Source organism: Microtus pennsylvanicus, chromosome 10, assembly GCF_037038515.1.
Source record: "Microtus pennsylvanicus isolate mMicPen1 chromosome 10, mMicPen1.hap1, whole genome shotgun sequence".
NCBI lineage: Eukaryota > Metazoa > Chordata > Mammalia > Rodentia > Cricetidae > Microtus > Microtus pennsylvanicus.
The window spans coordinates 93,058,092-93,119,039 of NC_134588.1; the positions used below are offsets into that span (position 1 = coordinate 93,058,092).

The 60,948-nt window shown below is 41.1% G+C and overlaps 2 protein-coding genes across 3 annotated transcripts; one reads left to right on the forward strand and one right to left on the reverse strand.

Moving 5' to 3' along the window:
- Positions 1–8,141: 8,141 nt before the first annotated feature.
- Positions 8,142–51,378, forward strand: Aim2 (absent in melanoma 2). 2 transcript variants are annotated; one of them, XM_075987565.1, is made up of 6 exons: positions 8,142–8,228; positions 38,375–38,704; positions 43,881–44,032; positions 46,004–46,414; positions 48,338–48,529; positions 49,732–51,378. In XM_075987565.1, the coding sequence occupies exons 2-6, from the start codon at positions 38,440–38,442 to the stop codon at positions 49,834–49,836; spliced, it is 1,125 nt and encodes a 374-aa protein (XP_075843680.1). In that variant the 5' UTR covers positions 8,142–8,228; positions 38,375–38,439; the 3' UTR covers positions 49,837–51,378. The 2 variants fall into 2 exon arrangements, with proteins under 2 accessions (XP_075843680.1, XP_075843681.1); XM_075987566.1 differs by lacking the exon at positions 8,142–8,228 and adding an exon at positions 30,052–30,156.
- Positions 51,379–54,036: 2,658 nt separating this feature from the next.
- LOC142859195 (interferon-activable protein 204-like) lies at positions 54,037–60,369 on the reverse strand. The gene is made up of 3 exons (XM_075989552.1): positions 59,947–60,369; positions 55,632–55,820; positions 54,037–54,159 (listed from the first exon to the last, which is right to left on the reverse strand). Exons 1-3 carry the CDS (start codon positions 60,367–60,369, stop codon positions 54,037–54,039), a joined length of 735 nt encoding a protein of 244 aa, XP_075845667.1.
- Positions 60,370–60,948: the final 579 nt, after the last annotated feature.

Consider the following 60,948-nt stretch of genomic DNA (forward strand, 5'->3'; position numbering starts at 1 on the left):
ATTTCTTTAGAATTTATTCATCATGGGATCATACAGAGTTTGCACCTAGATCAGGCGCCACTGCGTGTTCTCTGAACACAGTATTGGAAAAGACTATAGTTTCTAAATAAGAATGTACTCCACAGTTGTTTAGGGGTTATGTGGCTCCTCCGCGATTGGAAGAACCAGGGACTCTCTCTGTACTGTCTGTCAGTCACTGCTTAGAATCTCACACGCCTAGAAGAATCCCGTAGCTCTCTATGGACAAATCACCCGCCTTCGGAAGGACGCCACTTCTATGATGAGCCCAATTCAGGCTGAAAACTCTTTGGGCTTGAATCTCCATGACTTGCTGTCTCTAAGACTTTGAGTACAGGACCCCTCTGCCTCATCGTTGGTGATCATGGGACCCATCGTTATGGTTGCCACATAAGCGAACGGAGAGAAGCAAATGCATAGTCCAACATTCAGGAGCAGGGCAGCTGTTTCTAACAGCACTTTAACTTTTAGTTTTGTGAGCTTCCGCTGCACTAATCTGCATAACAGCACACCAGCTTACTGGTCCACAAGCAATGAGAAAAGTTCCCCTTTCTCTGCCTCTTAGCTGGCATTTGTTGTTTTCTTGATGTTAGTCATCCTCACTGGGGTGAGATGGATTCTCAGAATAGTTTATTTAGGTTTGCATTTTCTTAGTGGTTAAGTTTCACATCCTTATTATTGCTGTGCTCTTTACAACAGCTAAGAAAGGAATCAGCCTAAATGTCCATTACTGGATGAAATGCTAAAAAAAAAATGTAGTACAGACACTCATGAGCCTATATGTCACTCTAAAGAAAAACTGCAGTCAGGGCATTTTTGGAAAGGTGGATTGAACTGGAAAGCATTGTGTTAAGGTAAATAAGCAGACTCACAAATACTACACAGCTTTTCTCTCCTGTTTGCATACAAGTATGTGGGAGTGATGGGGAGATCATGGAAGTAGAAGGGAGACTATGGGAGGGAAAGAAGTGACGTCATTAAGGGATGGAAGTGCAAAGGGGTGATATAAAGCGTGTAATATGAAAGCCGAAGAGGAGTTATTGGGAGAAAGAAGAGGGTGGCAGGGAAAAGGGGCGAAGAGAGACACTCAATAAGAAGAAAGTGTGTATAAAACGGTCACGACAATAGCCAGGACTTTGTAGAGTAACTTAAAAATCTAACCAAAATAAAGAAGCAAATCATTAGCCAATGACAGCCTGGTTAGAATCCATTGTCACTAGTGTTTTCTGATGTCGGGACAGATAAGAAACACAGATGATCATGCCATCGGGCACTGATGTGGGTCCCTACCTTCTCTGAGCATCCTCACAACATTTTGATGCCCATGGCCAACATTTCCCTAACTATAATCAGAGCCAGACTCCAGTCAGGAAGTATTGCTCTTTCCCTTTATCTTCTTTCACTGGATTTTTCTACAGTTCTTGAAGCCATCCCCTCCCCCACTACAGCAACGCTTCACATATTGATCTAGTCTTTCAATTTGGTTCAGGAATTAGAATGGAGAGAATATTGTCTGGTTGACATGGAGACACTAACATAACTGGTCTTTTTCCTGTCACCTCTATTCTGTGCTAGGTGAAAACAGGTGAGTTGGGAGTAAAGAAAATAGTGGGGGGGGGGCAGGGTGGGCACAATGGTGATGATGGACATGCCCACACTGAAAACAATAACATCTGTCTTGTTTGTTGCTGGATGGGCTATGTTATAGTAACAGCCTCAAAGCTGTAGAGGCTGAAAACATGCATGTTTATTTCTTGCTTGCACTCTGTGTCTCTGGCAGGTTGGTACATCTTCATTTAGGGATGCAAAGTGACAGAGATGAATTTAGAACGCGGCTGCTCCCTCTGGCAGTGGCAAGGGAAGAACTAGGGAACATTCATATAATGGTTTGTGCTTCATGAGCTCACACGAGTTATATGGCCATGCCCAAATTTAAGACAATTTTCTCCTCTACCCTTCTTCAAGGGCACAGTCTGCTTCCTCCCTCTACTGGATCTGTGATTTCCTTTGTCTGATGCAGTTTAGCTGGACATAAAGACTGCTGGCCCCAAGTTATGCATCTCACGCGTTCAGTTTTCCTTTTGCTTGCCTATTCCCAGTGAAAGGAAAGGGAGAGAAACCCTAAAATTTGCTTCTTCTGCAATCAATGCTCTGACTGGGGAAATATAAGACGCCTGACCTAGAGCCCAGCAAATCCAGCAAAATCATAGACCTGTACACAAGGAGCCTTTGCTGTTCAAAGAAAATAAGCTTGGTTGGGGTTGTTACAAAAGCAAGCAAACGCTGACTAATACGTGATGTGGGATTCCCCTCTGTAGTCTATGAATACCATTGGTGAATAAAGAACTGTTTTGAGCCTCTAGCAGAGCAGTGAAGAACAGAGCTAGGTAGGGGAAAACTGAACTGAATGCTGGGAGAAAGGAGGAGGAAGAGAGAAGCCATGTAGCCCTGATGAACACAGACGCCAGAATTTTACCCAGTAAACCACAGCCACGTGGCGATACACAAATCACTAGATATGGGTTAAATTAAGATGTAAGAGTTAGCCAATCAGAAGCTAGAGCTAATGGGCCAAACAGTGATTTAAATAATATGGTTTCTGTGTGGTTATTTTGGGGCTGAGCAGCCAGGAACCAACATACAGCATCCACCAACAAATACAGCCATCAGGCACTCAGAAGAAAACAAAGCAAAGCAAAACAAAACAGAATAATGACCAAAAGCTCAAATGACTAATTCATTGCTTGTTTTTATTCCTTTAAGATTTTAAACATTTTTATAGAGTACAATCCAATACTTCGATGCATGCCTTGAGAGTACTTTATTTTAAATGTTTCATCTGTGTTTAATCCAGACCATTTCATGAATATGTAAGTATGAGGTACAGGAAAACAAATGGGGAGTGTGCCAATTTTATAAGGCTGCTGTTCAAGACTTTACAATGCCCCTGTTGTGGACTTGAAAAAGTGGTGTCTGGTTTGTACTGTTCTAGTTTAAAATTAACAGAGGATGCAAAACTGCACTGCATGTCGGGGTTGGGGAGACAGCTCAGTACTAGCTGTGCAAGAATAGGCGCTGCACTCAGATCTCTAACCCACAGACGAAATGCTTTCCATGGCAGCACATGTCTCTAGCCCCAGCACTTGGAGCATGGTTATATGATAAGTAGACCCCAGAAGCTCTCTGTCTAACTAGTCTGGCTGAACCAGCGAACTCCAGGTTCAATGAGAGATGAATTCGTGCATCAAAGAATAAGATGGAGAATAACAAAGATGCCCATCACTGATCTTTGACTTCTACACCCCCCCCCCACACAAACACAAACACAAATGTGCATATATGTATATGTATACAAACACATGTACACATATACACACCTAAATAAATAAAACTAGTTGCAATCTATGAGCCATCACTGGATTGCAATTGTAAAAAGCGAACTGGAAAAGTACTTGTTGCTCAGCCTGGACAATTTGAGTATGTCCTCAGTTTTAGGTGATCTCAGATGGTTTTATATTGTTTTAATATTTCTGGGTGTGATAAGGTACTAAATGATAAGTATCAGAAATTTTTTTAGTTGAAGAAATATACTGACAGATTATTGCTAAATATTATGGGATCTAACCCAGTTTCTATCATGTAGCAATAAATTTATACAGAGACCTAAGCATCTACATAATACTTACAAATAAAGAAAGCATTGACATATCTTTTCTCTGTGTTTTAGGCATATGAATGTCCACTATTTTGTGACTTCACGTGCAAGTTTAAAGTTTTTCATAGAAAACTAAAATATTGAAAAGAAAATGAAGTAAGACACTGTGTGGAGTGTGGACAGTGTGTCGTTAAAGCAAAAACCTGTGTTCAATTCCCATACTAATCCAGAAGTCTAGCGAGGCGAACATGGTTTCCGTTTGCTGACTTTCCCCTCTTCTGAGTCTAAATGGTGCTTCTGACCTTCTGCCACCTTCATTGCAAAAAGAAGCACCCATTGATTTAGAGAAAGATCAATACTCACTCTCTACTTGACTTGTTGCCCACCTAGAGAAAACATTCCTTATCGGATAAAGTCACTTCTCAATTGTAGAGACAAGCACCTATAATAAATATATTGGTTGAACTTGGCATGTTGTTATTTTTCCTATACTCCTGTATCTTCTGTCTTAAGAGGTGAATGAATTTCTCTTTTTCCCCTATGGTGATTTTCATCCTTGCCCTATCCTTTCTTTTATCTCTTCTTAATGCCTCTGGGACCTCGCTCTGATCTCTGGGCTTTAGTTTTGTTTTAGTTTTTTGTTGACTTTCAGCCTTCAAATTAGCACACATACTGTCTGTTGAAGATGTACCTACACACACAGACACCCCCCCCCCACACACACACCTGCCACCACCAAATAAAAACTGATTTCTTGTTCTACCACCCACCCACTCAGTGGCCAATATGCACTAAACTACCTCTCTCCTGAGAGCTAGAGTTCTGCTAACTACAGGCTCCATTAGCCATTTCCCTGGCATTCATTCATTATTCCCATTCCTTTTGTGAACCCACTCTTACTAAGGTCAGTAAAAGCAACTTGATAGTCAAATCCAGTGTTCCATTTGTTTTGTTCACCTATCTCTTTCTCTTCTGCTTCTTTTAAAAGACACCTCCAGGACACCTAGTGGTGGAGAGAATAAGAATGTCCACCACAGGCTCGTATATTCCAATGCTTAGCCGTTAGGGAGTGGAGCTGTTTGAGAAGGATTAGGAGGCCTTGTTGGAGGAAGTAGGTCACTGGGGGTGGGGTTTGAGGTTTCAAAAGTCTAACCCAGACCCAGGGCTCTCTCTTCCTGTTGCTTACAGATCTGGATATAGAACTCTCAGTTACTTCTCCAGAACCACGTCTGCCTGCTTGCCACAATGCTCCCAGCCATGGTGATAATGGACTGGATTTCTGAAACTGTAAGCCAGCTCCAATTAAGTGCTTTGTTTTATATGAGTTGTCATGGTTGTGGTGTCTCTTTGCACTGATGAAGGCATTTCCCAGACCCCTCCCATATTTTAACATTTTCACCTGGTAACTTCCAGAGACAATCTCAGTCTTACTACTGTTTGTGGGTGCTAAAAATGTAGAAATACAGGTCTTTTAAAACAGAATTGGTCACTTTATTGGCTTTCCTGGATCTTTTACTGCCAATCATAAAGCTGTAGTAGTTCTATTAATATAATTCTATTAATATAGTTTTTTTTTCTGACAGTCTCAGTTTCCTTCCTTCATTTTCAACTCTTTGTGTGATATGGTTTTCTGTTTTTTCTATATTATTGTCTGATGACATTATCAACCTAGTTCCTACCCTGGCCACCTACTTGGGATGTTTCCTTAGCTTTTACTTAAATTCCTTCCATTTTCTTATTTAATTGAATTTTTCATGCATTCCAAGATCCTCAGTAGATGTTTGCAATCACACACAACACAGAATTGTGTTTTTTTCCCTATTCCTACAACCAATGATGTAAAGTTTAATTAATGAACCTGGTGTAATAAGAGATTACCAACAACCACTAATCATAAAGTAGAATAATGAGAACAATATAATTAACAATAACATAAGACAACTGTCTGGTCCAGAGAATGAGCTGCGATAAACATATTTTCAGTTTTGAATGAGTGAGTTTATTAAGTATATAGCAAGTCAAAATAAAATGAAATAAAAAAAACAATACTCATTTGAAGTTTTCAGTAGAGAGAGTCCTGGGCAGAGCAGAACTTGGGTGAGGTTTCCAAATAAAACAACAAATAGCAACTGTTAGAGAAAACATTATCAAACTGGAAGTTTACAACACCCAGCAGAAATCAAGCCAGGAAGTTAAGGCAGTTAGCTTTCTCTCCAGGGCTAAACTTCAGGCTTCTCTTTCATACTGTAGGCCCTTATATGCCATGGATAAAAATCTGCTGGAAATACTTGACCTAGTTGTTTTTAAAAACACAATCTTTTATTCTTGGACTGTTTTGTCCTCCCTGTCACTGAGTTGCGGGTGGGGAGACTAGACACCCCCAGAGAAGAACACGCTGGGGTCTGAAGTGGCAGAAGAGCAAGCCCACTTCCAGAGCCAGCTTCTCAGTGAGCTCAAACAGTGCACGCTGCCTTGCAGATGGAGTGTACATGACAGTCACTAAGACAGTGTTGGCATAAAATCTATCAAGACTTCTGATTATGCAGAACCCACCCTTTTTCTTGTGCTGCTGTTGAATTCACAGAAAACCAAGTACCAGTGAGACGGCAGGCAGTGTGCGCTGGCTTGGTTTTGTCTCTTAAACTATAGCATGGATTTTAATTAGTCTTATCAATAAAAACCCAGAGTCAGATAGTAGGCGGTGAAAGCTGAAAGATCAGAGAAGTAAAGAAGCCAGTCACTAGAGACCTTTCACCTCTACTAAATCCTCAGACCAAAGTGGGCAAGATCCTGTCTCCACAAATCCTCAGACTGAATGCCCTGAACTTCTGTTTCCTCCCACCTTACATTCCCCTCTCAGTTCAGCCACAGCTCTTCCTGCCTTTACCTGGCTAGTGGTGGGATTAAAGGTGTGAGCCCTGACTGCCTGGGTGTTTCTCTTTTAGACTGTACCAACCGTGCTTAGTTCAGGGTGGCCTTGAATTTACAGAGATTCTGTTCCTCCTGAGTGCTGGGGATTAAGGGTGTGTGCCACCACTGCTTGGCCTCTGGCTAACTAGTGGCTAGCTCCACACTCTGATCTTCAGGCAAGCTTTATTTGTTAAAACACCAACAAAATATCACATTACACTGTGAACTGCCTAGCAAGAAAGGAAATAAGAACAAGAGGTTTTGACTTTCATGAAGTTCCCTGTATCTAAAACATCTCTGGCAGAGATCTCAAGGCAGTAGGAGCAATGCTGCTGAGGCTTTTTGGAGAAAGGAAACTGAAAACAAGCGGTTTGGGTGGAACCTCAAAAGTGTCATAATTAGTATGCCGCCTGTCGGCGGGGCTCGGGACCCAGCTACACAGCCAAGGTTAGCCAAGTTTCTAGGAGAGAGGAGCGAGTCCCACTTCCCACTCTCTGTCTCTCAGCACCTGCTTTGCATGGCCTACCACTAAGAGTGAAAAGCATTGTGAGGTGGATCTTGTAAACTATCAGCACACACACTAATCCCTGAATTGAGAGTTTAGGCTGCTATGGAGAGGGAATCCAGTGAGGGAAGCCTGGTCTGAACTTTTCTCGAAAAAAAAATCTTAGGACTGAATTTTTGCTAATCAGCAAATGAAGAGGAAATGGGAGTGGTAAGACTCTGGGGTTGGGAAGAAGGATTAGTATTGACTATATTCCAGGAAAGAATAAAGCCGCAGGAAGCCTGGCTCTAAACCTTCACTTGACTGAAGAACAGAAGTTATCTTTTATTTCACCACAACTGAGATCTTAACAAAAGAAAACGCATTTGGCTGTAGCAGGAAGTAGAATACATTGTTCAGAGTGTTGGCCCAGACTGAGTCTAAATGGAGCTCTGATTTTCTGGGTGTTTTGGAGGTCTCTTACTGACATGAATGTATATGTAGAAGAGAGCTTTTGCTATCTAACTGAAGGAGAAAGAAACATAGGAATAGCTCTCCAGTTATTCCTAGATAAAAGATAAGAACAATGGTGTGACAGAGTACCTACGAGGTAACATTGGCTTGAAAGCGACAGAGCACCAAACTCTAAATAACAGATAATGTATTATTCCACAATCTCAGATGTTCAAGTGGCATGGCATTTATTATCTTTTAAATTATGTATGCTTTTAAGTCTCTATTTCTTTTAATTTATTAGGTATTAGAAAAATTATTTTAGTCCACTTAAAATTGGATCCCACATTTCCCTTTCCACAGTAAAATTCCTAGAATCTAGGAGAGAGATGACTCATAATAACTGAATATATATATATATATATATGTATATATATACATATATATATATATATGCCTGCTGGTGGCTCAGGAAGTTTCTGGGATTTTCAGGAGGTGGAACTTACTTACTGAAGAAATCTTATTGGAGGAAGTGTGTCACTGGGGGCCAGCTGTGAGAGGTCATAGGCTCCTCACATCTTCCTCTGTTTCCTGTTTGAGCAAGAATTGAAATAGGCCAGCTTCCCGCCTGCCTTGTGAAGTTAGTCATGCCTTCTCTGTGGGCTGCTATGTCTTCCCTGTGGTGATGAAATCCACCCTCCTGGAACTGTAAGTAAAAATTAACCCGCTCCTCCCCTAAGTTGCTTTTGGTCATTACATTTTATTGCAATAGAAAAGAAACACTTCACTGATAACCTTTGTAGACTTATTGAAATGTAATAACTATTTCTAAGTCTTTATCAGGACATAGTTAATTATGGTGTTCAACTTTTAACTTTTTTTGCTTTTCTTCAGCTATTTAAAACTTTAATTATTGGAGGAAGGTGTTTTGTAATTTCATAATATCATGGTAGGTTTGTCTTTTGTTCATGGAAAATTGTCAAGTTTTGCTTAGAGCTGTTGGCTTTATTTAATGAGGTGTATACATGCTTAGAATTTTTATATTACCTTGGTGACTTTAACATTTAATCATTGTACAGCAGCTCTGTCCTTAATGACACTATTTGTCTTATACTCTTCTCTGACAAATATTAATATAACTGTTCCAACTGGGGTTTTTGTGCCTAGTGTCTGATTGATACATTCTGTTCACATTCTTTTCAGTTATTCAGTATTGTAATATTCTCAGTGTGTCTTTTGTAAACACTATAGGACGAGAGTGGCCTTTAAGCCAGTTTAATGTTCTTTTTAAAGCTGGGAGTCTAATTTATGTATATTGTGTCGGTAGAAATATTTGAATTTTTTGTAATCATCTTATGTCTCTCCATGTGATATTCCCTGCTTATGTTTGTTTTCTTCTTTATAAAAATATGCTTAAGATTTGCTGGCTTGTGGTGGTGCACTCCTTTAATCCCAGCACTCTGGAGGCAGAGAAAGGCAGATCTTTGTGAATTTGAGGCCAGCCAGGTCAACAAGAGCTAGTTCCAGCACAGGCAATACAGAGAAACCCTGTTTAAGATTATTCTTTATGTAGGAGGGTGTTTATTATGTTAGTCATGTTTCTGTAAGTCCCATGTCATCAATTTTGTGGGGACAAGTCCTTTTTCATCAGCCAAGAGTAATGCTTTTGGATGTAGTTTTTGGAGAAATCGTGTAAGGTCAAGTTTATTGCTTCAGTGAAGTGGTCTTGCATTCAGTTAGCTGAAGTGAGGAACCCAGTGCTATTTAGTACACAGACAATATTGTGTAACTTCCCCTGACTCTAGAAATCCCCCGACTCATTCTATTTATCGCCATAATTCATACACTGCTTAAACATTACCCTCTCAAAGAGACATCATCTGACGACCTAATTTGAGTCACACCGCAATTCTCAGCCTAATCCTGACTGCATATTATATACTGTATATATTTATACTTGTGGGCATAATAATGAAGAAATCTTACCAGATTGGTGACTCATTTCCTCAAAGACTCTCAGGATGCCTGACTGGACAGAATGAGCTTACGTGTGAACATCTGCTGTTGATTTACTAGTTTATCCCTTCAGTGCCTATCTTTTGCACTTTTTAGTCAAAGGGAGTTTTAAAAGATTTTACACCACAGGGCTTGACTGCTTAATCACAGACAGCAGAGCAGAGTGAAGCATGGATGCTGCTGTGAAGCCACTGTGTGTTCTCTCTGTGTTCTCTGTATGTTCTCTGTATGTTCTCTCTGTGTTCTCTCTGTGTTCTCTGTATGTTCTCTCTATGTTTTCTGTGTGTTCTCTGTATGTTCTTTCTGGGGGAGGAATAAGGGACTGGGTGGGGAAGGCAGGCCCATCTTGCTGTAGTGATTCTCAGGGGAGGGCATATTGGCACTGGCCTGGTGTTGTATAGTTTGTAAAGCCCTCTCAACAATGTCAATTATTAAATCCTCACAATAGCACCTCCTATTATCTGTATTTAACTTATGGGGAATAAATCCCATCAAATAAATACAAACTGGGAAGTGAGAGAGCACATTACACTCCTGGCTTGGTATTACATTTTATTTTTATTATTATTATTATTACTAGAGTGCTTTTCTAAGTTAAATCTGGACACCCACCTGTTACCTGTGACTTTTGGAGATTTGTAAGATGGTGTTCAAGAAACAGCAAGCAGTGATGCAATAGGGAGCAGCTCACCATGACAACAAGGCCTTAGGCATCTGTGGTCCAGAGTCTAATGGAACTAACAGACACTTGCTGTAAGACTATCCTAGGGAGGAGGAAAATTCTCTCTGACATTTCAAAGCCTCTTGCAGCTTCTTGCTCTCCCCAGAGCATGACAAATATAAACTTGGAACTATAATAATAGCAAATGTGGAGCACACCAGGTGTCAGGGATGTCTCATGGATTGCGTGCTTATGTAACTCAGTCACATCTCCCATGAAGTCGATGCAGTAGGCACTATCAGGCAGTTCTTCTTCAAAGAACTAGAAAACACCTTTGATCTCATTTTGGAGCTAGAAAGGGAAAGACATAGAATTCCAACCTACGTAGTCTCTGTATCAGGAAAGTAGAGACCAATAGAAACATAAACAAGTACATACTTTTAAATTTTTCTAGTAGCTACATTAAAAACAAAAACAAATAACATCAACCCAATATGCTTGATTAAAGTATGTATGCTAAGTCTTCAAAAACTCTGACGTGTATTTTGTTCTCAGAGTTCATCAATTCTGATGATAAAATTTTCATCTATATTTAAATTTAACTTTATATAAACTTAAAATTCACAAAATTTACAGTTGAAAAAGTAGACTAATATATTCAAGTAATTTTAATCATACTGATTTTCTAGAAACTGAATTTAGTTTATGTTTTTAATTAAAATTAAATGCAGTATAAAATGTAGTTCCTTCAGTTGCACACTTAAAATGTTTGAGAACCATAAGTAGCTGCTATAGGCAGGGTGCTCTGAAATTGAAGCTTGTTTTCTATTTGTTTATTAATTGACTGATTTATTTATTTCTGGTGTGCATGTGTACAATATGTGTCTAAGTTTGTGGTGTTTGTGTATGTGTGTGTGTGTGTGTGCCAGAAATCAAGGTGAATATTTTTTTGATTGCTCCCCACCTTTTTCTTTGAGGCAGGACCTCATCTGAGCCTGGAACTCAATGATTTTGTTAGGATGCCTGGCCAGACAACTCCAGGGATATATCTGCTCATCTCTGCCTTCCCAGTTCTAGAATTGCAATGTTACCTATAACCAACTTTTGACTTGGGTGCTGGGGAGCCAAACTCCTGTTCTTGACTTAAATGCTAGACAGTTTACTGACTAAGCCACATCCCCAGGCCCCATAATTCAGACTCTGCTTCAGTCGCAGGAGAGAAGCACTCTCATCTCCATGGCCCTGCCTGCCCCAACTGCCCAGTTCAGGAATAGTCTCTTTCCACCCCATAATATCAGCACTCTCTCTTCATATTTTGTTTCACATGTAGCTGCATGACCCTGCACAGATTCTAATGTCTGCTTGGAGAAAAGTGAAAAGCATTGAAAAGGAAACAAAAACAAACTACAGATAAGAAAAGTCAAGATAAAGGATGTAACACGAATAATAAAATCCCAGAGACAGAAATTGGGGTTCAACCTGAAAACCAGAAAAACAAAGCAGCCAAGTCATTAGAGAAGTTTTACCTCTACCAAGGCTGGGCGATCACATACTAAACAGTCTTTCTCTCTTCTCATTTTATATTCCCTCTACTGCTTGGTTTAAAGGCGTGTTACTCCCTAGTATTGGGATTAAAGGTGTGAGGTACCATCACCTGGATTTGAACTTATAGATCCATCTGACTGTCTCCCAAGTTTTGGAATTAAAGGTGTGTGTCACCATTGTCTGACCTCTGGTGGCTTTAGCTTTGCCTCTGGTCTTCAGGTAAGATTTATTTATCAAAATACAAAAATATACCACCATAATGGAGATCAAGAGAGCCAAAACAGATTTTCTACCAGACCTTTGGAATTAATGAGGTTCCAAACTAGCTTCTGAAATTATTTTTGAAATCCTCTCACATCCTTTTTATTGGTATGAGTGATTTGGGGAAAGAAAAATAATTCACAAGAAATTGGAGAGAGGAAAAAATAGTTAAAATTTCTCTTGATGCTTGGATTTACCCTTTGGGAGGCTACTGAAGAAAAAAAATGAGAATAATGTAGATAAAGTTTTTGTCCCACCTGGTCCCACAGTCATTCAGTCCCAAATAAACATACAAAGGCTTATATTAATTATAAATTGCTTGGCCTATTGCTCAGGCTTATTACTGACTGCTTCTTACGTCTTTAACTAACCTGTAATTCTTATCTATGTTTAACCATGTGGGGCACAGTACTTTTTTTTTTGTAGTAAAGCATTCTCATCTTGTTTCCTCTGCATCTGGCCTGAGACTTTCCTCTTCCCAGAATTCTCTTAGTTTGGTCACCCTGCCTATACTTCTTGCCTGGCTACTGACCAATTGATGTTTTATTAAACCAATACTAGTGACAAATCTTTACGGTATACAAAAGCATCATCTCACAGCAGAATATAGGCAAAACCTTTTGGACAACGTAAAGAAAAGAAGTCAGTCTTTCCTGTCTTGCATTCTCGTCAGAGCTGAGAGCTAATTTAAAAATAGAGACAAAGATTATTTCGGTCCTTTTATTCCTGTATACATGCCGTGTCTGGAGCTAAAAGTAATGGGCAGCTTCTCTCTTCCTGTGCTCTATGTCCTACCTTAGTGAGTGGAGGGAGGAGTTGGTTCTCAGCAGACTGACCTGGATCTCAGGATCCGGCCTTTCCGTATGTGATATACTCTGTGCGATGAAGACTCGGTTGGTGATTACTATGAACACATCTTGATTGACATAGCAGACTGGGGGAAAAGCTGAGGAAACTGTGGAAATCATAGGTCTGTGTGAACTCATGCAACTTCTTTGCACAGGCTGGGCAAAGCAGAGAGGAGATATATCCAATGATAGTAATCTGATTCAGGTGCTGTGCCCTTTGATTAACAAAGGTTTTCACTTTAACTCACTTGAGCTCCTGAAGCAGATGTGACTAGTTTGATTTTCCATATGAGGAGATGGAGATTCAGAATGACCAGATAGTACACTCAGAGCACAGGGCCAGCCAGGCATAGAGCCTTGAACACATCTTGGTCTTCGATCTCACCATTGTCTACACAAGTCATGCTTCCTTTTCAAAACATTAGAATTTACTTTGTGTGTATTTATTGTGGAGTCAGTTCTTTCCTTCCGCCTTCACATGACAAGCACGTTACCTGCGGAGCCACCTCCCCAGCCTCAAATTTTCTTCTCTGGGTTCATTTGTGTGGGGAAAAAAAACCACATGCATCTTGATTCACAGGAGGAAATCTTCTAAGGCTCTAGGCTTTCTAGACCTAAAGACAAATAAAAACTTGGATTCAGATGGGTTTCATGGTCAATTTTTTTAATCCCAGCTTCTGCCTTTTATCATATTGACACTCTAGAGTCCATCTCATTCCACTCTGCTGGATGTTCTCACCACCCTCTCTGATTCTTGTATTTCTTTTCTCCTATCTCTATGTCCCCTACTTTTTATTTTTTCCCTTTGGATGCTCACTAAATATATTGTATATGTTAAGATTATGATCAATACTAGGAAAAGAAAGATTATTAAATTCTTTTGGGCCAGAGAGATATATCAGCAGTTATCGCTCTATCAGACTTATTATTTATCAGAGTTACTACTCTACCTGAGGACCTGGGTTCAATTCCTGCCACCCACATGACAGTTCACAACCATCTGATATTCCAGTTCCAGAGGATCCAACATTCTCACCCAGACATACATGTAGGCAAAACATCAATGTATATAAAATAAAAAAGCTAAAAATGTTATTCTTTGAGTCAAAAACCAAATCCACGTTAATTGTAAAAATGGGAAGTTTCAAGAGGGAACAACAGTGGTGTCTGAGAGGAAAGAGTGTTATGTGGGAAAGCAGCAAAAGGCGTTCAGAACAGTCTTGCTAAGCAGGAGCTTCATGTGGGTGAGGCCTGCACTGCTGTGTGTGTATCTCCGGCATTCATTGTAAAGAAGATGGGGGCAGCCTCTCCTTGGTAGTTTGCTTACTGCGACACACACTGACCAGGGTTGAATTGCCAGGAGACTTAAAGAATGATTCCAGGACCATGCACAGAATTATATGATAGTCTGGTAATGCTTAGGAGAAGAAAAGCAGTGCCGACTTATGGCAAACTGTGAGAGGAGTGCCGAGCTGTGCATTGTAGGCTGTGTCCTGAGCTGAGCACTTCATGGTGTGTCCTGAGCTGTGTATCTCACGGTGTGTCCTGAGCTGTGTATCTCACGGTGTGTCCTGAGCTGTGTATCTCACGGTGTGTCCTGAGCTGTGTATCTCACGGTGTGTCCTGAGCTGTGCACCTCACGGTGTGTCCTGAGCTGTGTATCTCACGGTGTGTCCTGAGCTGTGTATCTCACGGTGTGTCCTGAGCTGTGTATCTCACGGTGTGTCCTGGCCTTCTTCATAGATGTCACCACACCTTATGTTTCACAGCTACAACATTTAGCTACAACTTGTTTTCTCTGAACAATAAAATTTGAACATATTCTTTGACTGACATTCTTCCTGCCTTTGAATCTCCTTTCAATTCTGTTACCTAGTTGTCTTTACCTCTTTCTGTCTTTTTCAGCCTCGTCCGAGTCTGCAGTTGTTATTTTTTTTCTTTTTATTAAATTAAATTTTGGTTAGCTTGCAAAACCGTGGGCCTCATTCTTGGACCCTCACCCTCTTCATTGCTTTCTGGTCCTCTTTCCTCCCCCAAAGAGTCTTTCTTTCACTTCCGTAATGTATCAGTCGTTTCTTCTCTTTCACTTTCTCCCCTCCATTCCTTCTCACTACCCGGCAGTTTTAGAATCATATATACTCAGCATATTTTAGCCTAATCTGCATTCATTGTTTATTCTACTACTGTTGGGTTTACAGTTGCAGAGGTGACCAGCCCTTCCTCCATATCTGTTTCTCTTGTGTTTAACCAATTTTCTATTGCAAGACCCCAGTGATCTTCCTGTTTGAAGCCTTCTCCAGAGAGACTGAGTATGCACAGGAAAAGTCGCTGAGCTGTGCAGCTCATGTCATTGTACATCTGCAGCTCCCAGACTCCCCTGGGTCTTGACTTTGAGCGAACTAAGGCAGCCTATCCTTGTCACCCATCTCTTCCTTTCATACCACTCACTATAACTGGAGTTAGCTTAAAAACACACTTGCTTATCATGTGCCTCTACTGAGGCTTTATAAAGGGAAACCCATGTTTATGTCATAGTCGGTTTATCTAGCATGTAGCACATGGTGGTACTTGCTAAATACTCAAACGTTGATTTAGCAATTAAATCTCAGCCTAGATTACTGATAGTGGGCAAGTGCTCACTGCCTGAAGCACATAGCACTCGTTATGACACTGTTTTTTTAAACCTTATTGTAATTCTACTAATAAGGAGACAGGAGATTTGCTAACTCCCTACTCAGCTGACAATAAAGGAATATGTGTGGCCAGATGAAGGAGAAATAGAGAGATGGTTGTCTATAACCAAAATTCAATGTTGAATAGTCTCCACCAAGTATGTAGGTAAATGGAGAATTTTACCCTAATTCTATGTGATCTGTAGTTGTCAATACCACTCCTTTTATAAGTCTAGGCCCTTACTACTTAGCTTCTCTATGGTCACAGATTATAGGATCATTATCCTTTATTTATAGCTAATATCCACTTATGAGTGAGTACATATCATGTTCATCTTTCTAGGTCTGGGTTACCACACTCAGGATGTTTTTTTTTTTCTAGGTCCATCCATTTGCATGCAAATTTCAAGATGTCATAGTTTTTGTTCTGCTGAGTAGTACTCCATTGTGTAAATGCACTACATTTTCTTTATCCTTTCTTTGGTTGGGGGCATCTAGGTTGTTTCCAGGTTCTGACTATTACAAATAATGCCACTATGAACATAGTTGAATAAATGTCCTTGCAGTATGATTGAGCAACCTTTGGGTATATGCCCAAGAGTGGTATTGCTGGGGAACCCTAAGAGAAACATATATAGATACCCCTGGGAAAAGAAAATAGACAAGATCTCCTCACAAAATTGGGAGCATGGGGATGGGGAGAAAAGGAAGGTTGGAAGGGGAGGAGGAGGGGAAAAGAAGAGAGGGGAGGAGAACTTGAGGGAATAGGGTATTTGAGACAGGGGAAGGACATAGATGAGAGCAAGGAAAGAGATATTTTTATTGAGGAAGCCATTATGGGGCACTAGAGAAATTCCCAGGAATCCACAAGGATGACTCCAGCTAAGATTCTAAGCAATAGTGGAAGGAACCCGAACTGGCTGGTGGAGTGGCTTGTCTTAGGATTTTTTCCTAACAGTCAGATTGGTGACTATTTTAAATATCATAGAAGCATCATCCAGCAACTGAGGGAGACTGAAACAGAGACTGGCAGTGGAGCACTGGGCTGAGCTCCCAGAGTCCAGCTGAAGAGTGGGAGGAGTGAGAATATGAGCAAAGAGGTCAAGACCATGATGGGGACACCCACTGAAACAGCTTACCTGAGCTAATGAGAGCTCACCAACTCTGGCCAGACAGGGAAGATACCAGGAAAGGACAAGACCCTTTGAACATGAGTGACAGTTGTATGACAGACTGTGGGGCCACTGGCAGTGGCACCAGAATTTGTCCCTGCTGCTTGTACTGGCTTTTTAGAGCCCATTCTCTTTTGATAGATACCTTGTTCGGCCTGGATATAGTAAGGAGGGCTTTGGACCTTCCCCAAAGCAATGAACCTTGCCCTTTCTGAGGAGTGGATAGGGGGATGGGGTGGGGGAAGGAGGAGGGAATGGGAGGAGGAGAGAGAGTGGGAGCTGGGATTGGTATGTAAAATGAAAAAAAGATAGTTTGTTTCCTTTTTTAAAAAAAATAAAATTTAAAAAAAAAATGAAGGAAAAAATGTGTCTAGGCCCTAAAAGGCCCTGCTCTGTTTCTTTGCTCCCTCTTGTGGAGGAGTTGGTGTTAGCATGTTTCCAAGGTCATACAAAATCAGGTTCTAGAATTCTTCAAGTGTATCTTGAAAGCAGCTTGTTCGGTGTCTGATGGTAGGAAAGTGTCCGTTTTCTCACTCACTTCCATATGGCTAGGTCTGTTGAGAGTTCCGAGGTTTTCCCTGTAGCATTCTGTTTCTCCACCACAGCATGTCCACTCTGCTGTGCTGTGGCTAAGTGCTCTCCAAAGGCTCCCATGCCAGAGCCTTGGAGCTCTCTTGCAGGTGGTGGATCCTTCATGAGATGAGGCCAAGTGGGGGTAATATCAATGAGGTCATTTCCTGAAAGCGGACAGAGGACACATGATCTCTCCTGCCACCCTCTCTTCTACTTCCTCTCAGCATGAGGTAAATGACCGCTTTTTGCCATATGTCCCCACCATGATAGACTGCCACCACCATCTCAAAGCGATGAGGTCAGTTTGTCATGAACTGAAACATCCAAAACTATAAGGACAAATAAAATTTCTTCTTTGTAGCTTGGTGTAGTCGGAGGCCTCTTGTTAGTTCCCAGTTACCCAGACTCCCAAAATAACACAGAATACAAAGAAACTGTATTAATTAAATCACCGCTTGGCCCATTAGCTCTAGCTTCTTATTGGCTAACTCTTACATCTTAATTTAACCCATCTCCATTAATCTGTGCAATACCACAAGGTCATGGCCTACCAGCAAAGTTTCAGTGTGTCTGTCTCTGGTGGCAGCTCCATGGCTTCTCCCCCGATTCCTCCCTTCCTTCTCCCAGTATTCAGTTTAGTTTTCCACTCCTAGCTCTCTTCAACCCTATCAGGATGATCCAGTTTTATTTTTAATTAACCAATGGTATCCACAGCATACAGAGGGGAATCCTACATCAGCTCGGTACATCAGGAATTCTGTTATAACAGCAGGATACTACCTAACAAAACACCATCTTCTCTATGTCCAACTAATTAAGTTGATCTTTCTTGGTTAGGTAAACTATATAGACATGGTAGCTCCTAAGTACATATGACCAGCAAGCTCACTTGAAATGTGGCTGTTGTGACTAAGGACAATTTTATTTTTTCTAATAAATTTTATATTTAAGACATGTAAGGTGGCAAGAGCTGAATGGGGAAGCGGTAAAGGGTACACACACTTCCAGATTTTAAGCTTCCTGGTATTTTTTCACAGCCAGCACTGTGCCTGGCATGTGATTTAAAAGACCTGCATGTCTCTACAAGTTGTGTGTCTGTTAACATTTTTATTTGGTGAGATAAAGATTACATGAGGGGAAATTCTGTTCTGGAAGGATTTGAGTATCTGTGCTGATGAGTTTAAGAGATTAAAATTATTGTTATTGGGTATGAAAGGCCTTACATGTGAGCCAGCAATAGCTTATCCACTTAAGCCGAATTCATTATGAAAATTCTACTTCAACTCTGAATGATACCATACAGATTAAAAAGCAACAATGTGTGCTCATAAAGAGAATATATACAAAGTGAGAAAGATGAAGGAGGCTCCCTCCTAGGATAAACATACTTCATTATGAAGTGGGCATCTTTTGATTTTTCCTTGTACCTGAGTAGTTACAGTCTCGTCTCTACAATTCTTGATTTAGAAAACTGAGGAGCCAAGTTTGTGGTGTGAGCTCACAACTATAATTTCTACCAGGTAGCAAAACACACTTAAGTATTCTACACACGTTAGTGTGGGTGACTTCCCTAAAAATCTCTATGAGGTCAGCACTGATGTAAATCTCTACCCGACAGTTATGGACCTAAATGTAGGACAAGTGACCTGGGGTGGCTATCCTGCTACTGCTGCTACGTCTAGAAATGACACTGGAATCTTGAGCACTCTGGTCCCAAAGTCCATTCTCACTTGCACTTGCTCTTTGCCTCACATCAGCTCTCCATGCCCCTTCTAACTCTGCAATGGTGGGCTATGGTTCTGAGATAGTTTGTCTGTGTGAGAGGCTGTCCTGTAAAATGGCGGGTCTCTGTGTGTGGGAGGCTGTCCTGTAAAATGGTGGGTCTGTGTGTGGGAGGCTGTCCTCTGGAATGGTGGGTCTGTGTGTGGGAAGGCTGTCCTGTGGAATGGTGGGTCTGTGTGTGGGAAGGCTGTCCTGTGGAATGGTGTGTTTCTGTGTGGGAGGCTGTCCTGAAGATGATGCTTTGAGGCCCAGCCTAGAAGAGGAAGAGATGGGATGAATAAGGAGCAGGATGAAGCAGCTATGATATCAGAGCCTTCTACCTCCCTTATTTGTTTAAACACACACACATGCACACACACACACACACACACACACACACACACACACACACACACTGCCTATGGTTAAGAAACTTTCAAAACATAAAGGATTTCCTCCCAAGCAGGGCTGGGTGATTCCTGGAAGGACAGCATGGGCGAGTAGCCGTTGAGCAAGAGCCCGTCTCAGATACTATGCAACTACACAGTGTAGTGGTTTCCCTGAGGCTGGGAGAAAAAAAATCTAACCTCCTGTTTCCTGTAATTCAAGATTTGTTTTCTCGTAAACTGAAAGAGAAGCCTGGGAATTCATCTTTCTTAGATGTTCACATTTTCTGAGCATTGAGTTGTTTCACCCAGAGAGACCCAATGTCTAGGAACTCACCGGACACCAGCACGCAGGAGATTTAAGGATGAAGGTGGTATTGGTTTGGGTGTGGTTTGTATTTCCTGTGGGATTTTTGTGTGTGTGGTTCTTTAATTTTATTGCAAAAGGTTTTTAGAATCTTTGAGTAGCTTCCTTTCACCTAACCCATGAAAAAACTCTTTCCTCCATGGCTGGGAATACCCAGGCCCTACATTTGCAGTGCCAGGAACAGCTACAGAGCCCTGCCAAGCTTCAGTCCTGCCAGCTCTGGCTCTCCCTGGGAGCTGGGTGCCTGTGCCGTGCTGGCCTGAAACTGCTGTTGACAGCTCTGTGTGTGATCATGCGCTGTGAAAGTGACAGTGGCCCAGAGGAGTTAGGAAATGTTCAGAGAAGCGATCGAGTGAAAAAACAATTTTAAAACGTGGGTTATGGCTAGAAAACAAGACTGCAAAATGTCATGGCAAAAGCCACAAAATCCTGAGGTAGTAATTGGTCACATGACCTTTAAATCCTAGGTTATTATCCCCCGACATACACTGCCATCAGACGTATCCCAAGTTCAGTGCATGAGCTGGTCATTGTGGGAACTGACATTTTGACAATTTCCTGCTTGTCTTTAAAATATTCCTGCTAAATAGTCTTTATGTATTTATATTATGTTCAGGAGTCAGACACGCAAGCAGCATGCCCGAGGCCAGTGAATGTAAGGCCCACGACTTGAAGACACACACACGCACACACACACACACACACATTCAAATTCCTGCTGTTCCCGAGAGAGCATTGCTTCCTCTGAATCACAGACGGAGCATTGCTTCCTCTGAATCACAGACGGGAGGTTTGGATTGCTGAATGAGGAAGGATCTTTTTAGCATTTGACAGCACTCTGGTTGGAAAACAACAGTCAAGCATGCGGATCTAAACCAAAGTCATGCTGTTTCGGGGAACAATGCCCTTTTTCTTGGTAGCAGTCTTCCCAGAGTTAGCAGTCTTCCCAGAGTCCAGGCCCACGCTTGACTGGGACACTTGACAATATTCATAAAAATGAACATGTACAAAGAGATGTTTCAAAGTTTATTGTGACTTAATATAATTCAGACCTAATTCTATACTAAACAGTTTCTTCTCAGTTTGGTCCCTTCTCTCATTAGTGTGATAATCAGGACACAACAGCTAACATTTATAGCCACCTGCCTGAAGTATTAAACTGAGGTTTGTATGGCTTTCTTTTCCATGGCCCTACCTCTTTAGGGAATTCTGAAAAATATACAAAGTAGACTATTTATAATTAGATGACAAAAATTTCAAATGTTCCTTGCCATTAAAGATTGCCTAGTATTCATCATGCTATTTTAAGAGTCAGGTTTTCTACTGCAAAGCAAACATGGCATCTTAAATATATCGGGTCACTCAGACTCTGAGTTGGGCATGATGGTCTTGGTACAGGATGATCTAGGTACTTTTTGGCATAGGCTGCAAAGAAGAAAGACTAAAACAAAGTGCAGGTTAGAGTAGTGTCTCATAGGATGTACAGCCGTGGAACTAGAGAAATCACAGGAGCTCATTCATGAAAAGAGGCTCTGAGGAGCCAATTGCAGGTGTAAGACACCATTCCCTCCACACCAGAATTCTGTGTGGTTGGTTGGCTCATGGAACCAACCTGGTTGATTGAGATTGACCCTTGAAAAGCACTGTCCATCAGGGTCCACATATATTCTACCTTCGGAGCAGTATACAAGTTCTTGAGGATAAAGAGATAGATGGGGGATATCCCAAATTTTCTTTCTTGGGGTTAGATTAACTAAATCAATTATGGCAAACTATAGGACATTCTTACCAAAATAGCCAATCTTTCCATGATTATAGTAATTCATAGACAGCAATAAAAATCACTTGGCGAGAGTTTCATATTCTTAACAGTGGGACTACATGTGCTTTTTATCCTACTTTTATTTGTCTAAATTCTCTCATTTTTAAAGCAATGTTTTGAATTGCTTTTGTAAAAGAACAAAGGTAAGAACAAGTGAGCTTAATAAAATAAATGGTGAAACACAGAAAATTGCATGTTTTGTGAGAATTTATATATTTCCCTCTCTCTTTTCTAGCATAAGCAACACAGAATAATCTCCTGAAAATAAATTATAGGTACAAAGCAGACAGTTAAAAACAATTCTTAACTTTGGAAAATTCATTTGAAAATGTAAACTTTTTTTTAGCTTAAAAAAAGAGTCAGGGGCTATTTAGGTGGCAAGTCACCAATAATTTTAAAAGAATTCCCTCACTGAGCTCATTGTTTCTAAAAGTAGTTGATTCCTGCACAGAAACACACATAATAGTGATAAGCACTTGTTTAAGACCTAGTTTAGTAATAGAACCATATCAGGACTCCTAAGACCTCCGTGTTGACTCCCCTCCATTACACTCTGCCTCCCTGAAGTGGGTGCTAGGAGTTGGTGTCACTAAACAATATGCTGCTTTATATATTTTTAAAAGCAAGATATTATATATAATATGATATATAATTCTTACATATGATATGTATTCTTATATTATATGTATGCATATATTCTTCAGTTTACAGGAATTGGTAGTCTCATTCATGTTGTTTGTAGTTCATTCTCACTTGTATCATTCAGCCCTTCCTGAAGATATAATCTCCCCTTTCTGTCTTGTTCTACTTCTCCATGCCCTCACTGTCCTTCCTCTTCTCCCTCCCACCTCTCTTTTTCTCCTTTCCCTGGGTTCTAGCAATCGGTGTGGGTGGAAGCTTCCACCAGGAATGGGAAAGTTATATTGGAATGTGAATATTTTCAAAATTAGTAGATAACTTCACATATGTTTCAAACAAGTTACAGCTCCTTGTACGATCAGCAGTTTGATTTAGAAGATAAGTGAGGGCTAGAGAAATGCCTCGGGGGTAAACTGCTTACTGTGCAATATGAGGACCATCGATTAGAACTCCAGAACCCACAAAAAAAGCTCAGGATAATCCACACAGACACAATTAGATCCCTGGGGCAAGTTGGACACTCATTGTTGCTGGAACAGCAAGTTCCAGGATAAATGAACAGTTCTGTCTCAAAATACAAAATTTGGGAGAGATTAAGGAAGACACCAAACATCGTGGTTGTCTGACATGAAGGAATTCACCTGCACACATATGCAATATATATTGTATGTGTTACACACATACAAACACATACACACACAGAGTGAGCAAGTGAGAGAAAGATCACTCCACTGAACTTCAGGAAACTCACAGTTTTAATACTATATAACTGAGGCAAAAGTAGAGTGCTTGATTTTGTAGACTTATGTATGCCATCACCAATATTGCTCCATTAGTAAATGTCATGAAATTGTGAGTGTGTTAATGTCCTTTTGGAATTTTTACTGCTTCAAAAACAAATCAGAAGTATGGTCAATATTTCAGACTCTGACTTCAGTTTATCTGTTTTCTTTCTGTCTCAGGCAGGGGCCTTGATCCCTCTGCATCTGCACTGAGTGTAAGTCCAACAGCTGTCCCTCTTCCTGGGATTTGGTTTGGAGATCTACTCCTGTCTCAGCTTGCTTATATGGTGCCATCTGTATTTCTTCACCCCCCCCCTTATTTTTCAATCTGTGCCCTTTCCAATGATGAGAACCTCATCCTGACATGGGTTGGCCAGATATGAAAATCTCTCTTCTATGTAGTTGTGTGCTATGTTTTAAGAAGTTTAGCTTATGCCTATTTAGGACTTCATTTTTATCTGTCCCCACAAACTCTTGAAGCTCTAGTCATGAGGCAAGTTGTCTAGTACATAGTATCTAGTTATTTTCAGTCTCTACCATATAGTGAACTGTTTTGTGTGTCATTTTTATGATTAGCCTATTAGTTTTACATCTTTAGATTGTGCTGACATACTTCACACCACTGTGTCAAGATATATAGCCATTTATTTGATTCTGTGCCTATATTTCTATTTCCATGGTAAAATGCAAAATTGTGTGCTGACATATGAAGATGCACAGATACACAAGTATGGACACTTACATATACTCATATTCATAGGCACACACACATACGGACACTCTTGACATGTCTAGACCCACTTATACACTCACACACAAACATGCATATACATATAACTAGAAGTTTAGAACATATATACGCTTACACATAAATGCGCATGCATGCACATATATATGTGTATCCTAATCTACTTGTATGCACATATATATGCACACATAACACATGTCTACATGTATACACACACACCCCACTCTAATGCAACTATACACATACATGTGCACACAGACACAATCCCCTCCATCCACTCACATGCATACCCACACATCAAAACGGATACAAGCAGCATACATGCACAGACACATTCATGTGTACACACACATTCACACATATGCACATACTCACTATTATATATAGACACGATCTACATACATGCATGTACTAACACACAGAGGAACATACACAAAGAGTAAGAGTTCTCATGTTGCCAATGTGAAGGGAAGCTTAGAAAGCATCTAAATCTCTATATAGACACCCAAAACAAGGAAGTAGAAAAGGGTAGGATATCTAAGTGTCAGTATGCATGAAAATATTACAGTGGCAAAGCTATGAAATATGAAGCAAACGCTTGAAGTAGTGTACAAAAGGAGGAATGACTCATAGATTTTAATTTCTGCGCTATTTACCTCCTCATGTGCTTCTGGGCATTATATCCATGTGCCTTCTGGTATGTAGTCTTACCCGTCAGTTAAAGTGACAGTGTTTGTGCATATGACTGAAGTTAGGAGTGTAGAGTACTGTATTAGATTGAGTTTCCAACACAGAGACGCTGAGATTTGCCTGTGGGAGTCACAGGAGCATTTGTAAACGAGAGAGGAAAACTGCATTGGACAGAGGGAGCTGAACTCACATATATTCATAATGGCAGCTGTAGAAGCTCTCTCCAGTTATCTAGACTTGGATGGCTTCCAGTTGTCCATAGCTAGGGTGACTTTTCCATAAAGCTTACCTTCCAGCTGACTGTGGGCAGTGATGTGACCTTGGGCAAGGTGACTCCCTTTACAGAAGTAGATTCTGGTACATAACTCAGCCATCAGCAGCGTGTAGGTTTAGCTGGGAGGATGAGCACTGGGTTAAGGGATTGGAGGGTCTGGGTGCTGACAGTATCCAGCGCAGTTACTGTAAAGTAGACAGCTACTGAACCACAGAAGGTTAGAATAAGTAAGGTGGGGTAAAAGGAGACTAGTTTGTGGAATCCCTAGAAGAGTAATTTCACGGCAACAAATTGTTCTCTGCTCCTGTGATCATGTGCTTCATGGGTACAGGGGGCATATCCGGGAGTGGCCATTTTTGTGTGGCTTGGTATGTAACTTAAAGAGCTGAGCAGAGAGCCCCGGGTCTTTGTTGTCTGTTATATAGAGAAGAAAATAATGAAAAGAATGAAGATGTTAGGAAATGCCAAAGAGAGACCGAGCAGGGAAGCCTGGGAGGTTGTGGGAGTGAGCTAGCTGAGGAAAGACCTTAGTAAACATCTACTTTCCACCTCTGTGCTTCTGTTTTCATCCGTGGTTAGAGCTGAACCCGCTCACTTTGCAACCAGGAAGCAGCGTGGGGCACTGTGGTAAGGTATGAGAGTTTGTGCTGTGGTTTCTCCTTGTTCAAGTTCAGGATTTTTTTTTCTACAATTAATTACTCATATGACCTTAGGGCATGCCCATGACAAACTCCAGCCTCTATTTACTCATCTCCAAAATGGGTATGGCATTACTTCTCAGGGTTGTTAGGAGTATCAGTAATAACTTGAAACCAAGAGTGTAACCATCACCAAAGTTAGAGGCTCAGAGACTGTGGTCTCCCAAGACAGAAAAAAAAATGCTAAGACTATGGAAATCATGTCATGTATCTGACAGCTCCTAATCAGGCTTTAAGGGGAGAATTTTGTATTATCCTTGAATAAAAGACAAATCAGGGAAGATCATTTGGTGATAGACTGACAAAAACGTGAGAAATGGATATTATGTGTTTTAGACATCAACACGGAGAAAAGAGGCAGTCAGCATTCGGACATCACAGCGTCATTGACACTGGATGAGGCTGGATACCAATCTGCAGAAGGACATTATTTTAGAATTTGATTAGAGAGTCAGGCTGAAGCCCTTGACATCACAAATCAGCAGACAATAGGCCTGTTTGGCTCATGGGAATCCTAGTACGTCACACACCTTCATATTTGTGATGGCCAAGTATATCACTTGACTTATAAAACATCTTGGTCAGTTTTCAGGAAGATGCAGGAATCAGATGCCAGAGACAGAGATTTGGTGTTACATGCACACACAGACACACACACACACACCCATACCTAACTCACATTGCTGCGTTTGTCAGGGCCAATTCAGTCATCTGGACCTTCAGTTAGCCTGAGTATATCCAAACGACTCTGTGTCTGTCTTTGCCTCTTCCTTTCCTGCCCGTCTGCCCATCCGTCTGTCTCGGTGAAAGTCACTTCTCTGTGTTATCACCAGCTACATTTACTCTTCCTGTAGTTTTGTAATGTCCGTCTCACCGGACATGGTGAGAGACAAGGAAAAGGCAAGTGTAAGAAGAAAGTTTCTAATTATGAAGGAAAATAAAACAGAAAAACTTGTCTTTTATATACAGAAATAGCATGATAGAGTATTATCATTAAAATCTCATTAGCAAATGATTATTATGAATGTTTTGTTGTAAATTAGTAAAGAAAACCTGTTCTTATCCCCAGGTACCCGGTTCTTTCATACGTCACTTGCAGAATCAACTGACTACTGCCTGCCGTGTCCCTACGCTCACCTCTGACTCATTCTTGCCACTAGTGTCGTTAGTATGAGTCACACTGAGTGGATAGAGACGGTCAAAAAAGAAAGATGTAGCAAAGACTCAAATTTGGGTTGAGGACTTCAGCAGAGTCATTACGCATCTTGAATTTTAGTGTGTAGGTTCTTGGTAAGCTTGGTTTGGAATGGTTTTATGAATATTCATAAAAACTCTGCACTTAACAGTTGTGGCCTGAGGTCTCCATATATTTCATTCTCTTTGATCATTATTATTTTGAAACGCATACTGATGATGCAGCCTAGGTTGGTCTTGAACTTACTATGTAGCCAAAGAGGGCTTCAAAATGATCTTCCTACTTCCTCCTCTTAAATGAACTGCCACAACTGGCCTGATGCTTATTTTGATTTATAAGTAATATTTAGATATGGTGTCTGCTCCAATAGTTTGCATTTAGATGAAAAGAGCAGGAATAATACAAAAGAATGTCATAATACTAATAATAAAGCCCAGTGCTAACTGAATGCTTTGTATTTTCCAGTTAACATTTCTTAGTATTTTAAGTGTCTGAACTCTTCCAATTTTTATAATGCCCCTGTAGGTGCACCCAGGTTCTCTCATGGACTAGGTACTTCAGAAGGTCAAGGTACTTAACTCAAGGTCACACAGCTGATGTTAGTCTCATCTGTTTGGTATGGTAGCACAGTATCATGAACCTCTCTGTTATTTGTGACTGTAAAAGATCTTGAATCCTGGATTTGAACTTGGGGGATTTGAGAGTCATTCTGGAAGAAGTGAACTGCAAAGACAGACCTGGTTGGGATAAGAAATTGATCAAATGAAAGGGGAAGGAGAGAATGGCAGGATCTTTCCCAGGCAGCAGGAACTCAGAGTAGGGTAGTGAAGGATGTGGAGAAAGGAATGACCACACACTGCTAGGTGAGTGTGCCAGCATGAGAGCAGGGACAACACGCATGAGAAACAGAGGCCCCTGTGCAGGAGGTAGGTAAGGAGAACTCTCTAGAGGGTAGCAAAGGTGGCTGATCCTGCAGCTGCAGAAGCTTAGCACTTTCCCACAGGCCATTTTCTTTGTTATCTGTTTATCTTTGTTTCACGACAGTATGGCCCAGCATAAGCATAGAAAGCCTGACCAGAAGTCAGAAAAGAAGGGCTGAACACTGTAGGAAGTGACCATCTGCTTGTTTCCTAGATCTGAACAGAATTTAGGAGATATGAAAGTGTCCTCTCTCTGGCTTTACTGAACTATAGTTGACACAGAAAACTGGTTTGTGTTTACAGGACACAATGCCGTGTCTTCACGTGTATATACCTTGTGAAATGATTATCATAGAACCAAGATAATCTACATACATGTGTGTGTGTGTTTGTGTGTGTGTATGTGTGTGTGCATGTGTGTGTCCCCAGCCTCACATAGGTATAGGTATCCTTTTACTGTGAGTATGGTGAGAACATTTGAAATCTATCCTCTTAGCAAGTTTCAAATGTATACTACACTATTGATCTCCAAACCCCTGCGCCCTGCCTTCTGAAACCCACAGTGTCTGCTTCTTTCTCTGGTGCCCTGACCTTTCTTTGTCAATCTTCCTTTCTCACTCTCCTTCTGCCCAGTGTCGTGCTGCCTGAGCTCTACGAGCCTCTATGGGATGCTTCCATTCCACTCCTCTCCTCACAGCCACATCGTCTTCATAGTATCAGTTGTTATCAGTATTCTGTTGCCGTCTGCATTACCCAGAGTTCTGACCTTTCATCTAAGCTCCAGGCTCATATATTCAATTAAACCTCTCTATTTGCATATCTCATGAGTACCTTGAATTCAACACTTCCTGTACACAGTCCACATTCTTATCACCTGGTATGAGCTACAACCTCCTCCTCCTCTTCCTGTGTTTGTAATGATGCCATTGTTCTTATGCTTACCGGACCCAGCATCTTGGGTTTTAGCTTTCAAATCTCTACCTCTTTTGAACAGTTTTTTTTTAAAACTGGGTACATGTCACATTTGGGGCTTTCCAGAATCTTACAAACACTTCACATGTATTAGTCCTACCCCGCAACCTAGAAGTAAGTCCAATTTTCAGCTTGCTTTGCAGTGCAGATGGCTGCAACAGACCAGGGCTTGCCCTAATGGGTGCTTTCCAGGTGAAGTTTGAGGTTGATATCTTTGGCATAAGAACCAGGACCATGCAGGGCATCCACCTTGCCAATATGGCTGTGATGGAGGAGGGTCATCTGTCTATCTGTTGTTTCATTGGTTAATTAATAAAGAAACTGCCTTGGCCCTTTGATAGGACAGAAAATTAGGAGGCGGAGTAGATTGAACAGATGCTAGGAGAAAGAAGCTGAGTCAGGCAATTGCCATGACTCTCCTCTCTGACACAGATGCAGGTTAAGAAACTCCCTGGTAAGCCACCACCTCATGGTGCTACACACATTATTAGAAATGGGTTAATCAAGATGTGAGAGTTAGCCAATAAGAGGCTACAGATAATGGACTAGGCAGTGTTTAAAAGAATACAATTTGTGTGTTATTATTTCCGGAGCTAAGCTAGCCATGCAGGAACCGGGTGGCGGAACTCAGCCCACAGCTCTGATCTACATGGCTGCTTTAGGGGTGTCTAGATCTTAGGCACCAACTGAAATTGCAGTAGGATTGCTGGCACTGAGGCAGCATCAGCACTGAAATTGTAGTGGTTGCCGTGGGAGCCAGATCTTGACATTCTGCAGGTGTCAGCAGCAGTGTGTGTCCTCCTTTGAAACAGGTTTACTGTGTGGTTTGAGGTGTGGGTAGGAAAGAGGCGGGGACCCCTTTCCTGTGAGTTTACACCAGACTTTGTTCCTTCAGCCTTTAGTGATCTCTGAGGGGTTATTATCTTTAAGAAAACAGATTTTATTAGACTACCTGGAGTCAATTTTGTTGTTTGCAGTAAGAATTTTGAACACTTTGAGGTTATTGATTCTTGTGTGGAAGGAAATTTAGCTGTATTTTGAGCTGTGTAACAGGTTCAGGGAAGGATGTGATGAGCAAGAAATAGGCACAGATAGAGTTGGGGATTTTAGAACCTACCCTTCCATGGATTGACTCAGCTGTCTGCATTCCTAAAAGTTGTTTTGTATATTGAGTATGGAGTTATTCCCACATATTTTAAAAAAGCAAGGCATAACAAGGGGAGGGAAATGGAAAATTTAGCAGAAGACAATAGACTAAAGCACAAGCTAGCCGAGTATTCCTGGTCAAGTAACTCCATCTCTTCATTTCATTCCAGTTCCACTAGCTTATCTTAGCTCCCAGTGGGCGATTAAGAGTTCACCTCTGTGTCTGAAGCAATTATATATAACATGCACATATAAAATATTATGAGATAACTTCCATTCCACTTGAGTAAGCTTCCACTTTATAGAATTCCTACTTACTGAGAATCTGACCCTGAGCCAGGCACCATTGTACATATAGTGCATGCCTTTAATTCCAGGACCTGAAGGTGTGAGCCAGGTGAACCACCAATCCACCAGTTCAAGGGAAATGTGGGGCACAGAGTGGAAACTATGTCTCAAAATCTTTTTTAAAATTGACTCTGAACCAGGTGAGTCCAAGTGCCTTTTCCCCCTAATTAATCCTTTATAAAGTCATTTATCTGGATGTAATTAATTCTGTTTCTAAAGCATTATTTATTTTATTGTGGATCATAATTGGTATTAATGTTATTGTTTATGAATTTTGAGGTGATGGAATAGTAAAGTACGTTAATGAAAATTAGCAGAGCCCCTTATGTTTTAGATTTAATCATTGTTTTTATCAAATAGTACTGTAAACATGGCAAGAGTAGCTCCTTTGGGGATGGGGATATTGCTCAGTGGCAGAGTGCTATCCTAGCATGCATAATGTCCTCAGTTTAGTTCCCTCACACTGGGAAATAAAACTCTGCCTAATGTATTCCTACTTCAAATTCCGCTCACTAGCAGTAGCTATTTTAGCCTTTTGGTTTTTGGTTTTTCTGTTTCGAGATAGGATCTCTCTTTGAAGCCCTGACTGGAATAGAACTTGACATGCAGACCAAGTTGAGGCAATTGTCTCATCTCTGCTTCTCAAGTGCTGGAGTGTTAGGTGGGTAGGTGTGTGCCACCGTGCCTGGCCATGTCCATCCTTTCCTAATGACAATACAGGCTTTCTCCCCCAGTTTGACAATGCTGTTATCTACCTTCAATTTCCTGAAAATGAAGCTTTCTCATGCTTCTCTCTCTCTCTCTCTCTCTCTCTCTCTCTCTCTCTCTCTCTCTCTCTCTCTCTCTCTCTCTCCCCCTCCCTCCCTCCCCCCTCTCTCTCCTCTCTCTCCTCTCTCTCCTCTCTCTCCTCTCTCTCTCTCTCTCTCTCTCTCTCTCTCTCTCTCTCTCTCTCCTATTTTGAGAGTTTCCCACATCTTACAAGCACAGATGATTCCAATATACAAGTGCAGTCGCTTTACAATTTCTGGTTAAATCCATGGACACTTGGTATTTTATATTTACTAAGTGAACAAACAAGCAAAACTCCCAGTGAGCAGAAAAAAGATAGGTAACTAATGTGAACAACGACAGGAATGGCATCGCCATAGATCCCATGGGTATTAAAAGCCTAGTGAGTAAATTTGTGTCCAATAATTTGAAAGCCGTAATGAGATTTTTAGATAATTTATTTAATTTTATTTTACGCACATTAGCATGAGGGTGTCCGATCCCCTGAAACCGGAGTTACAGACAGTTGTGAGCTCTCATGTGGATGCTGGGAATCGAACCCAGGTCCTCTGGAAGAGCAACCAGTGCTCCTGACTTCTGAGCCATCTCTCTAGCCCAAGAGAGATTTTTTTTTAAAAAAGCCATAGCCAAGACCAAACCAAAAAACAAAAGACATTTCCTTTTTTATATACAAGTGATAAGCAAATCGAAGTTGAAAGTGAAAACTGAATTTTATCTCCTGTACAGTGATAGCTTGTTGATAAGATTCTGTTTGAGGGTACATCTGTGGCTGTGTGGGGTGATTCTTGTAGGGATAGATTAAAGGGGTCCTACATTGCCTGGCTGATTATGTAATCGCAGGGCATGGGTAGGTGTTCTTCTGCTCCCATGGCCTCTGGAGCATGTTTCTTTTAGAACTGTCCTCATAACTTGTTACTGTATACGTTAAATTGTATCTCCATTTCCATGACTTCAAGTAGCTATTCAATACCTAGAACTTTCTGATTTACTTTTATACTCTCACATCTGATCCATCACTGTGAGCATTAACATCATCATTGTTGATTCACTGAATTAGAAATAAGGTACATCACCAGCTTCAAACTTGGGACAGGAGTCTGAGTAATGATGGGGGATTTTATATCCATTTTTGCTTGCCCTCTGAGATCAGAAATTTTTTTTTTATTTTGATTTTTGGTTTCGTTTTAGTTGGGTTTTGATTTTGGGTTATGTGTTCTCATATAGCATAGATGTTGGTATCAAACTTTTTGTGTACACCAGAGTGACTTGGTGTTTTCATCCTTGCCTTTACCCTCTGTGCACTATGAGAACGTCTGTTTCTGATCAGAAATCAAGTGGTACCTTAAGTTTGTTTGCTGCACAAGATCAGCTAGTCCTCTGCTATCATTTTTTTAAATCTCTTGGTCATTTCTGTCTTTGAGCCACTGTAACTTTAGGGTGAAACAATAGGAAGTGTCTACAAGAATTATTTTCTGGGCTATGAAAGGAAGATTATCTCTGCTGATTTAGCGGACCTGGGGACGGGAAAGTCTTTGTGGTGCCTTGGGATAAAGGGTGGTGCTTACCAGAATATTGAAATATTGCTTCATGTGCCAGTGCATGCTTGTTGGGCACCCAGAGATCAGAAGTGAAGCAGAGTGTTGGATCAGGGTGATTTTCTGGTTTATCCACAGGAAAGGAAGACTGAGAGGACCAGCCACGCTGCTCTTCCTCTGAGGATTTGAACCTTAGCAGATGACATCAGCTTCAAAAGCAGACATTTCCTTTACTGTGACTTCAGCTCCATCCCCTGGAGTCTTTTGGTTGGACTCATTTCTCTTGAGTGCCAATCTGTCTTAAAGATTTCCTGCCAGCCTTTTTAAGGAGACTGATGTTTTCTGCAGTTTCTCTCCCAGGATCCCCGATGTAGCTTCGGGGGCAGTTGCCCAGTAGCTTAGTGACTTAAACCCTCACAGGGCACTGGGAGTCTTTAAGTAATAAATGCCTTTCTTCCCATAGTGCAAGCCTTGCCACGCCTGCCCGAGCCCTCTGAGTTAGCCCAGACAATCAGCCAGTGATGTCATCCAGCTGGCAAGCTCTCAAACTTTCTTCCTCCTCTGCCTTTTCAAAGGACGGTTTTAGAAAAACACCCGTCCATCTTTTCTTCCAGTTTCTAACACAAGCCGTTGCCTCTCATTCCAGGTTAAAATGCTATTCCTTACATCATCCCTCTGAATCTTCGTTTTCACTTTTTATATTCATAGCTGGCTTTGAGCTATTACTGATCTGTGGTAACTGTTACAAGTTCTTGATTCAGCTGCATGACATTGTAACAGCAGTCATGTAAAAGTTCTGATCGCCTTTCCCTATTTTACACTGGAGGATGTAGACCCGTTAGTAGGCTGTAATTTACCAGATGTCACATAGCTAGTAAAATGGCAGAGCCAGGATTTGAGTCTGTATCTGTCTAGCTATATGGCTGTCAGCTGTAGGCGGCAAATGAACACAGTTGGAAATCCCTGAACAGTTCCGAACTCTTGGCACGAGAAAGGTGGGTGTCTGTCCTGCACAGCTGATGTCAGGCTCAAGAAAAGGAGAGTGGGCTTCCTTTGTTTCAGAAGGTGTGCTGCACCTTAGGAATTATCCTAAGGCTCACTCACGTGAGCAGTTTCCCCTTTGTTCTTCTAATACCACTGTTCGCCAGCCCCTTCTAGATTCTTCTCATCAGCATGAAACCAGCCTAATTTCTCCCATAGCAGAAAAGCAAGCGAACAAATAAGCTTGAGAAAATTACTTTCTCCATTTCCGGCCCTGCCCTAGTCTTCAATCACATTTCCTTGGCTCTTTTACAGCAAGAGTTGGGCTTGCCTTCCATCCTCCCATCCCTGCCCTTCTACCTGTCACCACTAACCTCACGTGACTAATTCCACAGCAGATCTGCAGTCCTCACCTTGCCTAGCATTACACAAAACGAGCAATCAGAAGAGGCACAGTTGGTCCCATGTTTCCTTTAAGAAGGATCTTTTCTTAGCTTCCGGAACACAAGTGTGTTATCCGTTTCCTGCCTCCCTCAAAAGCTACTTCCTGAAAGGGCCGCTAAAGCTGTGACTGGCAGTGACCAAAGAGTTAGCTTTGACTTGTTTCTCTCTCTCTGCCCCTTTTCCTGGTGGATTCACCCATTCTGAGTGCACTCAGGTCTATACAGATCGGTAGAACCACAGGCCAAAACAGGACTCCATCCCAGTGGGACACAAGTCTCTGCTTGGTGATAGCCACGTCTTGATGATCTGTCTGCTAAGACTGACTTGAAGATAGTTGAAGCCCAAGCCTAGGGTCCACCTGGGGTGCCTCTAAACTGGGTCACACCTGAGTCTCACAGTCAGAGAAAATTCTGTAGTCTGAGTAGGGTTGTGTCCTTTACCCACTTCAAGGCTGGCAACAATCTAGTCGAACTTGAGTCTGCCCCACTGGCATGTTGTTTAATGCCAGTACCAGTTTGGAGGCTTTATCTGTGAGCTGTGGCTTGCTTCTAAAGGCCTTTACTTTCTGGTTGCCACTAGTTCCCATTGCAGGAAGCAGAATTCGGGGCTAGCTTTTGTGCTCTGTTGCCTTTGGGTAGAATCCTCTCCACTCATCCTCTGCCCTACCCAGATCCAAGGAGGAGTGGCAAAGGAAATCAACAATCTGGCTAACACAGTTCTGGTTGCTCAGTCTATCCTGGGCAGAGGTTAAAGAATTCTTGCAGGCATTGTGCTTTTTGCTGATGGCCTGGAACTGAGTTTAAAGCCTAAGGCCTGAACTTAATTCCTTGTCCTTCTGGGCTCCACACTTCATGGACTTGAATGAGTCTCAGCATGGACAAATCTTTCCTTTCTGTCTTTTCAACGTGTCTTTTCTTATTATCAGATGGAATCCAGACACATTGGTCTCTCGGTTGGCGTCTTTAGGTATTAGGATGGTGGTTTGGACTGTGACCAGCTGATCGAAGCTTGTGTGCCTGTGGAAGATGGTTGCTAGGGGTCCTTATTTAGCTGCCACCTTGTATTACTATCTTTTAATCTGCTTCTTAGTCAAACCCAGTGAACGCTGAGTACAGCCCAGAGCATGGAGATGTCTAGAGCTGTGGTTTTAGTTGGAGAAGCATAGTCTGCTTACTCAACACATGTTTAGTGAAAACGTGCCGGATCCCGATGTTGTTTTAGGGGCAGAGATGAGCAACAGAGCCCTTGCCCACTGGCTACTTTCTTTCCAGCGCAGAATATAAACTAGAACACAAAGAAACAAAAAGTACCACATTGCTAAGTCGACAAATAGAGAGAAGAAGGAAAGAGTGTGCAGCAGCAGAGAGGAACAGGGTCATAAAGTGCACCCAGGGATGGTTGAACAGACATCTATAGAGGATGGATTTCAGCTTTGCAGACACACTATGAAGAGAGATGAATAAGCAAGGGAAAAGCATGGCAATTGTTATATTATTATTAAAATTGCCAGAGAGATACAGGTATTTAAAGAATAGGTGTCTTCAAATCATACCCCAAAACATCCATATATATGTGTGTGTGTGTGAGTGTGTATATTATATAATTTCTTTAATTAAAGGTGTTATTGCACATTGTCCAAATAATATGAAGGCAGTTAGCAAAAGAAAGGGCAGAGGGCTTGGGTTTAGAAGATTGGAGGCCAGCCCATCTACGCATCCTTGTGTGTCCTCAGGCAAGTCATCCCACCTTGAGTACTAAACTTAACCTACAGCTGATGAACAGCTGATAGTTTCCAGGTAGGCCATACCGGCCACTTCTGTGAGGTGGCAAGAATCCCCCCAATTTAGAGATAAGTCAATCCTACCTATATGTTTGCTTTTCTTCCCGTCTTCTAGGCTCCTTGTGCAAGCACTTTGAGTATGCATTGTGCATAGCACAGCACTGTCAGATTGCAGCTGGGACTGCTGATGGCCACAAGGCTGCTTGCCAGAGTTGAACGCATTTCCTTTGCATATCATCCACCTTCTAATACCACCCAGATGGTTGTTTGCTTGTGGTGCTTGCGGCTGAACCCAGAGCCTCCTGCCTCGTAGTCACCGGCTCTACTACTGAGTTTCATCTTGGTCCCAAACAAATACTTTAAAACCTTTTGAGTGGATGTCTTATGCAATAAAATGCAAATTGTATGCAAATAAGAGAACCAACAACCTTCAGAGAAATTGGTGTCTTAATTTTTCATATAAAATGTGATTATGTTTTTATGGAAGAAGGGTCTAGGAAGATGAAGGTTTCACGTAGGAAGCACGCTGACGTGATTAGCATGCTCCATATACTAAGGCAGTGGAGATTTCCTTCCTGGATATTATCAGAAGAACTGGGCACACTGGTGCAGAGTTATCACTGTGGCTATTTCAGGTGTATCTCTTGTGTTGCAAAGGAGACAGATGGTAGTTTCGGGCATTGTGTATGAACACAACCCATGTAAGCAGAGCTATTCCATCCCTTGTGTACCTGCCCAGTCTTTACCAGAAACAATGATAGGAAGGCCACATTGGCTGCACTCTTTAGAGCCCAGGGACATTGCTGCACTGGTGGGGACCCTCCAGGTCTTTGGCCAGTTGTTTTCCTCTCATGACACCCTCTCTTGGTCATATTTCTTCCACCTGGTTTTCTCCCAAGTAACTAATTAGTTTTGTCAAGCATATTCCTATACGTCTTCACCAGCTATTAGAGCACATTGTTTATTTATATGTTTTGACCGCTTTTCACCAAGGCTGTAGATAATTTTCTTGCAGATATATGTTTTTTCACATTTTCTGACAACGAAGTGTTTATTAATTATGGACACTGAAGGCAGTATCTTCCCAGTTTGGGGCTTTTTTAAAAATGCTTTCTTTGTTTGAATTTCTTATGAGGAAATTTAGCTGGGAGAGACTTGGGGGAGAGGAGGGAGGGGAGACTGCAGTCAGGATATAATATATGAGAGAAGAATTTAAAAAAGCAATTTAGAATATGAATTCAATTAAATTTAATACAGCCTTGTCTCTCTTATTTGTCCTTTGTGTATATTGTTTAGTAAACTTTCTTTTTCCTCGATGTAAAGTCAAGAAAAACAGTTTTTCTCAACTGTATTACTATTCCTACTTAGGTATTTAATCCAAGTGAGTTTGTCCTTTGTCTGTGATATGAGATGAAGGGTAAATGGTATCACTCCCCACATATTTTTTCTGAAACCTTCTCATTGCTGGTCATTTTTTTTTAAAAAAAGATTTATATACATTGGTCCCATGCCATGTCTCTTTGTAACTATACACTGTATCAAGTTTTCTTGTTAGACTATCTTTGGATCTCCAGCCCTTAACTAACAACACAGAGACTATTATTAATTATGAAAGCTTGGCCCTTAGCTTAGGTCCCCAACTAGCTCTGATAACTTAAATTAACCTGGATTTATTAATCTAATTTTGCCATGTAGCTTTTACCTTTTCTCAGGACAGCATGTCCGACTTGCTCCAAGTCTGTTGATGGATTCCACACGCCTAGATTCCTGCTCCTCTTCCTAGCTCTTCCTGAAACCTTGACTAGCCTCTACTGCCTAGATATTGACCATTCAGATTTTTAGTTCACCAATCAGAGCAACACATCTTCACACAGTGTGCAAGTATCGCACAAGAGCCCACGTTATTTCCACACCATGTCTCTTTGTGTTAGAAGTGATTCAGATTTTATGATGACTTATCTCTACTTATGATCTGATTTTCTTAATTATTACTTCTTTATGGAAGAATTTATAAGTAGTAAGCATAGTGTTTCTTGGTGACTATTTTAATTATTCTGAATGTTATTGTCCTTACCTTTTCATGCAGATCTTAGATTCATCCTTAGAAGTTCTCTTTGAGGTTTTACATGTAGTTTGAATATGAATTGACAAGGTTGACACCTTCATTTTATTGACTGTTCCCATTCAAAGTATCACATGCATCCTAAATTAACAGAGAGACAAACTACTGTACAGGGGAAAGAGTCCTTAACTAGACCAACTCATATTTGAGAAGGTGATTCTTGATAACAGTAAATGGAGAAAACACGGTCTTTCTGATGCGATCATGGAAAAATTCGTGCCATGGGAACAATAGGGTCCTCGCATCATTTCATACCACATACAAAAAAATCCAAAGTAAGTCATAGCTACAGACGTTAATAGGTGACATTTAAAATCTCTAGAGAAGAACACAGGAGAAAAAAAATTTGATGTTGAAATAAGAAAAGACAGAACATCAAAATGTGGTCTACTAGTGAACTAACTGGTAGATTGTATTTCATGTATATGTATGTCAAAGTTTCAAATTGTATGCCCGAAGTATGTACACTGTGTCACATGTCACACGCCTCAACAAATGTGCCTGAGAGGGGACAGGAACACAGAACAGGACTTTAAGAATTCCTGCTGCAGCACGTGCCCTGTGAAGGTGTCCTGTCCTTTCCCGACATGAGTGACCTTGCGTAGGGATTTGCTTTTCATATTTCACCCAGTTCTCTCTTGCGGCACGGGGACCATCTTGGATATTTTCTCTCGACCACTCACTCACCTCGTTTATCTTGAATGTAGATTTGCTTGGCGAGCGGCGATCCTGTGGCTGAGGTTTTGTTTCAGGCTGATCTTGCGCCTGTGAGATGGAGCATGAATACAGGGAGATACTCTTGTTGACCGGCCTGGAGGAAATCACAGAGAAGGAACTGCAACGGTTCAAGTACTTCGTCATGGATGAGTTTAAGATCTCTCGGAGCCAACTGGGTGAGATTACAAACAGGACCGAGTTAGCGGACCTGCTGATTCAGAGCTCAGGCCCAGCGTTGGCAGTGACAAAGACCATTTTCCTTTTCCGGAAGTTGAATTACATGCACGCCGCAAAATGTCTTCAGGAGCAAAAGCAAAAAGGTATGTGGAAATGCCCCTCCTTTCATTATACAAGAGCGATAAAGCACCCAGAGTGTTGCATTAATTTGCTCAATCACCAACCATCGGTCCCTTCGCCTCCTTCCCTGAAAGGCACTAAAAATTATGTTGCAACTTCCTCAGGCATTTTTGTTGCCAGCGCTTAGAGCCGCCATCCATTGTCTCCAATCTACTTGCAGAAACTGTGCACACGAGATGGCAGTGTTAGTGTTCAAGGTCCCTTTCCATGGTACTTAAGGCTTTCGTACTTCACTGAGGGCCTGACAATAATATCAGCACAGCGCAGCCTAGAGCAGACAAGCCAGAGAATCGCCTCACTTGGCCATAGACTATTCACTTCTGTACTGAGCCAGCCTGCAAAGTCGCAGTCAGTCTTTCTTTAGGAAGCCCATGTGCTTCGAGTCCATGGAGTTTCTACCTTTACACATCCCCAGAATAGATGCCACTATGAATTTCCAGGATACAAAGGACGTGTTTGTATTCGATAAACTGCCACCAAGTCTTCTTCAATTATATGCATTTTGTCCCATTGCTCCCTAAGAATAACTGGTGAATCCTTTGTATTTAAATAGCTAATAAAGATGACAAAGGAATGCCTCATCAAGAGACTCCCTAAGGTGAGAGATTCCAGAAGCAGTCCTTTGGGGACACTAAGTAATACAGAAGTTGCAAATTTTTAACAGCTTGCTGAGAAGAAGGGTGTCTTGTCACGTGGGTGTCCTGACTTCTCAATAGATATTTATATCCAGTTTAACTTACGAAGGAAGGTTAAAGTTCCATACAGATATAAGTTGTTAAGTAAATTTGAGGAACTTAGAGCAAGGTTTGATGATGCCAAACACTATTTTCAAAGGGTGCCTGAAATTAGAAGGAATATGTGGTTCTTCCATTTGACCACCGGGTGGCAGTAAGAACACATACTTAATCCAAGTAGATACTTCCTTATCTATTGCTAGTCAACTGAATATGTTTGATAATATCTTTTACCTCCTCCTCCATCAATTCATGTTCCTGATTTTTGTTTTCTAGCTAGGATGACATAAAACTCCCTTCATTCCCCCCCCCTCCATTTTACTGTGTCAAGTGTTGGTGGGATTCTATCAGTTTGATTAGCTCTAAATGACCTCCTGGGAGAACTAGTTGAAAACCAGGAGTGACTGACCGCTCCACTTGATGACCTAGAAGTCATTTTAGTTCCTATACTCCTTTAAAGCTCTATGTGAAGCCATCTTCAAGCCCGCTTGAAGTGCAGCACAGGTTTGTCAGTGATGCCTCTGGCCGTTAGGGCAATGCCGATTTCTGGGTTCTTTCCTAGAAGTTCCCACCTAGTGTTTACTCTGGTAAGTGTCCATCACGAAAAATGGAGATATTTGAATACGTTAAAGAATATCATTAAAGAATGACAGGGTTCTGACTATGAGAAAAGGCTTGAACAGGAAAGCTGATGAAAAAAATTATGAGGGCACATAAGTATGATAAAGCCAAGCAAATCGAGCCAAATTCTTTAAATATAACCATGAGTTAGACAGATGAAACGTGTGCATCAAATTTTGAGTATATAGTGGGAAGGTGACGCTCTGCCAAATGTCTCTGCAGTAACACAATGAATGACATTTAAAAGAGATCAGTGTGGTTGGTGCGGTGGGATAGAGTGATGGGTTTATTCCCTTGAGATCCTATGACTCTCCTTTCTCCTCTTCTATACTGTCAGTATAGACTGAATGTTTTCATGTGCTTGTTTCTCAGAAAAAGAAAAAATATGATTTCCTAGAGCTGGTCATTAGAAGATCAGCCTAAGTTCTTGTAAGCATTTCCAGCCATTTTGACATCACTCACCTGCCAACATTATTTACAGCATTCACGCTCCCTAGCAGAAAAATAGCGGACAATGAGGACTACTGAGAACTCAAGAACAATGGCAATGGGTTTCTGATCCTACTGCACGCACTGGCTTTGTGGGAGCCTAGGCAGGTTGGATGCTCAACTTACTAGACCTGGATGGAGGTGGGGGTTCCTTGGACTTCCCACAGGACAGGGAACCCTGATTGCTTTTCGGGCTGGGGGGAGACTTAATTGGGGGAGGGGGAGGGAAATGGGAGGCGGTGGCGGGGAAGAGACAGAAATCTTTAATAAATAAATAAATTTAAAAAAAACAAAGAAAATGAATACCAAAATGAGCAAGACAGAAAACAAACAGGAAAGACTGAAAAACCAAAAAAAAAAAAAAATGGAGTTAAAGTATTTCAAGAAAATCTAGTAATGTTTTAAGTTAAGTTTATGGTTTTGTTTTGGGCTGCATTCAGAGTTGTCCTGGGCTCATGTGACCCACAGATCATAGGTTAGACATGCCCTGGGCTCATGTAATCCATGGATCATGGGTTAGAAAAGTCCTGGGCTCATGTGACCCAAAGAACCTGGGTTAGACATGCCCTTGGCTAATGTGACCCAAAGAACCTGGGTTAGACATGCCCTGGGCTCATGTGACCCAAAGAACCTGGGTTAGACATACCCTGAATTCTTGTGATCCACAGACCCTGGGTTAGACATGCCTGAAAGAGCCTCTGTAACATCCCTGACCAAGACTCAACTACCTTCTTTTGTCTGAGAGATAGTGACTGAGTACCTTGTTATGTGACTAGAGAGCTCATTCTACTGCTAGCTATATTCCTTAAATCATTTGATTTCTAGCAAGAGCAAATCCATCAACATTCCAAATGGTTCAGATTCTGTGAGAAACCACATCTAAAAATTTCTTAAGACATGCTTTTCTCGTGAGTCCCTTAAGCAATTGAACACTGGCCACCTTGATAGATGGTCACATTAAAATCAGGACAAGAAGTTGCTGTCTCAGAATAAAATAAAACATAATCCTTGACCTGGGTACCCAGGATCTATCACACAGCTGCTTTATGGGGGCATTGCTGAAAAGTGAATACGTCATTCACTTAACAACCTGCTTTTCCATTTACTAATATTCCCTTAATTCTTAATGGTTATCAGCAGCTCCTTTAGGCTCAGGAAATTGGCATGCAGGACTCAGGTCTCTCCTTCCAGCAAGGGAGACATGGGGCTGACCTCAGGTCATTGGGTTTGATGGCAAATGCCCTTACCCCCGAGGCATCTTGTTCGCCCACTTCTCCCTCTGTTGAGGGAGAGTTTTCTAGGTAAAATATTCTTCCTTAGCAAATATGTAGTTTATTCTCCATTGCTTTAAATATAACACCACACTGTTGCCTGGCTTACATGGTTTTTGCGCTGGTTCAGATGAACCAGGGCTCTGGATAGTCCAGACTTTGGGTCTCTTCTTTTCGTGGTTGGTGTCTGCACATTTGAGGAAGAGAAAGCGGTAACAATTTTTTCTTTGTCTTTACTCTTCTACTTCTTCATTTCCTCCTCCTCCTCTTCCTCCTCCCTTTTTCTTTCACCTAGCTGTGCTTTGGCATATGTCAGCTGGTATCGGCTGTGGGGAGCACCTTCTTCTCAGGTTCTCCGACTGGACCAGGCTACTGCTTGTGTCCTGTGCTCAAATAAGGATGCATTGCATGGTCCAGTGAGGTCACTAACTGGATGTTGCTGCAGTCAGGTAGAGCTGCTGGCTAGCATCTGTAATCATCTTTAATTAAGTTTATGTGATGTAGGCCCTAATCGGGCTTCTATTTGTGCATGGCCATGAGTTGGGTTCCGAGACTGGGAAAGGCTGTGGGTGCTGCTCTTGGGCCACTTGGAATGGCAGGGCCAGAGACTATGCTAGACAGCTATGTATAATCTCAGGCTTTCCTTCCAGTTTGGGCTCACACTGAACCTCAGGCTGCACTAAATGTCTTCCCAGTCCCATCTCTCCGTGGTCACTAGGGTTGGAGAGACCAGATGCTGAAGAAATATTGGGGTACAAACTTGCCTTTAACAAAAGGCCTTTTTTGTAAAACCCCGGGCTGAGTGGGCAGGTTTCATAATAGGCTGTGGCCAGCAGGATCAAATGTTTCCTCTTAAGTTTATTTGTGTGTATGAGATTGCCTATAACCTTCCGGAAGCCTGGTGCCTTGCTCTGAGGCTGGTCAGGGCCATCACACTCCACGTGTGCAAATGTATACACCCTCACCCAGCACGTCTGGAGAAACCTTACACAGAGTGCTAAGGCTACGTGAACAGTTGGCAGTAGCTGTGATTCAAAGCCAACAAATCTGTGTGCATGCATTTTTGTTTTGTCTTGTTTTTGTTTGTTTTTCAAGGCAGGCCTTCTCCGTGTAGCTTTGGAGCCTGCTGTCCTGCAACTAGCTCTTGTAGACCAGACTGGCCTTGAACTCACAGAGATCTGTCTGCCTCTGCCTCCTGAGTGTGGGATTGAAGGCTTGCACCACCACCACTTGGCATGTACATGCCTCTTAAAGTACTATACCATCTTCTCTTTAATTACGCAACTCCATAAGGCAGTGCATGTACTGGTCACAGTGAGACCCACTTCATTTTGTTTCTTCTTTTTTTAAATTTATTTTATTTATGTATACAGTATATGCCTGTGTGCCAAAAGAGGGCACCAGATCTCACAGATGGTTGTGAGTCATGATGTGGTTGCTGGAAATTGAACTCAGGATCTCTGGAAGAGAGCAGCCAGCGCTCTTTACCTCTGAGCCTTCACTACAGCCCTGTTTTGTTTATTTCTAATTGTCCCCCGTTATTCCAGTCTTGCCAGTGTCCGCAGTGTTCCTCATGAAAATGAGCCTTCTACAAAGAATCCTCTAATGCTGAGAAGGCCACAGGCTCACCCTTTGCCCTCCATCTTCACCATAGTAGGCGTGGGGTTGTGCCATCTTGGAAGGGACATAACATTGTGAAAATGAAAACAGTTCTCTTACCCTCAAGATATTATTGGTTCCATGGTTCTAGAAGATACCTTATTTGCATTCTGAGATGCTTCCTAATGTGCCTTGTCTGGGGATAGTCATGAGTTGTATTCTTTGGAGGACTGAAGATGGGAAACTCCTAGTCCATCATTCTGCTCTGTCTCCCTTCTAATTTTGTTCTTGAGAGGCCATGATATTCTAATGTCTCAGCCATGCTTGCTCATGCATTTTAGGTTAACGTACTTCTTTTTGATTCCTCCTCCTTCGCTTTTCCTCCTTTCCTTCTCCCCCTTCTCCTCCTTTTTCTTCTTTTTCAGTTGAGAGTCGATCCATGACAAATAGAAAGAAGAAAGGAACGCAGCAAGTAGAAGAAAGAAGTCAAGCTGAAAACTGTGCTGGTGCCTCTGCCACCAGCAGAGGCGAATCCTCCAAGAAAAACTCTTCTCCAGAAGTCCGTCCTCAGGCTAAGGTAGGCCAGGGCAGCTCCTTGGTCCTCGTGAGGACCCCCTCCCATGACTCTCCCTCTCATCCAGCTCAGGAAGCCTGCTTTTTGGCTCAGAGCATACAAAGCAGGAAAGCAAGGCCAGGATAAGAAAGATCTGTCTGCATTACAAAAAGAAAAGTCAGTCAAATTCATCAATTTATGTAGCCTGGAAGCTTCTAGTTTCTGCCATGCTCTGGGCATACTAACACATTGCTATCTTAGCCTCTACTGGAAGAAAACTCTGCCAGGGACCATTTTCAGTGAGTATGTTTTAGGGTGTGGTTGGCATTCATCTTGTGAGGAGGTTTAGGAAGTGAGGGAATGGGGGAGAATTTCAAGTTCAGTGGAATTGCAACCAGGAGTTCAGTCTGTGCAGTGAGAGAATTAGGGACTAAGAATGCCCTTCAGGGTTGTCACAATCCCTATACTCACTATGTGCCCGCTCTTTTAGTGGGGAAGTGGCTCTTTGTAACAGAGGGAATAAAACTGAAGATAGTCTTTGACCCTTAGTCCTGACAGAGAAGCATGCTGGGAGCCACCACAAAACCCATCAAGCACATGCAGTTTTATTCCCCATGAAGGCATTGTCATCATTTTCCAGAGGGATGAATTTAGGGTGTGTCCACCATTCTGTCTAGAGCACCCACCCACTTCCTCTGTGCTTGGCTCAGAAATTTCCAGAATTGCCAAGAAAACAATACTAAGGTTTAAATGTTGTATTTTAATCAAAGACATGAAAACACATATTGTATAGTCTGATAGATACAAAGAGAATTCCTAGGCCTGGAAACAAAAAGTTCTGCAATAGTCCTCAGTGAATTTGGCATTTTCCTGCTTTGGACCAGATTGAGTGTGGGATGCTGATCACCAGATGTAGTGTTGGGCTCACATTTCAAGGTTTCCCAGAAACCCAGTTCAAAATCTACTCTTCCGGGCCTCTTTTCCTAAGTGTCTCTCTTTGCTTACAGGTAGTTAATTACTTATAAGACAGTAGCATTGTTTCTAAAGCATACACAAGCGTGAGCAGACGCATACCTGCACCTGCACACACACACACACACACACACACACACACACACACACACTGTCTCCTATCCCTCTTATTTTCTTAATTTGGAAGAACAAAATCCAAGATGAGCATACAATCACCATAGTCTGGTTGCGGAGAGGAAAGCCCATTTATCATTGGGTACATCCCTGTAGTGAGTTTATTGTGGGTCCTCAATAAGGAATGCACTTTTGTCCTTTGTTAAATCAATTAAAATGGTTTGTTATATTATCCCCATGAAGCAGACTTAACATTTTATATGTTGTGTTACAATATTTTATTTGACAAAATCCTTTTTTTTGGTATTTAAATGATTTCAGTGATTTATAACTACAAACGTTAAGATATAACTTTTTGGCAAGCCTTAGTATATAATTCATGGCTTCTAAGAGTAAACTCACAAAGGTAGAGCTGATTCTGATTTCCACTCTCCCTTTAATCCATCTGCAGGCGCTCATCCCAGATCTCTTCGTTTACTCGCACTTAATGATCTGTGTTTTATTGTGCACAGGATATTCCTGGGGATGTGGAGTGCTCTGTGCACATCAGTAAACCTTCCCATCCGTACACGAGAGTCCCATAAATGCTCAGAACACTGTAATAGAATCACAAGAAGACAAGGTCAGATTAAGCGCCAGCAATGATTCAGGTTTATGACACACTCTTTTCCTAAATTACATGACAAGGAAGGAATCTGACTGAGGAATTCTGTCACCACCTAAATACAGAACATGAAGTATCCATTTTGTGTTTTTTCAGTCTAGATAATTCCAAGGCTCCAATCTTTTCCTCACTTCTCCATCTTCCCTTCAACTCAGCCTTTTCTGGCTTCCTGGGGTTTATCTGAATGAAGGCTGCCTCTCTTACAGTGTTGACCCATAACTAACATCTCTTCTCTGTGGTCACAGCCTCAGAAGCAGCAGATCGTGGCAGAGCAGGAAGCTATCAGAGAAGGTTTACAGAAAGATCCACTGGCGGTCTTGGTGTTGAAAACTACGAATCCTTTCAAGTGTGAGACTGAGGAAGACATATTCCATGCAACAGTGGCCAACTCGACCGCATTTTTCTTCGTAAAAGTTCTATATGCACCATTTAAAGATAAATTTACCCCAAGGAGAACAATTAAAATATCAAACTATCTTTGGCACAGTAACTTCTTGGAGGTGACCAGCTCCTCAACTGTGGTTGATGCTGACGCTGACCACAAAGTCTGTGTCCCAAATAACATTAGGCTAAAAGCTGGAAGAACTCCCACAATTAAGATGCTGAAGACCCAGCCTTGTGGAACAATTGTGAATGGGACGTTTAAAGTCCAGAAGGTAATTCCTGTATGCAATTTTATATTGATTGGAATAAAAAATATAACACCTGTCCTAAGCTTTGACAGAACTCTAGAAATTATGTTTTATTTTTTTCTCTCTATATAGAACAGGACAATTGAAATCAATTAAATAGTTGATTTTAAACAATTTTAACAATCAAAAAAAAACAATTTAATAAAGTTAAAGATTTGTAGGATAATAATTTGCCAAAACTTGTGTGCAAAGCTCACAAAAGTTTTATACTGTGTGTATTTTGTTTGCTTCGTCTTTTGAGACAGGGTCTTTTACTGTGTAGCTTTAGTTGGTCTGGCATGCTCTAAGGTTCCTCTGCCTCTGCCTGCTGATCCATGTGCATGCCACTGCCCCCAGCAAATGTTTTGAAGCCACTTTTATTTACGTTGTTACCCTTGTAACCTGTGAAACATAGACACGGCTATTTCCCTGTGTTGATTTTACACACTTATTACCATCCACTTTCAAAGTCACTTTTGCTTTGAGCATCCTTCAGATGTGTGCTCATTGATGAACGAGGGGACTGATGAGCAGGCCCTGGAAGACCTAGTATTGAATGAAGAGAATGGAAGAGTTAGCAGAGAATCCTAGCTAGATGCTGGGTATCTTTGTTGGAGTTTCTGTTGCTGAGAAGAGATCCCATGACCCCAGCAACTTTATAAAGGAATACATTTAGTTGGGACTGGCTTACAGGTTCAGAGTTTACGTCCATTATTCTCATGGCAGGAAGCATGGCTGCATGCAGGCAGACATGGTGCGGGAGAAGTAGCTGAGAGTTCTACATCTGGACCCATAGACAGTAGAAAGAGAGAGTGAGCCACTGGCTTGAGTTCCTGAAACCTCAAAGCCCACCCTTAGGGACACATTTCCTCCTGTAAGATCACACCTACTCCAACAAGGCCTAATTTTTTTCATATAATGCCCTTCCCTATAAACCTGTGGCTGCTTTTTTTTTATTCAAACTACCACATGGGAATCAGGGAAACTATCTTTGCGTGAACAACTTTCTGGCCTAAGACAGATCCTGAAGGACCATTGGGAATGTTGATGATTTCTTCCCCTAGTAGCTGGATGACCTCTAGCTCTGTCAGAAAAGGTAGCAGGAGTAAATTGTCTTCCTTGAAAAAGTAAAGCATAAAAATACCTATTTTTAACTTCTCAGTTTTGAACTTTCTATTTGGTCAACTACTCACTAATGTCTATTCACATGGTCAATCAAACTAACTCTCAAATACTGTACATATTTTACGTATCTAACTAGTATCTGGTCCCATTCTAATCCAGATTTGATTGTGAATGATATGTTGTCCTTGATATTCTGACTTTTAGACTTCTTCACTAGATCTTTTATTGTTAGTTTGTGCATCTCTCTGGATTTATGTCACTAAGTGACCTTCCTTTTAACCATAAGGTCTTCTTTTTTCTTCTCTTCTCTTCCTTTCCTTTCCTTTCCTTTCCTTTCCTTTCCTTTCCTTTCCTTTCCTTTCCTTTCCTTCCCTTCCCTTCCCTTCCCTTCCCTTCCCTTCCCTTCCCTTCCCTTCCTTTCATTTCCTTCCTGCTTTCTTTTCCTTCTCTTCCTTTCTTATGCCTCCTGTACACTGGCCCTGGAGCAGCCCCATTTTCCCCATCTATTAGTTGTTTCTTTGAACCATCCTGGCTTCCCAGAGGAAAAAAGGTTTGAGACTAGAAAGATGGACAGAAGGGACATGCTTTTAGTAGGATTCTCCCACCTCCTCCATTGACATTTGCTAATACCGGTTAGGTCGAAGCCTTTTAGTTTGGAAGCTGGAATTCCTCCTTATATTTCTTTTGGAAAGTTGCTCCTGTCTTGTCTGATAATTGATTTACATGCCGCTCTTCCTTAGTCCTCTCAGTGGAGCTTGGTTGTTGTTTTTTTTTTTTTCACAGATAACAGAGCAGCAAAAGGACAGAGTACTGTATGGTGTACAAGACAAAACAGGGGAGATGGACGTGTTGGTGCTTGGAAACCAGGACAAAATAAAATGCGAGAAAGAAGATAAGCTTAGACTCGTATTTTTTGAAGTGTCAGAAGATGGAGAGAAGACACAGTTGAAATCAGGACCCTACAGCTTCTTTAAGGTATGGAAGAATGTCAGTTCTCAAAAGACTACATTATTTTGTGTTTTATGTCAGAAAGCAGAAAAGAGACTGATGAACAGGATATGACACAGAAGAGCCCATATGTAGTGTGTTTTCATCTTACAGAACTGAGGACCCTGGCTTTAGAAAATTATTCTTATCCTAGATGCCCAGCTATAAACCCATGGGTGTCACAAAGACACCCATACAAACTCTCTCTCTCTCTCTCTCTCTCTCTCTCTCGCTCGCTCGCTCTTGCTCTCTCTGTCTCTCTCTGTCTCTCTCTGTCTCTCTCTCTCTCTCTCTCTCTCTCTCTCTCTCTCTCTCTCTCTCTCTCTCTCTCTGTCTCTCTCTCTCTCTCTCTCTCTCTCTTTCTCTCTCTCGGAACTCAACAGTGAGTTTTTGGACTACAGTCTAAATCTAATGAAAGCAAGCTGTCTGAAGTTCCACAAATCATTCTGACAAATGCAGTTGTAAGTCAAGACAGACTTTAAAAACCTTGAAAACAAATCTCTGAGCAAGTTCAACGTGCTGCGCACTGCGCGCCCGTCTGCGCTCTGTGCGCTAGAATCCAGTTAGCAAGCTTCTGGAAAGGGGCTGGAGGTTGAAGAAACACACACAGAAACAGACAGACACACAGACCTCCCATCACTGGTACAAAGCTCCTCTTTAATAGCACCATGGAGGCTTAAATATCCTACAGTCAATGGCCAACAGATAAAAATCCCATCCTCGGATCCTCTAGGCAAAGCACAGCTTTTAGTGACTTCAATTAGAAGGCTCTAGCAGGGAAGAGCAGCTGAAGGCCAGGACTCAGTTAGTACCAACACCAACCCTTCATGTATTTACCATAGTCCAGGGCAGTTAAGTAAGTCATCACAGCACCCTTCTCCTTATCTGATTGTCATAGCTTTACTCTCTTCCCCACTACTTATCAGTGTTTATATAAGCGCTGTCTCTGTGTAAGTTTGAGATAGAGACCTGAGAAATCTTTGTATATGTCCTTATTATGTAGGCATGTATTTATTTGGAGCAGATAGACTTCAAGAAAGTCATCAAAGAGTGAAAGGATTAAGGGACATGGGGAGGGGGAGGAGATGTTATATGAAGGGAGGCACATTTCAGGAGAATGCAGTAGCTGGAAGTAGAAGAGAGTTAAGTGATCAATAACATCTCAGTCTTCATCTTTCTTTTCCACCCAGGTTATTAAGACCCCAAAGCCAAAAACTGAGCAAAAAGAAAAATGTAAATTGAAGTCAACTCATCTAAACAACACTTCTTTGAAGGATTCTAATACTACTTCTTGAACCAGACTGAGCTGCCTGAGGACAGAAGTTTACAAGCTCTTCATCCTATCCTATTAGTTCAAAAAGGATAAATACTTGACAATTCCTCTGTTAGCTGTAGAGCAAAACAAAACAAAAATCTAGTAAAAAAAATTCAGTATCAGGCATGAGAAACCCCCTTTTGAGTAGCTGATTGTCTAGGAGACTCCCAAAACATTATGGGCTATTGCTCTTGCCCTTGGTTGATCCCCAGAGGTGAAGATAAGTTCATACTGCTGAAGATACCATGCACTTCAGACATAAGGTTCAGAGGTCCCTGAGCTGTAACTGACCTGAGAGTCTTCTGCCCAAGGATTATCTTTCACAAAACCAGAACGTGCCATACAGACTTCCCAAAGAGGGAGGCAACCATCAGTAGCACCCAGTTATGATGCCTAAGAATCATAAAGATGAGCAACATGGCACAATAATCCTAAGGGTGAGTTAGTGTCATGAATGCCTTAGTAGTAACCAACAGTTCTTTAATTGGACTTAATTCCCACTCAACAAGAAAGAAATCATTCCTGGTATTAGAAACATAGCCAACTACTCTGGATTAGTGAAGTCATGAATTGCAGAGGTCAGACATGCTGAATCTTTCCGGTAAGCCTTGTGGTGCTACACCCATTAATAGAAATGGGTAATCAAGATGTGGGAATTAGCCAGTAAGAGGCTAGAGCTAATGGGCCAAGCAGTGTTAAAAAGAATACAGTTTCCATGTTGTTATTTTGGGGCATAAGCTAGCCAGGTGGCCAGGAGCCGGGTGGCAGGAACGCAGCCCGCTGCTCCTTCTACAAATAATGTTAGTTTAAATAGAATTTTGATGATTAAGGGTCTCTAACAAATCTGGTAATGGACTATATATATATAGTATAGACAGAGGTTAGTTTAGTGGGAAAATTAATAAAGGTAAAAGTAGGATATAGTGTTGGCCCCGGGAGAAGCAGAGGATAGAAAATAGGAGTGAGCAAGTGTCACGCAGCTAGGAAGTAGCAGTTTCTCTTGAGGACTCACAGAGACTGTGGTTTAGGTTAAAGATTAAGGAAAACAATTGAGTCCCGGGAATTAAGCTAGCTCAAGGGTTTTTAATCTTGATGCTGGGAAATATGTACATGGGGTCAGTGTGCATCACAGCTAAAAACAAGCTTTAAATAATAACTTCATGTAACTGAAAAGCAAAGAGTTGCATGGTCCATTAAGGTCATTGTACAAGCCTCTAAAATAGGAATAATGAAAGAAATAGCCTGTTTTTCTGGCAATAATAAAAAGTACTACCTATGTAAAAGTCTAAAAGACAAATGTGTAACTAAGTGTGAGTTTTTCAGCAAATTCATAAAGATATGGTTAAGAAATATAGTGGAGTTGAGTTATTCCAGAAAAATATTTTTATGCTGATTATTTAGTAACTGTGTAATAACTTTTGGTTATGGGAAACATCCTTCTCTTTGTAATTGACTTGGTGTGGGTATTGTAAAAAGGGCTTCTGAAAATAAAGAAGTAGAAGAAACTTTTATCCCTCAGAAAAGAAGCCTGTATGTTTTCTTGCCAACTCTGCATCTAGTTCTCCGTCTCTCTGACCTGCAGAAGGCTGGACCCTCCAGAGGTTTTAAGAGCCAAAGCTTGGCTTTCTAGTATATACAAACTAAACTCTTTGGCCCATGTGACCCCTGCTACAGTTAGTTAGCACCTTACTGGCAATAGTCATGAAATATGAATAAAGGAATCTGTATTCTAATACAATTCTATTACAATCTTACTTATAGACACAGAAACTTAAAATTTATATAATTTTCCTAAACCACACATTATTATCCTTTGGATTTTGTTCCTGAACAACTAAAAAATGTAAAAGATACTTTTAGTTTATTGGCTACTAAAAAATAACTATGCTATATAAAAACAGGTAAGAGACCATACTTTGCCAATTCCTGATCTTAAACAAAGATACTACAAGTGTTTATAAAATATTTAAAAATAAAATACATGGGAACAATACAAAGAATGAGAGGTAAAATTTAAGAATATAATACTGCTTGCAAAATCTTAATACAGCATGTTAAGCAGTGTAATATTTTTGAAGTATAATCTGTGTGATTAAAGATAGATATTGTGAGCCCTACTGAAATAATTTTAAAAATATTTTTAAAGATATTTAAATAATAAAATGACATTGTGATGTTAGTGCATCATATATAGTATGTATGTATGTATATATATATATATATATATATATATATATATATATAGCCTATATAGTATAGGGAAAGCAACATCTTTCATGTGTCAAAATATAGTGTTCTTTTTCATAAAGGTATCAACACAAAAATATATAAAAATATTTTACAATTTGATGTCCATATTAAAAAATATATAAAAATATTTTACAATTTGATGTCCATATTAAAAAATGATGGGTCCAAATTTATAACTTACAAAATTAACTAAAAATATAAAATCATTGGCTTAGCTGTAAATATCTCAAGCCTCAAAATATTCTACTGGGTTCTCTATAACTTGTATGTAGGCAAATTTTCTTCTCTGTGATTCTAGAGTTCACACAGCTATTTGCTGTTGAGTTTAAGCTTTATTGCATTGTGATCAGATAGGGATACATAGAGGGATTTCAGGTTTTCTAAATGTGTAAGGATTTGTTGTGTATCCCATTATGTAGTCAATTTTAGATGAGCATCCGTTGGCTGCTGAGCAGAATGTGTGTTCCTCAGTCCAGGTAGACAGCTCTGCAGATATCTGTCAGGTCTGTTTGATGCATATTACCTTTTAATTCTGAAGTTTCTCTACATTTTTGTCCCAGTGGCCTGCTGTTGCAGGAAGTATTGTGGTGAGGCCACCTGCCATTACTGAGGTTCAATTAGTCTGTCTGTGTCCTGAAGTTCAGTAGCATGCTGTTTATGAAACTAGATAATCCACAGTTTGGTAAATAGGTGTTTAGTGTCTTTCTCAGGCAGGGAGGGGGTGAGAAGGTACAGTGTCAATATCTCAGATAATGGGAGTCAAGTAGAAGTCAGGTATACAGCAGACTCGTTTATTTAACAACAGGGGAAAGACTTATAAACCCTCCCAGCACCTAGTCGTTCTGATCCCTTGACAGTTGACATCACATGTTCGTCCCTCACTGGCTAGGCAGGATCAGCATCTCTGATAGTGTCTGTTGCTTGGCACTCAGGAAACACAGCTTGGTCACTCCTCATTGGCTAGGCATGGTCAGGACCTCTGGCAGGGCCAGGCAGACTCCAGCTTGACCCCCTCTGGCCTGGTAGGCCTTAACTTCCTACAACCTCCCCGCCTTTTTTTCCCTTAGCCAATGAATCCCCTCCTTGAAGCATAAGCCTTAGTAACTACAGTACAAACTGCACTCCAGACCCTACGTTCTTTTTAACTTGTTTTTTTTTTTCTGCATGGGACATAGCCTTTTACTTCGAAAAGAGGTCTCTGTCCTTGACTATCTTACCCAAAGTACAAGTTGACATGTATCTCAAACCTGCAGAGCACAATATTTGTTTTATAATAACTTATAAATGGATGAAAGAGACTTCTGGGGAAGAACTACTTTAGATAAAAAGTTTATTATTTTTTTCCAAGTTGAAACATACAGATGGAAAATACAGAGAATCTAAAATGTACAAAAAGCAAAGTAAAAGAACACTGTTTTTTAAAATTAAGAGCCATATATATGTATATATATATCACTATATGATAGATACACATTTTTTGCTTTTTAAATTGTTTTTATTGAGCTATACATTTTTCTTTGCTCTCCCTCCCTTTCTCCCCACATACACATTTTTCTGTACTTGCATCATATCATCATAAACATTATTGTCAGTGTTGTTCAGTTGTGTTTATATCGGAATTTAGGTACATTCCCATAGCTGAATGGGGATTGGGTGGTTCTATGTCTCTCCTCCTAGCCCGGATGACCTTGAAGAAGACAAGGATGAAATCAGGTTAGCTGAGATGCAGCTGGTCACACTCTTCTTTATTCACACTGCCCCCATGAGTCACTTATCTTTCCTTACCTATCTCCTTTACCGAATCTCTATCCTTTGAATCAACTTGGCTCCCACTTCTTGAGAGCGTAAAATGAGCTAGTTGTACCCTGCCAGGCCTGAGCACAGATAGAAAAGCAGGCGATATGGTGGAGCAATGGTAGGGAAGGAGAAATCAAAGGGTCAAAGGCAGGAGTTGAGTGGAAGACGTCAGTGCAGAGATTGTTAGGAGGAAGGTACGGAGGGCATGCCTGTTGCAGGTGTTTGGAAGGGTGTTAGGAATGTTTGACTTATGGTCCTGGGAATAAGAAATATGAAAACAGTTCCACGTGACTGAATAGGTCAGTTCTTATATTTTATCTACACATTATTGTTGTTAGTCTTTGCTAGCGTTTAGTGAATCCCACTGTGTGACAAGAGCGTGGACTTTTGTTTGTTGTGTTCTCATTGGCTTAAGGCACCCTTGTGAAACATATGGTATTTGTTGTGAGTTCTGTTCATGATCCTCTGTGATGAACATTATTTTCATGTTATAATTGAGGTCCATGAGCTTCAGGGCCTTCAGTAAATTTGAAAATATCAGAGCCAGAGTTTGAAACATAATAGACCCAAATTCCTATCAAATAATTTTCCTGTTTTGATAAATATAACAAATTTTATTATTTAACTTAGGAAGTAATAGTTTGAGAGTCTTTCTGAATATCTTCTTTACACTCTGATTTACTATATTTAGTGGATAGGCCAGGGACCTAGAGGAAAACCAAGCACTACTGTTCTGCTAAAGGAACACAGCAATAAAGTGAATCTTGATGACATTCTGCTATATCTATAGATCTCACGTATACCTATATGTCTCACTCAGTTGGCACCAGAGAAGCTCCTGCCTGGAGTAGGTGGAAACTAACCCAGAGACCCAAATCCAGATAATATGCAAATTGTGAAGGACTTTGGAACATTTAGTCCTACATGGGATGCTTTCATCAACCCTCCACCCCAGGACCTCAGGAAACTATGTGGAGAAGGAGGCAGAAAGAGTGTAGGAGCAGAGCTGTGGAAGACACCAAAGAAACAAGACCTTCTAAATACATCAGGGCAGACACATGAGCTCACAGAGACTGAGTCAGAATGCACAGGGCATGCACAAGTTCATCCCAGATGGGATCCCAACACTTTGAGTGGGAAGTGGATACTAGTTCTTATCCCTAACCAAGAAGCTATTTCTAATAGACAACTGATTGCAAAAGGAAACTTCATTTTCTCTAATGGAATCTCACTGGGTATACAAACCATGCTTAGAAGTAGATGGTTAACTCAAAATGAATTCAAGGGTAGTGTTGTTGTTGTTGTTACATTTCTGATATCTTGTTTCTATGGGGTGTGTGTATGTACATGGTTGTGCATGTATATGTGTTACTTGCTCCTGCTTTTTCTTTTTTTATCCTAGTTATTTTCTTTTGCCTGTTTGTTTCCTAAAGATATATTAGAGAAAAGAGGGGTGGAGGTAGATGGTTTCTGAGAAGGTGGGGAGGATCTGGGAGGATTTAAAAGCGAGGGGAAACTATGATAAGAATATATTCTGTGAAATATATTTTCAAAAAAAGCAAAGAGAATCAAGGCAAAGAAAAATGACCTCATTTTTAAACATGATGATAAGAAGATGTTTACATACGTTAGTGTTTAAAGCTGAATTTCTTTTTCTGCTTCAGCCAAGTCTTAGCATAGAATTAAAAGTGATTGCTAGGAAGGACAGCGATGCCTGAGAGCACACACCTGCAAGTAACTGTGCCTCCCAGATCTCAGCTGCCACCTATCCACACATGAGCTCAATTCAAAGCAGAAGAGTCTAAGCTTGTCCCCTGGCTCACAGCGCATATTGGTAAATTGTCCGTGTACCACCACTTCCTTCTTCCCTGTGTTGTCTTCTATTCCATAGTAAATGAATTCATCCTTCACTGTTTTCTGAAAAAGAAATAATTAACATTCATCTTCTGAGAAATACGTCAAGTGCTGTGACATCTAGGAGAGTTAAATAGTGCCAGCTTGTCTCTGATAAGGCAAATACAGGCCTAGGTTTAGAATTAAAGGTACAAAACAGCTTTGGGGGTTCTGGGTCACAAACCCCATCTTTGGAAATGTCTCTCAAGCTTTTCTTATTTAAGGTTTTCATCTGATGGGTTATTATAGAAAACCTTCCCCCCTACCAAATTGGTGGAGCTGAGAGTTAAAGAGCCCAAGTAGGGAGAAACCAGAATAAAGTTGACTGCCATTGTGGGTATCCTAGGTAATACCACAATAACTAAGAAGGGTGGCTTTGACTCACTGTGTATCTGAGACTAAGTCCCCCTTAAACAGATGATGCTTTCTCAGTGTCCACTTGTGTTTATTCTGTTCCAAATATTTCAACCTGCACCATTTAGCCCTGCTTTTCTCATTTGTATTTTGTTTGCATTGTCAATTATGACTTGTTAGTTTTGTTTTTTTGAGACAGGGTTTCTCTGTGTATCTTAGGCTGTCCTGGAGCTTATTTTATAGACCAGGCTGGACTTGAACTCACAGAGATTCACCTGTCTCTGCCCCCTGAGTGTTGGGATTAAAGGCGTGGGCCACCACACCCAGCACTAAAGTTTCATGATGACAATTAACTCAATCCTGTGTATATAAGAAAGTGTAAGACATGTTTACACTGAAACTTTTTTCAAAGTATACATGCACCCCTTCCATAAAGACGGTAAAATTTTATCGACTGAGAAACAATGCTCAAGATAAAAGCCTAGGGACAATGAGACAAACCTAAGGGTCTAGGGGAGTCAGATGTGACCCCACAGATAGCACCGAGGTGACTGCAATATTGACGACATCCATCCCCAGCCTTCTGGATGGAGAACAGGCTATACATCTCTTCCTTTGAAGACACAATCCTGTGTATTTAACATTCCTGGTTTCCCTAGTGTTTATCTGTGAGTACAAGGACCTTGTGCCCTCTGCACAAATAGGTATGTTTTCTTTTATTTGTGGATGTGAGCTCCAAATCTTTAGATTCAGTGAGTAACCTAGAGTAAATTCAGATTCCAGAAAAGTAAAAAGGGACCATAACAGAAACGTTAAGGATGGGAATAGTAGGGCATGATTTCTATGAAGAAATGAGAAACAATGAGTGTGGGACACTTACCTGGGGAGGGAGGAGATACGACAACACAGAGGGAGATGGAAGGAGGTTTAATTAATATTAAGGATGTATGGAAAAACATAGGGAAATGTATTATTTTGTTCTAATTTAAATTACATATACAATCACACAAACACACACATGCATGGACACACACACACACATACGTGTAAGTGTGCGCACACACCTATATGTAGTTGGATTGAAGTTATGGCATTTCTCCTCCCCCCACCCCTACCACCAAAAAATCCTCCTAGACTAACAAAATCTCCAGTGCCAGGAATGGAATGCTTCCTTTCAACTTGTTAACCAGGGCAGTCCAACAGACCTCAATAACAATATAGGCTACTGCCAGGCAAAGAATGTACGACCCTTTTGCTGAAGGCACTACATAGTTCAGACACAGAATTTGGAGGAACTGATCTGGATTTGGCCTAGAAGCCTCCTCATGAATGACTAACTCTTGTAGTTTCAGAAGAAGCCATGTAAACTGCCAAAGAGAAGAACAATTAACAGTCCAATCCCATCCCAGGTACTAGAAATGAACCCGAACCATGGACAGCATGGCAGGATCTTTGGAAAGGTGGAAGAGTGGCACTTACATCCTGGGAGGAGCCAGCGGTTACTTCATTGGATATAAGGTCCACTCATTAGGAGGGACTATGATGAATTTGACACTGAATTGTTGAGACATGGAAACTAGATGAAAATCTCCTGTCAGTTGCCTGAGCCTGTATGATCTCTAAGTGCATTCTAAATTCATATGTTTTAAGCACAGGAAAGTGAACCTCCCAGCCCTCCCCAAAGGATCTCCTTTTTGCAGAAGATAGAGACCATCAGAAAAGTGTGCAACTGGCCACAATGCACAAATCAAATGACCATGGGGTGCCCTCTTCCAATTAATACATTTTTAACATTGATATAGATATGAATAATTTGCATTAGTATAGATTTTGCTTTATTGATAGAGATTTAAGGTCAATTTTGTTATATGTATAAGTGTTTCTGATTTTGATTAAGGTATTGTGATTGTGTAGTTCATTTAAATATGTAATGTATAATTAAGAAATATAGGTTGTTAATGGATAATCATCGATAATAGTAAAGCTTGTAGTCATGTTAGTTAGATTTTCTAGATATATAGAGATATATTTTAGATAGACATTCTTCATGTCTTTCAAAGATTACAGATTAGGACATTTAATGTTTTAATAACTGAGGACTTTTCATGACAATGAGACACTCTGCTCCTGGCAGCACCAATCTACTTCAAGAGGAAGATGGGCATCGAAGAGGATCCTTATGGAGTTTGATAGCCATTTGGGCAAGAAACTGCTCTTGCCTGGACTATTGCATAAACTGGACACAGAGAACCCGCAGAGAGAGGACTACTGAACTTGCCTAAGGTGAGATGATCTTTCGGGGTTCCTGATTCATGAAAGAGTCTGCGAGACATTCTGCAGGACACAACAGATAGTGACTGAACTGACTTTGAATTTTCCTGCTTTATGGAAATGTCTGCTGGATACTATGGGCCTGAAGGCTGAAGATGGATGCCCCAACGGTACAGAGGAACTTTGGGTGACTGTCCAGGCAGTGAGATGTCTCTGTCATTTCTAGAGTTTTAAAAGTTGCTTTTTTCTTGTTTGCTTAGGTAGTATTGTATCTTTCTGGAGTCTTTGATGGAGTTAAGAATAGTTAGTTATAGTTATAGTTTTCCTTAGTTATGATAAAGATTATTGTAACTTTTACTTGATAACTGTTTTGTTATATGTAATTTTGCTATGTTAAAGTTAAAGCCTTTTTTTTGTTTAAACCGTAAAAGGGGAAATGATGGAGGAAGGTCATTGGCTAATAAAGGAACTGCCTTGGCCCATTTTATTGGTTAGGACATAGGTAGGTGGAGTAAACAGAACAGAACGCTGGGAGAAAGAGGAAGTGAGGTCAGACTCGACAGCTCTCCTCTCCGGAGCAGACGCCTCGGAGAGACGCCATGCTCCCAGCTCCAGGGAAGATGCACGCATGAAGCTCCGACCCAGGATGGACTTAGGCTAGAATCTTCCCGGTAAGACCGATGCTACAGTTTATTAGAAATGGGTTGATCAGGATATCAGAATTAGCCAGTAAGGGCTGGAGGTAATTGGCCAAGCAGTGATTAAAAGGATACAGTGTCCGTGTAATTATTTCAGGGCATAAGCTAGCCAGGCAGGCGGCTGGGGTGTTGGGGACGCAGCCCTGCCGCCGCTCCTTATTACTACATAACATAATCCATACACTTGAGGCTCAGGAAATATCACAGAAGAGGGGGCCGCCAGACTGTAAGAACTGGAGAGCCAGGCTATTTGATTCAGGATAGGTTCTTCTAAAAATAAAGTAAAAAGAGGATGGGAAATAGGGTAGGGGAAATGGTTTTGGAAAAGTTTGGTCAAGATACTTTGTATAAAATTCTCTAAGAATTAATAAAGAAAATATAGGTAAATCAAATGTAATTGAGAGTAGTTTAAAGATGAGGTGATCAGTCTGTTATCAACTTGCATTCTTATTCTTTTTGTCACCACAATTATACAGGCAAGGGTTCGAATACTAGTTATATTTAAGTTGCTACTCATATGGGTAATGAAGAAGGCAAACAAAGTCTTAAGGATACGTGTATTGATGCAAAATACTACAAATAGGTCATCACAGTAAAATGCCAGGTTTCATGTTGAGTCTCTTTGTAAAAATGTTTTCATGGTGATACCTTGATAAGAATGGGAAGAGGTTATGCAACACTTATAAGTGTGAAACTCCACTTCCTGTTTCTGACAAGGGAGGCCTTCCTTTCCTGCATGCATATAATCGATCACATCTAAACTGCCAAGTTACGACTTAAAATCTGAGGTTGCAAATGAAATTTTACAAAATAACACAATGACTTACCGCATACACGGAAAACACTCCATTCACAAATGTCCCTACTCTTTGTAAACAAATAGTATTGATTTTAGGTGTTGCATTGGCTCTTTGTCTCAGGGAAACTGGAATATCCATCATATTGGTGCCTTTCACATCAGATACGCTGGAGGCTGTGCATATTTCTAGAAAACCATTGTGGCCAATGTAATCTGAGATGACAATGACGTTGTTGGGGATGAACTTCTTCTTTAGGACTGTGTCACAAACCTTCACTCTGAAGAATTCAGTCTCAGTGGCCCCTGTGGCATGGAACATCATTCTATTTTCTCTCATGTCAAATGTAAATAGTTGTGTTGCTTTTAATACCATCACTTGTTTGGGACCTTTTTGGGGACCATCTTCCTGAGAAGGCTGCTCAGGTACAGTCTTCAGTCTTGGTTTCTGCATGAAATGCACACAGGAAAGCCAGGAACAGCTAAGACAGACATTAAGGAATATCTCTCCTAGGTAGGGTGGAAAAACATAACCAAAGTCTGATATGCTGTGGTATAATAAATGGGGAATAAATGGAGGTCTGGCAGTAGCTCCAGCAAGTACTAATCACCCATGGCAGGCAAATTGGTTGTATTGCTATTTTTGTGGCATTTGGGAATACACTCAAGGCCTCCTGAATGCCAGGGAAATTCTCTTCCTCTGAGCTACATTTTGAGTCTAACAATACATTTTAAAGCTTAAATTACATTATCTTTTCACACACACACACACACACACACACACACACACACACACACACACACTACTGTCTTTCTTATAAAAAAGGCCTAGGTAGGCAGCTACTGTAAGCATCCAGGGCTCTGCTAATCTGAATAATTGATATTAGGTGCTCGTCCACTTGTATAAGAGCAGCCCTGCAGGAGAATCCTGGATTTGGAAAAGGAAAAATGGTAGAGTTATTTGACAACCTGTCTCCACAGTACTTGCATTATGCACAACCTCTCTCTCTCCCTCTTCCTCCCCTTCCTTCCT

Coding starts and splice junctions, on each gene's coding strand:
- Aim2 (XM_075987565.1), top strand. CDS start 38,440: ATGGAGCATGAATACAGGGAGATACTCTTGTTGACCGGCCTGGAGGAA. Junction 38,705..43,880: donor TCAGGAGCAAAAGCAAAAAG/GTATGTGGAAAT, acceptor CTTCTTTTTCAG/TTGAGAGTCGATCCATGACA. Junction 44,033..46,003: donor AAGTCCGTCCTCAGGCTAAG/GTAGGCCAGGGC, acceptor CTGTGGTCACAG/CCTCAGAAGCAGCAGATCGT.
- LOC142859195 (XM_075989552.1), bottom strand. CDS start 60,369: ATGCAGAAACCAAGACTGAAGACTGTACCTGAGCAGCCTTCTCAGGAA. Junction 55,821..59,946: donor GAGTGTTTTCCGTGTATGCG/GTAAGTCATTGT, acceptor TTTCTTTTTCAG/AAAACAGTGAAGGATGAATT. Junction 54,160..55,631: donor GGAGGCACAGTTACTTGCAG/GTGTGTGCTCTC, acceptor TCTTATTCCCAG/GACCATAAGTCAAACATTCC.